Here is a 66164-nt window from a genome sequence, read left to right as displayed (position 1 = left end):
TTGGTTGCGGTAGGAACTGTACGAAGTGCACAAACTAAAGTCAACGTGAGAAAGAGAACGGAGGAGAAGGACTGCAGGAGTATAGTTTGGTTGTGACATAGTCTAACTTAAAGCATCACTTTTCTGATGGGTTTATCAGTTTTTCTTCGAATGAGTTATATTATCTCGCAGGCAATGATGATTTTCTTTTTGGTACATGCACTTTTGTTTATTTTAAGACATCTACACGAAAATTGATGTTGAAATTATCTAAATTTGATGTTTTGGTTTCGTACTTTTTTGTTATCTCTAAGAACCGTCTCGAATTATTTATAGCCTATGTTCAAAATATATTAATGATATATTTAACATGTAGTGGATTTGTTTTGAAAATTTATAGCTTTATTTATATATATTTAATATTTTTTTTGAAATTATCACCTCTAAATGTAGTACTATGTTTTAAAATTTAAAGTTTTATATTATAATTAATATATTTATTTTCAAAAATTCTTATTTTTTTTTCAACTTGGACCATGTTCGACCGCTCCGCTTGCGTCCTATCTCTAATCATAACACCAAATATTATACTAAAAGTAACTTTTATATTTTTATTATTTGTAATTAATAAATAGTTGTTTTATCATATTTAGATATTATGTCTGTTAAATTTTGTAATTTTATAATTTACATTTATATTTTTCCATTTAACAATATTATACCTTTATGTATTTATTTATATAAATATTATATTAAAAATAACAAACTATTAGTTATGGAAAGCACATAACAAAATAATATATTTATTTTAATAAAATTTGCATTAGTTTTTAATACAAGTTTAACTATATTATAAAATAAAAATGTTATTTTAATGTTTTGTGAATTTAATAGTATCACATAAAGTTTTAATTATTTACTATTGATTTTACAATATATAATATTATTAAATGTTCATTACTGATTAAGTATAAACTAAATGAAGATAAGAATCAATATTTAAAAATAAAAAAATATTACAATATAATGTAAATTATAATGATCATTTAGTTATTCTTGCATGAAAATAAAATAAAAATATAAAAGTTCGATGATATTTTATTTTTACACTATAAAGAAAATGATAATAATCAATTAATGATTTCTTATTTGAAAGTTAAAAATAATAATTATGAAAAAATAATTATATAAAATAATATAAAAATAAATCAATATATTATGTTTAATTACAAATTTGAACTAATTAATAATAATACTTAAACTATATTACTAAATGAAACATAATATATATATATATATATTATATTTTATGTTTGGTATGATAAATAGTATTACACTAAATTATTTACTTTACACCAAATTGGTGGGATATTATTATTTTTAATGTTTATTAGAGATAAAATTACACCCATTTTTGTTTTCTGGTATTACATTGGAACTGGCCTTAATAAAATACACATACAACACACCAGTCGTGGTCATAGTCCAATGACACATAAATATATTTTTTTGGTCTAAATGACACTAAATATTGTTCTATAAATTCTAAATAATTAATAAACACAACCGTATAAAAGAATTATTAAAATTTGCACTGGGGTATTAATAACCATAAATCTTAGGGTCGGCTTTAAAAGTATATATGAGTTTGTTTGAAACATATATATAGTTCTATATATATGCGCATGCATGCACTGATGCACATAACCGGTTTCATGTTGATAACACAGTTTGAGTCGATTTACTTTTTGTGACGTACGACGTGAAAGTAAAATTCACCAATTCCCTCTCGTAAACAAAAAGAAAAAAAGATTACTCTATTTAAGCATCAAAACCTAGCTACGTGAGGCAGATCAAATTAGAAGTTAGAATCTGATTCTCCCATTAGCCATTAGCCATCACACACGATAACACCGTTGAGCTTAATCAAGAATGAAATCATTCTCGGCCTAATTGGTTAGCCTAGGAATAAAGCATTTAAGATTTAAATTGAAATGTAAAGTTAAAAATTCTTGGATATGTAAAACATCAGATGTCGTGGTTTTGTTCAAAAAAGTTTTTTTTTTGTCACTGTGCAAAAAAGTTCTTTATTTTTAAAATAGTAAGAAAAAGAGAGCATTACTGATTACACTTTGGAGTACATTAAAAATGGAAACCATGACTATATTACTGGCTCAATCTGTTGATGTGGATTTGATTGCCCAAACTTATATTGGTTTCTTTTATTTCGATGGCGTTAGCAACATTTTCTCAAAAGTTATTTACCTTATTAAAAAGAGAAATTACTTAAAATGACTCTAATTAATCATAAAATGACAAGATTAATTCATATAATTTTGAAATTACTAGACTAACTTTTGGAACATACAAATTGACTATTTTGCCATTACTAATAATTAAACCCTAATTAAAAAAAAACACATCTTAATATTAACCCAAAAAAATGTCGAACACTTGTTATTGACGGCCCTCCATCCAGACTAGAAAACGTTCTTCTTTTTGTCTCGTCACCTCCATCTCCGACGATCCCTTCTCCAGGATATTTTGGTAATGTTTTTTTTGTTATAACTATGGATAAAGGCAATTTCGACCAAAAAATATTTTAATAATTTTCAAAAAAATTGAGTTATTCTAGTAATAAAACAACTACTATGTATCATTTTAGTAAATTTCCCTATTAAAAATCCTCTACAGTATTATTGAGGCCATAATAATTTATTATTTTACAAATATTAAACAATTGATAGATTCACAGTTTCTTTTTGGATTGCTAACTTCAATTTTTATTGAATACCGATGCGTGAAAATAGTACGTATAGTACACAAGTTGGACTTCACAGACATAGTTTATGTATGAATAATCTCTTTCAATACATTTTTTTGGTCAACAATCTCTTTTTATACATAGACATTGAGAAATAAAAAAAAGACATAGAGAAATGCACAGATGTTCACATTTGTTTATACATAAGGGACGGATCCCGACGAAGTTCGGGAATTTTCCTTAAGTTTTTAATTTAATTATATTTCTACAGTTATATTTTGTTATATTGCATATTGACATATGCTATAAAAATAAGTTTAATTCATATATATATATATATAAATATTTAAATTTTCGGTTTTAAAAATTTGTGATTTTTTTTGTTACTACAAATACTATAACATGATAAGCAAAATGAATTAAAAAAATTGACTCTTTGTTATGATCTGAATATTATTTTATCTTGGTTATATATAAATAATTGGTAATTGTACCTAACCTAAAACTTATTTCGGATTTAAAACCATTAATTTCATAACTTTCAAGAGAATTAGAAAACTTATTTTGATGCATATATAATCAATTTTGTTCCACCTCATGTTAGAGCTATTTTTGATTTGCTCGCATCATTTTTTTTTTGCTATATATATAATCAGTTTTGAATAATGACCCTAATCGTAATATGAAAATACTGTTATTTTTTCAGAATTGGCTGTTGAGCAAAATAGTTATTGACAAAGTATAACAAATTATGTTGTGTGCTTAAAAATCTATATAGTTGTCTTTGTATTACACATGATAATGCATGATATTTAACCAGGGATTTTTCTAAGAAAAATTACAATATAGACAACCAATTAAAGCCACCTTAAATGTTTCTAGCTCGTTTCTTTCTTGTTTTGAATGTCCCACCCTTACATTTTATTCTCAATCTTGGATAATCTTCTTAGGATATCATATCTGCCTTTAACTTCTACAACCTTCTTGTCCTTTTTATTATTAGCTTTGCAACAACCATTTGGTAATTTGAACACAACCGGTAACCATGAGAACCATATTTTCAACATGAAAATTTGTACCTTCTTGCAAAACAGTTTTCTAAAAGCACATAAAGCTAAAACATTGTAGTAAGTCATTTGCACAGACAGAACTTAGCAAGTAAATCTCAAATGAACATATATTTTTCGATATTTACAAATAATATCTCTTTCGTTTGTAATTATAATTTAATTTTATTACAAAGGAGAGCAGTGTCTAGACTAAGCATATAGTTGTAATAGTGTATTGCTATAAATAGTGTAAAGTCATATACTTTACCATTCCCTTCTGATAGCATTGAGTTATCTTTATATGGACACACTTTTCATAAACTTCATAGTAAAACACATCCGAGTTACTTACAAAGAAATTCATATGAGAGAGACCAATACTCAAAATTCATCTAGGAAATGTTATTAATAATAATAATAATAATAATAATAATAATAATAATAATAATAATAATAATAATAATAATAATCAGTATCTCATTTTTCACCACACGCAATCTCTCGGTGTATCAAACAACACCGATGTCGAAGTATATAAGACCAGAGTCACGTCAACTCTGATTCCTTTAACCGGAAACCACGGAAATAACTCTTGTACACCGATATTCCCAACAAATCACTGATGTGAGCATAACTTACCATCCCGTGACATTCGCGTCGTAACGCAGCTCTGTCTCGTACTTGGCATCGCAGGTCTGATTCAAATAAACAGACTATGTCTTGATTGCAAGACTCTAACTTTTTATATTCTTTCGTAATTTGGTTTTTTACATAATGAAATAAGAAAGAAACAAATAGATTCATCATAGATGACCTGTAAAATATGTAATCAGGGGCTAATCTTCTACTTTAGACTGATCTATGATGAATCTATTTTGTTATCAAACATTGACAACTCGCTAGACGTACACTGACCGCCCTACTCACGCCTAGTGCAATCTTGAACATGAATAAAAACCAAATAACTTAAACAAAACTCGCGGAAAATTGGATAGATGTCATGTTCTAGTGATAGATTTACTATTTAGTGATGTGTTCTCACGAGGAGTGAACAAAAAACTCTTATATATATAGATTATTGAAGTTTTATCTCTTTACATTAAAAATTGCAAGTTGCTTTTTAAACTCTGTAAACTGTCACCAAAGCTTAAAAATCTTCTTCGCACTTATAAATGTTTTGTATCAAAAAATGTTTTGTTCTATGACGGAATATATATCTCTTTCAACTAAGTATGTTCCTCAACCAACTGAAAAGACATTTCCTTTGATAACAAAATCCTGTTAATTGAATTTAAAGTACGTACAAAATTTAAAGTTCTTTCTTAACTTTAGACGTTCATTTGTTTGATACTGAAAGACCCAACTATGTCAACATAAGACGAATAGACCCACTATCTTTGAAGTCCAACTTGTGTACACGCATCGGTATTCAATAAAAATTGAAGTTAGCAATAAAAGGCCTGTTATCATACCAGTAGACCAACACTGAAAATGATAGAAAATGTATTTGCATTAGGATTTATGATTGTGACCCATCAACGTCCTTCTCGTCATTGCATAGGAAGACAAAAATGCAAATCCAACATTACAATCACTTTTTTTTTTTTGATAACCGTGGGGTTCCCAGGCGGTAAGCCCAGACTAATCCCCACGAGACCTTCCATCCGGGCACACACGGTTATAAGCGGGAAGGTGGCCAAGGCGACTCGAACCCAGGGCGGACACTCCAGCTGGAGTTCCATTACCACTAGGCCAAGAGCTCTTGGTTCACATTACAATCACATTCAAAGCTAAATATCACAACAACGCCATTTCACCAACCTAGATTGTCTTCTTCTTTCTTATCCGGTGATCATGTTCCGACTCTATCTAAGCCATCGGTCAAAAAAAATATCTTCATCTTTTTTTTCTCTCTCTCTCTAATAATAGAGATCACTAAGATAGAAATAGATTGGAAAGATTGGAAATGGTCTAATTTCAACTAAGTTCAAGATCATAAGTTAATGATACTATGTCTATGATACTCGACTTATTCCAAAACTCTTCGAGGGAATTTAGATGTCCAAACCATGTGTCCATTATTTTTTTGTTAAATATGTACATTGGACACAAAAAGTTATAACTTTTATTTTGTAACATCAAAAAGTTATAACTTAAACTCTAATTTTATAAAAGAAATTGTTTATACACAAAAACTTATTTTGTCCATGGAATCATCTTCATCCCCACTCCATATTTTATAGAGATGTCTTGACAACAATTTAATTTATTTTAAAATAGTGTTAAGTGTGCTTTATACCTTTAAAATTATTTATTTTGTAACTGAAGCTAATGGCTGTTTTGTAATGTATAACTATTGTTTTTTTTTCCGACTGACCTACTCAGGCCAATCAGATAACAATCAGTCTCTGTGCCACCATTCGATGCCACAACTTTTCAAGAATGAAAGGATATCCTCGTATGCATTCACGGTTAGTGAGTGAAGTGGTGATCAACATATGAATCTGATTGCGTAAGCAACTACGCATCACGTGGTTGGTAGAGAGGGACAAAGTTAACTCAGAAAAGACAAAAGCTAAAAGGAAACAGCAGCTAGTGCGATCCTTTCATTTAATGTGGACTTGCATAAGTCTTTTAGCTTTGTCCGTGAGAATCTACCTCACCTTTGATAGAGGCAAACCGTTTGCTCCTCTGTTTTTTTTTGTTTCTAATTGATTCAGCTCTGCTGCTGCTTCTACAATGGCCTTCTCCATTGGTACGATCAACCCTTTTCTTTTAACACTCTCCATTGCTTTCTTCAATGCTTAGTTTTCATGTTCTTGGCATTCTTGGATTGTGTGTGAGTCGAGAGTGGTGAGAGTGATACTATTGTTGTGATGATAATTGTTTATGGTGCAGGGAGCTTACCATGGTGTGACGCTGAACAGAATCTAGCCTCTTCTTGCTTCCAAAGAAGCGTCATATATCTCATAAATCTACTGTTCCTATGTATCTTCTTCTTGCTTTCGGCAGCTAGTTGTGTTTCCAAACAGTTTACTGTCAGGAGCCGGAACAAAGGCTGGACATTTGTCGCTGCAGCTATATGCTGTCTTGTTACTAGTATCACTTTCCTTGGTGCTGGTTTAAAACTTCTTACTGATGATTCTAATGACGTCTTTTGGGTTGCTTACTTTGTTCAAGGCACCATTTGTGTCTCACTTGCGGTTTCTCTGTTTTTTAGCGGCTCAAAATGGATTAGCATCGTTACATCCCTTTGGTGGGTGTCTTTTGCTTTGTTGGATTCAGCAGAAAAGATTGAGATACTTTCACAGGGAAAAGGCATCAGAGTATTAGACATTATAACATTGCCGATGAGCCTTATGCTTCTCCTTTGCTTCTACACATCTCTCAAAGCCTCTCCTGCTCCTCAAGATTGTCTTTCTGATCCTCTTGTAACTGACAAACCTATAAAACACTCTGCAAGGTTGGCCTCAGCTGGTTTTTTCAGCGTCCTGACATTCTCTTGGATGAATCCTTTACTCTTGGCTGGTTCCAAGAAACCATTGTCCCCTGAAGATATCCCTAGTCTAGTCCCAGAGGATGAGGCTGAGTTAGCTTACATTAAATTCTCTCAAGCATGGGATACACTTCTTGCAGAGGGAAGCTCAAGTAAGGAAAGAAACTTGGTGTTTAGAGCCATTGCAAAAGTTTACTTCAAGGAAAACATATTCACAGCGGTTTGTGCCTTATTCAGAACCATTGCTGTTGTATCTCTTCCACTAATGCTATACGTCTTTGTGAACTATGCAAACAGTGACCACCGTGATCTCCGCACTGGTTTCTTTAACTTAGCCTGTCTAGTTTTGTTAAAACTTATTGATTCCTTGTCAATGAGACACTGGTACTTTGCGGCAAGAAGATCAGGGATGAGGATTAGATCAGGGCTGATGGTTGCTGCCTACAAGAAGCAGCTAAAGCTATCAAGCTTGGGGAGGAAAAAGCATTCATCTGGAGAGATTGTGAACTACATTGCTGTGGATGCATACCGTATGGGAGAGTTCTTATGGTGGTTCCACTCAGGATGGAGCCTTACGCTGCAGCTTTTGCTGTCCACACTTGTACTCTTTGGAGTGGTTGGAGCAGGAGCCTTTCCAGGTTTGATTCTTCTCTTCCTCTGTGGTCTCCTTAACCTACCGTTTGCAAAGATGCTGAAGAACAGCCAGACCCAGTTCATGATGGCACAGGATAAACGTCTGAGGTCAACCTCAGAGACTCTGAACAGCATGAAAGTCATTAAGCTGCAGTCATGGGAAGAGGAGTTCAAGAGTCAGATAGAATCTTTCCGTGCTGATGAGTTCAGATGGTTGGCTAAGGCACAAATGACAAAGGCCTTTGGTACTTTCCTGTATTGGATGTCTCCAACAATAGTTTCTGCTGTTATATTTGTGGCGTGTGGTTTACTGAAAAGTGCTCCACTGAATGCAAGCACCATCTTCACTGTTTTAGCTACACTGAGAGTTATGTCAGAGCCTGTTAGGCTTATACCTGAAGCCATTTCTGCTATCATCCAAGTCAATGTCTCTTTCGACAGGATAAACAACTTCTTGCTCGGTGATGAGCTGAAGATTGATGAGATTGAGAGAAGTGGTCTGGAGGAATCTGGAAATGTAGTAGTTGACATACAAGCTGGTAACTTCAGCTGGGATCCAGAGATGATAAAGATCCCAACTCTAACATACATAAACTTGGACATTAAGTATGGGCAAACAGTTGCGGTTTGTGGACCAGTTGGTGCAGGAAAATCATCACTGTTGCATGCATTACTCGGAGAGATACCTAAAGTTTCTGGAACTGTAAGTCTGTTTGTTCACTATGTATTAAGTATGTTTGCTAAAAGATGATTTCTCTATGTTCTGCATTTGAAACAGGTTAAGGTCTGTGGGTCCATAGCTTATGTTTCTCAGACATCTTGGATCCAAAGTGGTACCATAAGGGACAACATCCTCTATGGAAAGCCAATGGAAGCCAGACGCTACAATGCTGCTATTGAAGCATGTGCGTTGGATAAGGACTTGAGTGACTTTAGACATGGTGATCTCACAGAGATAGGACAGAGAGGACTTAACTTGAGTGGAGGACAAAAGCAAAGGATTCAGTTGGCACGTGCTGTCTATGCAGATGCTGATGTTTACCTGCTTGATGATCCTTTTAGTGCTGTGGATGCACATACAGCTGGAGTTCTTTTTCATGTAAGTGATAACATTACTTTTGATTGAAGAAGCTTTCTTAAAGGATGCTTCTTAATATGTTTTAGTTATTATGACTGTAGAAATGTGTTGAGGACTCGCTGAAGGAGAAAACTGTCATTCTTGTCACTCACCAAGTGGAATTCCTCTCAGAAGTTGATCAAATTCTGGTAATAATTTGAGTAGTAGCTGATAGAAAAAAAGACTGCATGTCTTAACTTATTAATGATTGATGTTCTTGATCAGGTTATGGAAGAAGGAAGTATCACTCAGTCAGGTAAGTATGAGGAACTCTTAAAGATGGGGACTGCATTCCAACAGCTGGTGAATGCTCATAATGAAAGCATGGGAGATCTTAGGCAAGTAGGTATAAACAGAGAGATGGGAGATATCGACGTCGATAAAGTAAAAGAAGAAACCACAACAATGGAGGATATAAGAGGGATCCAACTTACGCAAGAAGAAGAAAAAGAGTCAGGTTATGTTGGGTTGAAACCTTTCTTGGACTACTTCCGTGTCTCCCAAGGATGGTTTCTTCTATCAGCAACCGTATTAGGACAGGTTGGTTTTGTAGTTTTCCAGGCTGCATCAACGTACTGGCTTGCGTTTGCTATTGGGATCCCTAAACTCTCAACTACAATGGTTATTGGCGTCTACAGCATTATCTCCACTCTTAGTGCTGGTTTTGTATACTCTAGAGCTGTTACCACTGCCTACCTTGGGCTAAAAGCTTCCAAAGCTTTCTTCTCTGGTTTCACAAATGCAGTCTTCAAAGCCCCCATGCTTTTCTTTGATTCTACTCCTGTTGGACGCATTCTCACCCGAGTAAGATCGCTTTTTCTTTTACATGTATATGGACAACACTACAGCTCAATTATGATATGACTGAATGTGTAAATTTGCAGGCTTCATCTGATATGAACATCTTGGACTTTGACATTCCATCTGCGTTCATACTTGTTGTAGTACCTGCTATTGAGCTCACTGCTGCTCTTATCATCATGACATATGTTACATGGCAAGTGATTATCATAGCTCTTCTTGCTTTGGCTGCCACCAAAGTTGTTCAGGTACCTATTTTGATTCTTCTCCTTTTTTTTTAGTTTGCATTATGCAGCAAAGAAGTCTACTAACATCTGCAACTTCTTTGGAAAAAAAGGACTACTATCTAGCCTCTGCAAGGGAGCTGATCAGGATCAACGGAACAACTAAAGCACCAGTGATGAATTATGCTGCAGAAACCTCACTTGGAGTGGTGACAATAAGAGCTTTTGGAACGGTAGATAGATTCTTTAGAAGCTACCTAAACCTAGTGGATGCAGATGCGGCGCTATTCTTTCTGTCTAATGCAGCCATGGAATGGGTCATTATGAGGATAGAGATTCTGCAGAATATGACTTTATTCACCTGTGCACTATTGCTTATCCTTATTCCCAAGGGCTACATAGCTCCAGGTACATGCATCATATATATAACTCATTCACATCTTTAATATCTTTGTAAGTATTTTTTTATATTTATATTCAAGATATTCATCATATTAAAAGGTTTTTCATGAACTTGTGCTTTTTGTGATGCAGGTCTAGTTGGGCTCTCACTCTCATATGCATTAACATTGACACAAACTCAGGTGTTTCTAACCAGATGGTATTGTACCTTATCGAACTCCATCATTTCGGTAGAGAGGATAAAGCAGTATATGAACATACCAGAAGAACCTCCTGCGGTTGTGGATGGTAGAAGACCACCTTCTTCATGGCCTTCTAATGGTACAATTCACTTGCAGGAGCTTAAGGTAAGAAGAATACATTCCTTGTTAGTAGATGATGGTTTTAAACTATGCTAAATGCATTGCTTTGCTTATTTTTCTTTTGAAGATAAGGTATCGCCCCAATGCTCCATTGGTTCTCAAAGGAATCTCTTGCACGTTCAGAGAAGGGACAAGGGTGGGAGTTGTGGGGAGAACAGGGAGTGGGAAAAGCACTTTGATCAGTGCTTTATTTCGTTTGGTAGAACCAGCAAGTGGTTGCATACTGATTGATGGCATTGACATAAGTAAGATTGGTCTGAAAGACCTGAGGATGAAACTCAGCATCATTCCTCAAGAACCAACTCTTTTCCGTGGCTGCATAAGGACTAACCTTGATCCTTTAGGTGTTTACTCCGACGATGAAATCTGGAAGGTAAAAAAAAAAAAACAAGAAACAAGAATGAGATTGCTAAACTCTTTGCAACCTTTTCTGATGAAAACCATTTCCTTAGGCTCTCGAGAAGTGTCAGCTCAAGACAACGATCAGCAATCTCCCTAATAAACTTGATTCTTCAGGTAAATGGAAACGCAGTCATGTTTTTTTTTTTGTTTTTTACCTTTATATTTGTCTTTTTGTTGTACGAGAAGTGAGTGAGGAAGGAGAGAACTGGAGCGTGGGACAGAGACAGTTGTTCTGTCTGGGAAGAGTACTGTTGAAGAGAAACAAAATATTGGTGCTTGATGAAGCTACAGCTTCCATTGATTCAGCTACTGATGCAATCATTCAGAAAACAATAAGAGAGGAGTTTGCCGAGTGCACAGTGATAACAGTTGCTCACAGAGTACCAACGGTTATAGATAGTGACATGGTCATGGTTCTCTCATTTGGTAAAAAACATCTTCTTCCTCATAATGATGATTCCTCTCTATAATTCATGTCAAGGCTCATGAGTACCAATGGGGATTTTTGGTTTGGTTTTTTTTTTTGAGCAGGTGATCTTGTGGAGTACAGTGAGCCTTGGAAGCTGATGGAGACTGATTCTTACTTCTCCAAGCTCGTTGCTGAGTATTGGGCAAGTTGTAGAGGATATTCTTCTCAGAATCTTCAAGTCCACATCTAAAATCTCTTGCAAGTCTACTTGTATCAGCTGCTACTGAAATAGAAATGTCTAATAATTCACATTATGATATACTTCCATTAAAAAAAATAAAAAAAAAATAAAAAAATGTCGTTACTAATTAAAAGAAATACACAAAAGCAATGATCACTAATCAGAATGGAAACAGAGCAGTGCTGACGCTGACGCCATTTTCCGATAGAAAAATAACAGATACTTCCCCCAGCCATCCCTCTTCTTCCAAAACATCTCTGAGTTCGCCGCTAAACTATGCTTGATCAACAGTACCACTGTCTCGATCTGGGAGATATTGAGGAAGGGTCTAAGAGGAAGACTAGCCAACGAAACGTAAATTTAAATTATGTGTGTGAATGATTTTCAATTAATATATAGGGGATTCATTGTAAGAAAATTTTAAATTTTTGCCGAGTGCTACTGATTTTTGTATTTATAATATCATAAGTAAAAAAATTAACAAATGACATAAATTTTGAATACTAAATTTTAATACTAAATTTATATGTAATAACACTAAATTTTAACTGATATATTAAATCAATCTATATATTAATAACACTAAGTTTTTGATATAGTGTTATTATTAAATAAAGATATACAGAATTTTGATATTACGGATTTAGTGTATCTTGTTTATTACAGATTTTGATATACTAAATTTTGAACACTAAAAATTTAACAAATAACATAAATTTTGAATACTCTGACTCGAACCCGGAGTAAGACCTCTAGAAGACTAGTCGGTTGGGTTACAATCCGCCGGATACCTCAGGTTATCAAAAACAAAATTAAATACTAAATTTTGTTGAAATGATCATTAAAATTTAGTGTTATTAATATATAAATTGATTTTTATTGTAAAAAGAGTTGGAAAAGAGTAAAATCATTTTGATATTACTCTTATGAGTAAATTTTAACAAACAGAAGTCTGTACTTTATCCAAAAAATCAGTTGAAAAAAACATATATTTCTTTTAAATTTGCTTTCTTTATTTTCTTCTTTCTTTTACAGTTTTTTCCTCCTCTAAAAATAGTCATCGTTTTAGCATTTTCTTGTTATAGAAATAATGTCATTTTAGAATTTTAATGCAGTTTACACTTAATTTCAGTTTAATATTAATTACATAATATATTAATTTTATAAATAAATTTATTTATTTCCAATATCATTAGTTGAATACGTATACAGTAGCAACTTTATAAATTAATACTCGATAAATTAACAAATTTATTTAATTCGATGTTGGACCGGTTCAAAGCATGAGACAAATCAGTAAGAGAATAATTTTCTATAAAATTATATGTAAATATATAATTCCACTTAAATCATAAATTAATAGTTTTTGTATATATAGTTTATATAAGTGCAAAAAATCATTTTATTAGTTGTTTTATATTCACAATGAAATTCATCTCTATTTTTTCTTAACATTTCAATATATTTTTGATAATATTTAGTACGGTTATATCTTAAAACTACATTTAAATTCCATGGATATTTTGTATACACCAAATAGTATAACAAATGACATAAATTTTGAATTTCTAAAATTTAATTAATATATACAACAAGATAAACTATTTTCTTATTTTTTTAAAAAATCTAAAAATAGAAAATTTTAAAAGGAAATTTATTTATAAATTAATAACTCTATAAAATAATAAGTTTTCATAGTCTCAACATATTTAATTAATAGAATTTTTACTGTAATTAATACAAAGATATATAAATTTCAATCATTTTTAATATGGGTGAAAGTGTATGAGCGACATTATTTATGAAACCAATAAGAGTATTCAAGAAGCAATTATTCTGAAATCTATTAATTTAAAACATCAATCCTGTAAAGTCACTCAAGGGCGTTTCTTACGGTTTATTAATTAGTATACTATAAGTTTTTAGATACCCAAGTTCTTTTTTTTTGAAAAAAAGACTTTCAATTTAAAAACATAAGTATTACAAAGGTAAGATCTCACGTCTTATAGTGAGATAAAGTTTGCACGAAACAGATTTCGTGTAATATTTAGACCCTATCTAAACAAAGGTAGAGATTAGAAATGACCATTAAATGGCGATAAAAACAGTAACTAGCGAAACAGACCACGGCCATTACGACCACGCTTCCTCCTATCTCGCACTGTACTCCATTCCATATTATCGGAGGTTTTGATTCCCTCCCACCTCTTGTGAAGCTGATAGAGTCAGGAGACTCAATCTCAGCTTCATCCACATTACCTAACACTGAAAATCGAGAAGAGCTCTCAAATGCAGAATTTATAGGTGTTGTGGTCATCAGATCAACAACTAAAGATTCAATGACCTCGTTGTTGGTAATATTAGATGGATAACAATCCATAATCGGAATAGGAGTAGGAGTAGATTGTGAATCTACTAATGTGGCAGTAGAGCTGGCTGAGATGAGCGGAGTAACAGGCGTCTGTTGATGTGAGGGAGAAGAAAAAAATACTGTAGTAATCTTTGTGCTGTCTGTGCATACCTCAGGAGCAGCAGAAGGAAGTGAAGTAGAGTCATGGTATCAACCTGATCATGAGCCGTAACTATAGGACCTTTGATAGTAGCGCTAGGAGCATCAGCTGCATTTGACTCTTCTGAAACCTGAAGATTTGCAGCTATTGTTTGGGTAGGCAGTGATGGAGTGCTCGAAGAACCCCTTTCTTTTAAGATGCGATCAATATCCACTACCGGGATCTCATTGGGTTCAACCATCACCTTCTCTGGTGAGTTGTGCTCGTCTACCGGCTTAGGTAAGAGGCACCTCTTCTCTTTGTGTCCTAAATTACGACATCTTTCACAAATGTATCCATGTGCACTCCACCTCAACAAGAAAGATGTGACCTTGTTTATCATCAGGAGCTATTAACTTAGAGAAATCTCTATCTTGTTTGTATTTGGAACCTAAAGCTAAAACTAACTTCAACAACGTAACATGATACATTTCCATAATCATCTCACGATCCTCCTAAAAAGAGTTACAACTATAGAAGATCAAGGAGCAGAACATACCCACAAATGCGACAATGAGAAGTTAAATTGGTTCGTATTAAATTTAACCAAGACGTAAACCAGTAAAAATACATCGAAGAGATTTACTTTTACTTGGGTATAAACGATGTTTTCCTTTCTAAATCAAAAATTAAATAATACTCACTTTATAATATTATAGATAAATTTGAATAAAATAGGCTTGATACACAAGTCGGAATGATGAAAATATGGAATTTTATATTTAGAAGAAAGCTAAATTCTGATACTAACATAATGATTAAATAAATAACATAAATAAGTTATGATCCCTTATCTTAGTATCATAAATACCGGTTCTCCTTGCAAGTAAAAATTATTTTTTCGTATACCTAATAGTCTTATTTCTATCCTTGCATTAATATACAGAAGTAATTGCAAATTTTTTTTTAAAAAACCCCATCTATAAGCAAACCCCATTTGACTCGCGATGGCATAAAAAGTATATCTACTTCGTTAACAAGTACACAAATATCTTATTGCCATTCGCAATCTAAGTTTATATGTTGTGAACAGCCGTCGTTTAATTTAGAAAAAAAATAGAGAAAAAAATGTATTGAGACAAATACCCGTTTAGGGTTTCTTATTAATGATGTGATAATAATTTACAAACCCTTACACCCATATTTATACAGCCTCAAAAAACCCGATTTCCTTTTCCCAATAGAAATAGTAATTTTCCTAAATCGAAAAGGCATATGTTGGGATTGTGAAAGTCCATGTCCAACTCTACATTGTCCGATTAGTACGATATTATCCACTTTGGACCCGTAGGCAAAGCCCGCATTGATTTGATTTTGGGCTTCTTCCCAAAAGATCTCTTACTAATCAGAATTGGACATTCCTTTATATACTAGACATTATTTGTCTAAACTTCCAATGTGAGACTTTGTTTGCATTCACAACAGCATACCATACCGCGGGGGCCGCAGGCCCCCGCACCCCCAAGATGTCAACCCACGAGTGCTGGGCATTTTACTAGTACATCAGAAATTTAATATACACAGATGCAACATTATATCTTTTGTTTCTTTACCATGCATGTTATTAATTCTCTGATAACCCTAATCATTCTATAACACCTATATATAGACGTGCAAGCACATTGCATCATAAGACACACATAAAGTACTTTGTTTTTACCTCTTTTAGAGATGTCCTAAGTTCTAATCTAAGTTTTGATAGACAGTTTTAATGACAATTGTTTTCGATCCTGCATATAGATAATTATATAAACAATCCAAGATTACAAATACACATAAAACAATCAAATGTAAATCTTAAATTTGTCAATACTAATGTTTTATATTTTAGTTACATACACTCACTCTACACAAAACGCATGTCTTATCCCAGTTAATCAGTATACTATAAATTTTTAGCTACCCAAGTTTCCATATCTTGTTTGTATTTGGAACCTAAAGCTAAAACTAACTTCAACAACGTAACATGATACATTTCCATCATCATCTCACGATCCTCCTAAGAAGAGTTACAACTATAGAAGATCAAGGAGCAGAACATACCCACAAATGCGACAATGAGAAGGAAGAGGCTCAGCGGAGAAGGTTATTTTGGTTAGAAGTCGAGATCAAATCAAGCCCCAACAGGTTCGTCTAGGTTATGCCAACAGAAGTTCATCTCTACTTATCCCATATCTGTACTGAGAGACTTTATAACAATAAAGGCTAGTTCTAGAAACTGATATATAGAAGCAGTCATATACAAGTTCACAAATCATTTAGCTGAGAGTATAAGAAGGGGAAGGAGACTGCATCACACCAAAAAAATGGAATCTGGTAAAGGTGAAAAGCTGAGGTCAAAAGGCAAGCATTTCAACTTTTCCTCTATTATTATACAACCAACACCATAAACGGCAAAGCAAATAAAAATAAAGCAGTAGCTAGATTCTGGAAGCAAATTGAAATAAGAAGCTTTATTAGTGATAATTTAAAACACACGAAATATGTGAAACAATAATAATCATTCATGATAAAACTCAAAACTGTGCCTCTTCCCTAACAAATTTTAACCCTAATCACAATCACCGCAAAACTCACGTAACCATGAGAACAAAGGAAACAAAAAACGAAAATGGCAAAACGGGAAAGCAAAAACTAAGACGCCGGAGCAGAGCAACAACATTTGTCAGATATTCGGAGCTCTAGATGATTTGAGAATGAAAGGATGCTGCAAAAGCTGTTGCGCAGACCACCTCTTCGGAGGATCACTCTGCAAACAACACGACACAAAGTGACGAAACTCCTCAGACGCCGTAGCCGGAGCCTCCGGAGGCTGAGACATACAAATGGCGCACATCAGACTCGCCCAGTCACCTTGTCTACTCACAGCCAAAGGAAACCTCCCCAAGTAAAACTCCAAAATGCTAACACCAAGACTCCACACATCTCCCGCGTAACCGTTGTAACGCCCATGATTCAAATCAGTATTAATCCTCTCGGGGCTCATGTAAGCAATGGTACCAACCGAGGAGTTACAAGGATCCATGGTCTGCGCCAAGATCCTACTCACACCAAAATCAGCGATCTTAACTCTCTTCCCCGAGTCGATCAAAAGGTTCGACGGCTTGATGTCGCGGTGGACGATGTGGTGACGGTGGAGATAAGCCAACCCGTCGAGAATCTGCCGAGACATATCGGAGAGCTCCTCCTCTCGCGACACGTGCACTCCCTCGAGACACCCTCCGTCCATGAACTCGAGCAAGACCTGGATCTCCCCGTTGTGATCGAACATATCGTGGCATTTCACCACGTTGGCGTGGTCGACGCTGCGGAGGATCTCGATCTCGCGGCAGATCTGCCGCCTCACGTTTTCCTCGTGGTTGCCGTAGATCACCTTGAGGGCGAAGGGCTTCGAGGTGGGACGGTGTATCACTTTGTACACCGTCCCTCCCGCGCCGCTTCCGATGCGGTTCACGCGTTCTAGCTCTGACAGGCTTTTCGCGGCGGAGACGTTGGTGGAGACGGCGGACGTGGGGGCGAAGGAGGTTGTGGAGGGAGGAGGAGGGAGAGGGAGAGGAACAGCGAGGGCTACGTCGCGGTTCGGGAGAGGGATGCAGAGGTCGGGACGTTTGTTACGGAAGCGGTTCTTCATCGGGGAAGGAGGGGATTGATGAATCGGTTTCATTTTTGTGTCTCTATCTATCTTGTCTTGGTTTGTGTATATATAGTGGCTTGTGTAGGGTTTGATTCGTGCTTTGGAGTCAGATCATATCGAAAAAAGGAAAGAGGAAGACGAAGAAGGTTCAACGAATGGAATGTGGAGAGAATGAAGAGAAGTTTTGGTTTCCAAAAATGAAAAAATACGTATCTATAGGCGCGTGGGGGAGCAGCCGCGGGCTTTGGGAAGTATGAAGTATCTGTGTGGTTCTGTGTTGTAACACGTTGACATGTTTTTGTTGTTCGGTCTATTATTGGTTGGGGATTGTTTTGTTTTCTTTTAAAGCAAGAAATGATTATCAAACCAAACAAAATCAATCATCGTGGATTCATTTACCCACGTCTTCGAAGCTATACATTGAATTGTTTGCGTCATCTAGTGAGAGTAACTTTTTTTTTTTGTAAAATTGCCTCCAGTTTTTGAGTTTTTTAGTTGATTGGTTTTTAATGTAGTTTTATATTAAAATAAAAATACTAAAATAAAAGTGAAATTCACTTTATAATGTTTTTTTAAAATAACATTCATTTATTTTCTACTTTATATATAAATAAATACTATTTTTATTCAATTATATGGAAAATAATAATATCTATTTTAGATGGAAAACAAAAGAGAGTTCTATATTAGTATTTTATTTATAAACCAAACATAGAAGTGAATTGGAATAGATTTCTTTCCAGCAGCATTACAAAGCAAATATAGAAATCACTTGGAGAGACTTTACCACATAGTTGTGAACATATAGGCAATGAAAATATGAGCAAAATGGACGAATAAGAATAGAGCCCCTCATGAAAATCATGAGAACTTTATGACAATGGTAAAAATGATAGACAAAAGTGTATGATACAACTTAAAATGTTCGAGCTATTGAGATGTTTAAGGGTTTTATTGGAACGGTGCCAGTGGGTCGTGTGGAGCCTGGTATGGTTGTGACCTTTGCACTCTGGCCAGCATGTTGGATATAATCTTGGATATGGTCACAGACAGATGTATTAAGATACAAAAGTAGATAATATGAACAGAGAGTCATGCGTTTGTGGAGCAACTGTATGGATCGAAGCACTTTTGAAAAGAAGGCCACGATGGATCTGTATTTTATACAGATCCACATAATGCATAAGGAGCAGTTTTTGGACATCACTTTTCCAATATCTTTCACTGGCAAGTAAATGACGGTAAAAATATGTTAATAAGGATTTGTGCTCACAAAAAAATCTACGTATTTATTAAAGGTTTACGAGTTCTTTCAATATTGTAATTGTGATTGATCATATACGTTTTCTTCGGGTGAAGTTAAGAGAGGTATGCTCTGTTCGTTTGTACATTTCAAAGATGCATCCAGATGGTCTATCTAGATGTTTTATCCAGATGTTCCATTTTGGTGTTGTTCGTTTCTATATTTTGTCTATGCATCATTTAAATGCAATTATGTTCGTTTGCTTTTTTTTTTGAACTTGCATCTGTATCTAAATGAACTTGTTACTAAAATAATTCAAATAAACTTTATATTGTTTTTTTTTAAAATAACATTCATTTATTTTATACTTTATATATAAATAAATACTATTTTTATTCAATTATATGGAAAGAATAATATATATTTTAGATGAAAAACAAAAGAGAGTTGTAATAGATTTACTTCTATAATAGTATTTTATTTATAAAACAAACATAGAAGTGAATTGGAATAGATTTCTTTCCAGTAGCATTACAAATCAAATATAGAAATCACTTGGAGAGGCTTTACCACATAGTTGTGAACATATAGGCAATGAAAGATATGAGCAAAATGGACGAATAAGAATAGAGCCCCTGATGAAAATTTTAAGTCATGAGAACTTTATGACAATGTTAAAAATGATAGATAAAAGTGTATGATACAACTTAAAATGTTCGAGCTATTGAGATGTTTTAAGGGTTTTATTGGAACGGTGCCAGTGGATTTTGTGGAGCCTGGTATGGTTGTGACCTTTGTACCAGTGGCGGAGCTAGGAGAACCAGGGTGGTCATTTGTCCCATGTGAAAAGAAAAATTGCCTTTGGTTTGTAAAGAAAATTCTGTAATATAAAAGCACATTTTTTATGTAACTGACCCATGTAAAAGAATTTTCTGCCTCCGCCACTGCTTTGCACTCTGGCCAGCATGTTGGATATGATCACAGACAGATGTATTAAGATACAAAAGTAGATAATATGAACAGAGTCATGCGTTTGTGGAGAAACTGTAAGGATCGAAGCACTTTCGAAAAGGAGGCCACGATGGATCTGTATACAGATCCACGGAAGGCATAAGGAGCAGCTTTTGGACATCACTTTTCCAACATCCTTCACTGGCAAGTAAATGACGGTCAAAATATGTTAATAAGATTTGTGTTCACAAAAAAATTCTACGTATTTATTAAAGGTTTACAAGTACTTTCAATATTGTAATTGTGATTGATTATATATGTTCTCTTCGGGTGAAGTTAAGAGAGGTAGGATCTGTTCGTTTGTACATCTCAAAAATGCATTCAGATGGTTCATCTAAATATATTATCCAGATGTGTTGTTCATTTTTATATTTTGTCTATGCATCATCTGAATGTAATTATGTTAGTTTGCTTTTTTTTTTAACTTGCATCTGCATCTGAACTTGTTACTAAAAAAATCAAATAAACTTGTTTTTACGTTTTGACAGAAAACTGTGTGTTTTAAAGTTTTAGCAGAAAATATGTTTTTGTGATTTCGAGTTTTTTTTGCGGTTTTGGAGGAAAATATATTTTTACGTTTTTGGCAGAAAAGTATATTTTACAGTTTTTTTTTAAATGTGTTTTTACGGTTTTGACTCAAATACATTTTGCAGTTTTGGCAGAAGATATGTTTTAACGATTTTTTCGAAAAAGTGCGTTTTAGCGGGAAAATATTTTTTTTTCAATATTGTTCATTCTCAATTAAAGCTTTGTTTTTGTGATGTATTAAAGCTCCCAAGAATAAAGATACTGTACATTGATCCAACCCAGTAAAAAAAACATGATTGTGGTAATGCTAGTCTCAATAGTTGTGTTATCCAATATTGTTCGTTCTCAATTACTTAATAAATAAGTCTATCTTCCCTTTCAGAGAAGAACATGTCATATGGAATACTATTTTTGTCTGAAAAAAATCAAGGGGGAAAATTTTGGCTAAAAAGTCTAGTCTATAAATATTCATATACTATAGAAAAAACCTACAAGAACAACTCACAATTTGAGTAGTTAATTTTTTGGTTTAACTGGTTTAGTTTCCAGACGAGATCTTTTGACTGTTTAGCTTCAACTTTTTTAGTTCTCGCACTTTTTAAATATAATGTTATCCCTTAAGGCACCGTTTCGAACGTTTAATATTTATTTAAATTATATTTTAGGACATATGGGAAATTGTTATAAACAAAATAAATTTCATTAGTTGGCGACTCACATAATTTCAAAACGAATTTTGTTTGTTAGAATTACAATTTTAAATAAAAACAAAATTATTTATGAACAATCAGTTTGCCTGGAAAACATATATTACTATTTCGTTCAGATTACAAAAAATATATATGATGAAATTTAAATACAAATATTGGAAAAATAATAAAATATAGAAGCGTCGTAAATTTTTTTTCAAATGATATTGAAATAATTTTCATCTATGTTTTCAGTCTTTCAACCAATAAATATTAAAATGAACAAAATAGTAACAATAAGTTTGTGTTTTGTTCAAAAAATAATAATAACAATAAGTTTGTGAAAATATGTATGAACATTAGATGATACTAATTTTGGTTAAGAAAAAAAGTTCATTTAAGGAAAATCTATGCTTTTGAATAAATTTAGGATTTTGTGTCTTGAAATGATAAACCAGTTTTTATTACTAATTTAATATTATTTTTATAAAATATATATTTTACCAAATACAAACGCACATAAATTGGTTTGTATAATAATATTTTTTAAAATATTATATAATATATTATTCTATCATTCTTAATAACTGTATTTCAGTTTAATTTTAGTAACTCATATAGGTGAATAATGTGTATATTGCATAGATTTATTAGTGTAGAATTTAATATGATACAAAAAATAAAAAATTTAAAATGTTTGTTGACATAAAAAACAATTGAATCAACTAAGTTTAATTAATTATATATTCACCTTCTTATTGTTTACCATCGAAAATATGCTTTGTGTTATGGGGTTATTTTATTTTGACTAAAGGCTTATGCTTTGTGTTATTGTAACAACCAATTTCGAATCCTAATCTTATAACTTCATTAACTTTATTGTATTTTTATAAATATACATATTACTTACTCAAATGAAAATAATTAAATTTTAAAAATTTATGAAAATTAGACTAATATATTTTTTTCTAAGAAAGTGTTAGTGTATTTAAATCATAATATTTTAAAAATATTTTTTTATTTAAACTATTGTATGTCTCTGTTTTGAAAAGGAGTTACATCCTTTAATTCGATAAAAATTTCAAGATGCGTCTTATGGATGTCATTACAGCCTATTTGTATGGATTATTAGATATTGATATCTACATGAAAATTTTTGATGAATTTAAAATACCAGAAGCATTAAGTTTTAAACCTAAAGAATTATGTGCAATGAAATTGTAAAAATCGTTATACGGATTAAAGCAATATGGACATATGTGGTATAATCATCTCAGTGAGCATTTCACAAAAGAAGGATATGTGAATGATCCTATATGTCCATGTGTTTTCATCAAGAATACAACATTCGGATTTGTAATAATCGCAGTATATATTGATGATCTTAATATTATTGGAACTCAAAAAAAAATACAAGAGGCATCAAACTATCTGGAAGGAGAATTTGAGATGAAAAATCTCGGATAAACAACATATTGTCTTGGCTTACAAATTGAATATTCTCAAAGTGGTAGCTTTGTACATCAATCCACATACCAAAAGAGTATTGAAACACTTTAACATGCACAAATCAACTCTTCTCAGCACTCCAATAGTCTTTAGATCACTTAATATTGAAAGTGATCATTTCGACCATCCAAAGAAAAGAAAGAGATCGATACTTGGTCAGGAAGTACCATATCTAAGTGCAATCGGAGCGTTGATGTATTTTGCAAATTGTAAATGGTCTGATATATCATTCACTGTTAATCTTTTAGCAAGATTCAGCTCATCTCCTACACAAAGACATTGAAGTGGAACTAAACATATCTTTCGTTATCTTCAAGAGACCATCGATTTGGGCTTGTTTTACCCTAAAGATTCAAAAGGTCAAATTGTTGGTTTTGCAGATGCAAGATATCTTTCAGATCCACACAAAGCCCGATCGCACACATGATACGTTTTCACGATTTGAGGCACTGATATATCTTGGTATTCTCAGAAACAAACACTCGTAGCCACCTCTTCAAATCATGCTGAGATCATCCCAATCCATGAAGCAAGTAGAAAATGTGTATGGCTAAGATCAATAAGCCGGCACATCTTTTCAAGTAGTGGAATTGACGAAAATACGAAGCCAACTATTCTATATGAAGATAATGCGGCATGTGTTGCTCAAACGAAAGAAGAATATATCAAAAACGTTAGAACGAAACATATACACCCGAAGTTCTTCTCATACACTCAAGAGTTCGAGAAGAAGAAAGAGATTGAAGTAAGATATGTCTGATCATGACAATGCAGCTGACCTCTTCACTAAATCATTTCCTATCTCAGTATTCAGAAAACATGTCAAGAATATATGACTGCTTATTTTAGGGAATCTTATGTGGTTGTACTCTTTTTAATTACCTTACTATGGTTTTCCCCATTGAGTTTTTTTGAAAATGTTTTTAACGAAGCAACAAAAATGTTAGTCGACACTGATCTCCAAAGAAAGTGTTATAAATGTGAATAATACAACGTCAAGAATATACCTTGACACACCAAACTTGACAAAATGATGTAAATATTTATTATGTGGAGTCCATGTCACTATATATGCACATTAACTTTTGCTTTTTATTCTCTATACGAATGAACGATTCAATTGTAACAGACCTCTCTTCCTCCTTGTATAAGAAGCTCTCTCTCGCATATTATTCATATATTAGTCTTATCTCCTCTCTACTGGTATACAAATTTTCTCTTTACTAAAATTTCTGATACACTAAAATTTATGAGTCTTTTTATAACATTCGTTTTCTACTAAAAGAACGAAATTTCAATTCAGCCCACTAGGCTCAACACGTGCAAAGCATGTGATTTACTTAGTAAAACAAGCCTGGCACACTTGTCCTTCGTTAATTCTTCCGCCGAGCAAATCTCTCTCTCTCTTCTCTTAGGGTTTCCATTCTCTCTCTCTCTCTCTCCATCGCATGGCCGGCGCCGGAATCCACCCTTACCACCAGCAGTGGCCACCCACAGGAGCTCCGCCTCCTCCCGCCGCAGTATCATCAGCTCCTCCACCACATCCTCCGCCTGTACATCATCATCACCCTCCTCCCCCTGGTTTAGTCGACAACCATAATCGTCCTCCTTACGACGAGGTTACAACTCTACTTCTTGTCTCTCTCTCTCTCTCTATCTCTAAGTATTGTTTTGGTTGTTTTTGTGATATGTTGTTGAGACCAGCTTTCTTGTAGTTGTTAAGACCAGATTACTTTGATGTTGCTTCAAGTTGAGATTTTTTTTTCTTTAATTTGTGTGCTGTTGTTTAGTCGATTGATTTGATTGAGATATGTATACTCTTACACGAGTTTGAATCTGTTGTTTTCAGCTTCGGACAATCTTCATCGCTGGTCTTCCGGATGATGTGAAAGAGAGAGAGCTTCTGAATCTCTTAAGATGGTTACCAGGTTACGAGGCTTCGCAGGTGAACTTCAAGGGAGAGAAGCCCATGGGCTTTGCTCTTTTCTCCACTGCACAGTTTGCCTTGGCTGCCAGAGATGTCCTTCAGGTCTGTCTGTCCGTTTTACTTGTTCACTCTAATCCTTCTTACCCTTTTTATTTTTTCAGTTTATGATGTTGTATATTGTTTTTTTTTTTTGGCATGTAGCATCTGGTGTTTGATGCGGAGTCAAAGTCTGTGTTACATGCAGAGATGGCCAAGAAGAATCTCTTTGTTAAAAGAGGTTAGCTTAAAACTTTTATTATCTAAAGCATTGGTCATGTCATTGCTGAAGCGTGTTTGGTTTTGTTTCTTTGGTACTATCACCAAATCATTATTTAACCTTTGAACTTCTCTATTGTTATTCCGTTAGGAATCGTTGGGGATTCAAATGCATATGATCAAAGTAAGCGCCTAAGAACTGGTGGTGGTGACTGCACACACTCTGTTTATAGTCCGTCTCCCTTCCACCCTCCCCCACCTCCAGTTTGGGGTCCACCTCATGGCCATGGGTGAGGCATTTTATTCTGCTTCATATATAATTAATTTAAGATGTTATGAAAACATTGGAGGCCGATTCTTTTGGTACATTTATTTCTGTTTACTTGTTAATTTGACATCAAGTATAATTTGATTCAGGTATCTGTCAGCCGCAGCTCCACCATATGATCCCTATGCAGGTTACCATGCTCCCCCTGTACCAATGCCTCCCTCCGCACCTATAGCAGCTCCTAGTTCTTATGTGCCCGTCCAGGTGAAGTTGCAATTCTTTCATCAATTTATTCTTTATATATTTTGCTATTATCTACCTGGAATCCATGTGTTGACTGTCTAATATTTACAAACTCAAGTTCATACTATACTCGCTTGTGATTAGTTATTACTAAATCTAGATACATTGTGAACTGCTTTGAGCATGCTATAGCTTCTGATTGTTTTATAAATTTTTTAACCATTTTGAGGTTCCTCCCCTAGGTTTGCTGATCTTATATCTCATGCTGTTTTCTATTGCAGAATATTAAGGATAACCCTCCTTGCAATACCCTTTTTATTGGTAATCTCGGGGAGAATATTAACGAAGAAGAACTGAGGAGTCTGTTGAGCGCGTGAGTATCTGTTTGCTTTTATGCCACTCCTTCTGTCCATTGCTTTCTTTGAGATCATTCACTTGTTTATTACTGTCTTATCGAGTGGTCAACTGTACTTCCATCTTGCAGGCAGCCTGGTTTCAAGCAAATGAAAATTCTGAGACAAGAAAGGCATACAGTTTGTTTTATTGAATTCGAGGTTAGTTAGCTATCTGTGTGTCTACGTACTTGGAAACATTCTACAGCATACTGCTAAACGGTTCTATTTTGAAATTCTTTCAGGATGTGAATAGTGCCACCAACGTTCACCATAACTTGCAAGGTGCTGTCATTCCAAGCTCTGGTTCAGTTGGCATGAGGATCCAATATCCTTTTAACACATCATTCACTCTTGCCGTTTCTTTTATATTCTAGTTATTTTTTTCTATTTCAGTTTGTTTCTTCTTAACCGAGTTATACATTTTCCAAGAATCCATATGGGAAAAGGAAGGACGGCGGAGGCCACTCCTTCTTTCCTTCACCAAGCACTAATGGATCTCAAGGAGCCTTGACGTATCAGTAGACCGTGAAGGGGATGTTCTCTCTTTCTCTATCTCCCAAGAATAGGATGCATCTTGCAGGCAGTCTGCATTTGCATCCATTTCATTCTCGACCTTTTTAAGCATCAGCATTACTTCTTGTTCATGTGATGGTTGCATATAGTGTGACATCATCAACATATAAACATGTGTCACACCTATTAGCTTTGCTACATGCATTCTCATGTGTGGTTTCTTAAATCTCTAGGAGTTGGGTTTGCCGTTTGTTTTTCTTCTTGCTGCTTTATCGCCTTTACTTTGTGAGATTCATTTTCATCATATCGACCAATGAAACTCCATTTAATATGCCAGCTAGGAATTAATATAACATGAAGGCATCTGGGATGACATCCAGATGCCTTCTCGCCTATCACATGAATAACATAATATTACATTTTTGGCATGCGACTCTCATGATCTCTCACGTTGGTGTTCATTCTTCTTTCATTTTCTATCTTGGTCATTCTCTCTTCTTATGCTGATGAACATGCACATGCAATTTAGTTGAAGAAATGCACTCCAACATTACAGTGTAGGCAATAGGTATATGTATCCATCCTAGGTCTGGTTTGGCCTATGCAGGGAAAATCAGGTTGGAATATTTCAGGTGAAGTTTCAGTTGAGGAACAGAGCCTGACGCAGGAGTTTCTAAGAGCTAGCTTGGAGTCTACTTATCATCTGTCCAGATATTTCAGTATCGTGCTGCTTTAGGCTAGTTGATTCTGGACGTGAAACAAAAAGCTATATATAGTATCTCTTCCCATTTTGTTCTTTATAAAAGAGTATCTCACAATTATCATGACTTGGCCTTCAGAATTCTCAAAAGGCATTTTGTTTGCTTATCAAAGTCACTTAATAGTTTGTCAAAATTCGAACCATATTTCATTTGAGAATAATAGTATATCAGAAGAATCCACAACATAATAGAAACAGAAGTACCCGTGTTTATATCATTATTTGATGGGAGAGTATCATCAATCTTTCATTACAAACAATAAAGGAAATAAAATATGCGGAGAGACGTTATTGCATTCCTTTTACTATCTCATCCATACAGAGAAGCAATACATCATCAAACTAAGAAACCATATATCTTTGATCAAAATGTCTCAAACTTCAGGTGCATCTGAGCGCAGAACTGTCAACAAAGAGGACGAACAAAACATGAGTTTAACCAAGCTAAAAGAGCATTGTCTAAACCTGACACCGACGTCAGAAGATTTAACAAATGTGAGCAGCACACAAGACCTAACGCTATCGTATTGTAATGGTTCTAATTAAAAGTCAAAAACCTTAAATAATCTCCTAGGTCTCGATTGGACAAACAGAAACAAAGGTGAACAATGATTGGACAAGCAAGGAGAAACCTGGTTTCTGGGGCTTTCCATCAGCCCATTTGGAGAGGGAGAAGTGAACCTTCTCGCGATTGATTGATTCAGCCTTGAAAGGTTCCTTTAGACATTTCCTCACCAGATTCGCGCAGATGTTGGAATAGGTTATATACGTCATCCCCGCCGCTCTCCAGAACGGAACCGCTGCGTTCGATGCCATCGACACGATATCGAGAAGAAGAGAAGAAGAAGATTGAAAGCTATCACAGAGACTTGCTGCAGTTGAGAGAAGAGACCAAAGGGATAACTCGCAGACCTAAGTCAAATTACCCCCCCACAAAATCAGTGTCAGCCCATTGGGCCTTCAAAATTAGCCCATGTGATTGGGTCTTAGACCCGTGAGTAGTCAGCCCTACACTTGTTTTGAGAAAAAAAAACGCAAACGGAGATGGGTTTAATGGGTCTCTCTTGGTATAAATGATTGGGTGTCCAATCGGGTTTAGTTCGAGTTCAATCGATTTTCAATTCTCTGTAGGCATGAGACTAAGCCCATCAAGATCAGGGGTGGACACTGATGGATGATGGATGTGGCACCTATCCCACACTAATTTTTTATTTTGCTAATTTATATATTTATTTCAGTATGCGCCACATACTTATATATGATTTAACTCAAATTTTATAATATATATGATTTAACTCATATTTTAAAATTTCAGTTCGAAGTCGATTCAGGGTTTCTCGAGTTAGTTCAGATATATTAACACTTTGAAAACATGGTTGAACCCATATTAGTATGACTTGAGTTCTAGTTCCGGTTTTAGTTACCCAAATATTTGATTGTGTTTCGAAAATACATATTTTATTTGAAAAATTTAAACAATTTGTACTTCACAAAAACTTAATGGCATGATTCTTAAGTGATTTTCTTAAGATGAGAAAAATATAAATATGTTAAAATTAGCAACTAACAATTCTACAAATGTATAAACCATTATTTAAACTTTAAAAATAAACCAACATTGTTTAAACTTCAAAAGTAAACTTATTCATAATCAAACTTCAAATATAATTGTCAACAACTTAAATTTTAATATGAAAACTAAGTATTTCAGATTTGAGTTAACTACTAGTATATATTTTAAGTATATTGTTAAATCTTTGAATATTTAGGTATTTATTATGAATTAGATTCAATATTAGTATGGTTCTTCTTTAGATTTTTGATTTTTTGAACTTTTTAGATATTAAATTGCATTTGAATCCTTGTTCGGTTTGAATAAACCAAAAATTCAAAATACCGTAAAATAAGACCTAATCAATTATTTATCTCAAATTCAATTTGGTTCAGATTTATCCTTTTTTAGGTCGGTTTGATTCAGATTTTCGAATTTGATTTTCTTGCCCAGCCCTAGGTCTCTCAGATTATGTAGCGTGAAAATAGGTTTTGTATATGAGTGGCTATTGACTCTGTCTATTATTCTCGACTCGAGTGGTGTGGTTGCATTACACTGCGTTACGCTACCATTGAACAAACAAACAATCAAGTGCTCATTTGTGATCCCCCCTTCATAAACTTAGAAGATAAGGAAAGCAATATACAGAGTCATGAATAATTGTGATCATTGATCTACATGTGTATGTGTTCTTTCCTGAGGTTCACTATTTTTTTGTAATTTTTGCTTCTTTGCGTTAACCGGTATTCTAGATAACATAAAAATTAACCAATGTTGTACTTATTATGTGGTACACATCCGCCGAGTCCGAGATAAACAATGCGTGGTTAACAAAAGTTGAGCATCTGAACATATTGAACTCGTACATGGCCTCTACCAATATGCATCATTACAATTGCTTTTTTGAGTAATATAATTACGAAAACCAATTACACGTTTATAACGTGTATAAACCTATATGTAATCCCGTGCTTTATCATTATATATGTAATCCCGTGCTTTATCATTTGCTTATAATTAATTTGTCTGTTAAAGCAATTACTCTTATTTTATTAGAAAGGGGATTTTAGTATATTCTTAAAACTTACTTTATTATCAACGATATAAGATTAAATCCATTAAATATATATTCTGTATAATTGATGAGATTTTTTTTTATATTTCTTGGTATGATTAGTGATATGTGATTTCAAACTTTATATCAATGATTTGAGAATTAAATTTGTTAATATTTACTACTATTTTAGCTAAAATTTTAACTCGCATGTTATTTATAGTATACCATAGTTTATCTGATTAAAGACCAAAAAAAAAGAGTAAGAAATGTTTAAGAAGAAAACAAGCAGAACGCTGTATTCTAATTGGTTTGGTTTCGGTTTTCTTAAACCACCGGTTAAAAAGTATACCAACATTCACGGCAAGAAAAAAAAAAGTGTCGGTGGCTGACTAATGTTTTTGTTTGCGTAGGACTTCAACTTCAACAAACAGTAGTGACTATAACACTCCCTCCCTAGAGACTAAACTTGACTTTAACCACAAAAAAGATTAAAAGAGTAATCAATCACAAGAGGGAAGTGAGGTTTCATATTTGAGGAAGATACCTTGTCCCTATCTGCCCCACACCTCACTCTCTTTGTTGGACTTTCCTTTTCTTTCCTTCCTTCTCTCTATTTCAACTCTGTATCCTCTGTTTTCACGATCCAGTTTTGTAAGAAAAGTAGAAATGGGTGTGGATTTGAGGCAAGTGGTTGCTGGTATTCTCACCATTGCCATGTTTGTGATGCTCGCACAGATGCTTCATAGAGATTACTTAGATTCTCTTCAGGTACTATCTTCTCTGCCGACAATATTTTCTTTGAAGCAGATCTAATTCAAAGTAGACTGTTAGCTTGATCAGTGGAACTTTCTTGATTTGTGCGTTAAAGGGTTTTCTTGAACAACAAAACTTTCCATTTTTAGATAAAATGTAGATTTGCACGAATCAAGTTAAAGAGTCAACTGTGAAAACTAATAGTGGATAAAACTCTGAACCTTTTTTTCTTGTGTACTTACAGGAGAAAGCTCAGGGAGATGCAAATGACATAGAATTCGAAGGATCCAGAGTATCTGTGAAAGAAAGTCTTGTTGGAGCCTTAGAAGGGAATAAAGGACCTTGGATGGATGATAACAATGACCTTAATCCTTGTTGGCCAACATTGTTATCCGGTATGTCTTTTGTTTTAACCAGACTACTTGTGAAGTTTCTTATTTCTATTTGCGTAGTTGATTCTTGACTATTTTACTGAGGATTAAATGTTGCAGATGAAGCGGTATCATCAAAAGGGTACGTTACATTCTCTCTAACGAATGGTCCTGAGTACCATATCTCCCAGGTAAGCTTTATAAAAGCTTTTGAAGTTTGATTTGTGAAGTCAACCATGGTTTTATTCAGATGTGTAGTTAAATTCTGATCTTCTGGTTCAGATCACTGATGCTGTAATGGTGGCAAAGCATCTTGGAGCAACACTAGTGCTTCCTGATATAAGAGGAAGCAAACCTGGTGATGAAAGGTTATATAAGAGTTGTTTGTCTATCTATGTTAATGACATTTTATGGTTTTTTAACAATTGGGTTCTAACCATCAATGTATGGCTTAATCAGGAGTTTTGAAGACATTTATGATGCTGATAAACTAATCAAAAGCTTGGAGAACGTCATCAAAGTTGTCAAACAATTGCCTGAAGAAGTATCTCTAAGAGACATCGCCATTGTTAAAGTCCCTACAAGAGTTACAGAAGACTACATCAAAGAACACGTTGAACCCATCTTCAAGTCCAAAGGAAACATTCGAGTGGCTACATACTTCCCTTCTGTCAACCTGAGGAAATCCTCACAAGACGGTGAAACCGATCCTGTGGCTTGTTTGGCAATGTTTGGTTCCTTGGAGTTGCAACCTGAGCTCAATGCAGTAGTTGAGTCAATGATTGAGCGGTTAAGGACTCATAGCAAGAAATCAGATGGCCGTTTCATAGCTGTGGACCTTAGAATCGAAGCACTTGAGAAGAAGAATTGTCATTCAACTGGTGTAGCAGGGTCCAAGACTTGTTACAATGCTCAAGAGATTGCTGTATTCTTGAGGAAGCTTGGATTTTCTGGTGACACAACCATCTATCTGACTCAGCCTAGATGGGACAGTAGCCTCAATATCCTTAAGGATATCTTCCCAAAAACGTTTACTAAGGTGTGTTGATCAAACATTCTTTACTCCAAGAAAGTTTTCTTACTATGTTGCTAATCTTGAATGTTCTTTGTCACTTAACAAATGGCAGGAGGCAATAATGCCGGCAAGCAAGAGATCAAAGTACCTTGAATCAGAGAGTTCTGAGTATGAAAATGTTATTGACTTCTACATAAGCTCAAGAAGTGATGTGTTTGTTCCAGCCATATCGGGTCTGTTTTATGCAAACACAGTTGGGAAAAGGATAGCTTTGGGTAAGCCTCAAGTGCTAGTTCCAGCAGAGATCTCTGAGAGTTCTTCCCTTGCTACGGATTTCATCTCTCCTTACATCTCAAAGAAGAACCACTTGGCTTATTCATGCTTTTGCTGAACCTTCCCATCTTTCTAAAAGTGATCTATCCAGACATGGGACTTCTCAGTTTTCACCAAGTGTAAGCTATTTGATTTGATGTTTTCTTGTTTTTTTTTTATGTAAGGTTGCCTTGTGTAGGAAAGAAAACAATTGAGGTTTACAATTTGATTCTGCTGGCCTTTGCATTCTATAAATTTTGTTCTATAGTATGAGACACATAATATTTGTTTTATAAGATTGATTTAGTGTGGAGGGTTTGATGAAGGAAGAACCATGTGATCTTTTACTTTGTCCATTGGTTTCCAAAACTAGTGATGCCATGTGGACAGTAGATTGAGCTCATGAAAGCTTCTTTACAGACAGAGAGCAAAGAGTTTTGGTTGGTATGAACACAGAGAATCCTCCATGTTAAACAACACTTTGAAAAAACAAAGACTGAGCCAAACTCTCATTAGTACAACCCCAAATCAAATTCAGTTCACAGTTGCACTTTTACATCATACAAAAAGAAGGAAGAAATATGAAAAAGGGACAAAAATAATTGGATACATTTGTAAATACTATTACCATGTAAAATAAAGAAAGAAAGGTTAAGAGGTTTAGGCCATTGTCACAGGTTATTGCTTCTGTAGTTGCAGTATGAAGAAGATGACTTATCTAGTAATGTGTTTATGCACTTCTTGAGGCTTTGTATCTTCGGAACGGTTTCTTGAAGTAGACGCTCATCGGAGTCCTGGGTACAGGAATCAGCTTCCCAACAACTGCAAGTGGCCAACTGCAGAGAGACAACAAATTAGTGATGACACTAAGTGTTTCAAGTAGAAATAAAATGGTCCTACCTGACAAGACCGATGACAACAGAAGCAAGCCATAGTTGCCAACTCAGTGCAACTGTATGAGCAAACTCTCCAAGGAAAGTAACAATGAGTATCTGCATTTTCAACCACAAGAGTTCACTACCAGATGCTATCAAGTGTCAAGAGACTTTGTGTTATTGGTCTTACCTGAAGTACAAAAGTGACTCCAACAATTGCAACGAAGAGAGGGTTCTTAGTTACACCACTGAAAACATTCATTTCATCAGGTTTCCTTGCGTTGAACTCGTTGAATATCTGCAAGACTTGCATGATTAAAACCAATTCCATATGGTTTAAGAATAAGGAGATGAATGAGAAGAGATGGTTTGCTTACTTGACACATAACGAATGCATTGAATATCATAGTGTTCTTCACTTCCACAGCATGTGCATGGTTGCTGTCTTTGCTCAAGCCAAGAATGTTCAAGCCTGCAAAGTTTAGAACTAGGAGGACAGCCACTTGGTATAATGACTGCAACATCCCCCAAATTTATAATATCAGAGATATGCACTCTAGAAAATGTTCTACTAATAAATTTAACATAAAACTGCTGACAAAGTCACCTGCACAAGCAAGTTCCTCCACATGATGTTTGTTATTAGAGGTTCCCTGCAAATCCATAAACCACAATATATTTAATTTTGTTTCACTAAAATTTTCAGGATGTTCATGGTGTTATACCTTCTTCCAACAGGGGTTCTGTGCATAAGATGCACTACAAAAAAAGTTGACATTCATAGCACAATACTATAGCTCGTTTTACCGAACTGTTATCGTAGATAAATTAAAAATTTCCGAATTTTATAACAGCATTAGATAAATGCTATGATAGAGTAAATGCTATGATACGAGTAAGCGGGAACTAATTTCGCCAATACTTGAATGAAAATCAGACAAGCGCCAAATCGATAATTATTTCCCTCTTAATATAACACTTATGATATTTAAGTTAGAAAAATTATTGTGCTATTGTGCTACAGAGAGTTAAAAAAAAAAATCCAACCTCTCTAAACAGAGAAACCCTAAAAAAAAGTCCCACACCCGTACTGTTTTCTCTTTCTCTTCTTCTTCTCCGCCACTTAGAAACGAAATTGACGAGGAGGATGACCGGAAGTTCTGAACGGATCCAAGCTCAGTTGGGTTGGGTCGAGGAAGAAACCCGACGACTCTCCACCATCTGCGAGGTCAGATTTGCTTTCTCTATCTCCATCTCTTCTCACGCTCTCCGTTTAGAATCTGACTGCGTTTTGACAGAGGCGAACCCACGGCGGAGCTTCTCTTCCTCGGTAGGGAGACAGAGAAGACAGAGGAAGAGGACGACGGCGGTGAAGATACAGGAGCGACGGTGGTCTGTTCGTCTAGTGTGGGACTCTGTTTTTATAACATTTGATGATTCACGTCTGCTTTTGTTTGCAACCTGGTAAAGTGTCTATCTTTTGGAATAGCTAATTTTCGAGACTAGGGTTTGTGTTTGAGTTAGTTCTCAAATCAGTTCCGAGCTGTTTTGTCTTGTTTCAAAGCTTGCTTGCCTGAAAATTGCAGAAAGTTGTCAACTTTCTCTAACTACTCGTTTGAAACAGATAAGGAAGATGAACCTGAGCTAGAGACTAGTGGAAAGGATGACAAGGGGGGATGTTTGAAACATATAAGGAGGATGTTTATGACATAATTATAGAAGAAAGATACAAACCTGGTATCGTAGAAGGGGATATTGTTATCGTTAAATTAATAATATCATTCAGTTATTGCTATCGTATCTATATATTACATAGCATTTAAAAAAATGCTATCGTAGAAGGGGTATCTATGATGGCTGCCGATGACATAGCAGATCATAAAACGCTATGAAAGACCTACCATAGCGTTTATCGTGAGCTAAGAATGTACATATTTCTTGTAGTGATGATCTGTTGGTGGCTCTGTAGCGAGTGCAAGTGCTCCAAGAGTATCCATTATAAGGTTGACCCAAAGCAGCTGTATCAAAGAAAACCATTATATTTAACCCATCCAGAATCATGCTTGGAAAGGCAGAAGAAGATTAATTAACCTGAACAGCCTTTAGAGGAACGTCACCAGAAGACATTGCTGCTACAACATTGATTATAAGAGCTGCAACATTCACAGTAAGCTGGAATTGTATGAACTTCTGAATATTTGCATACACCGAACGGCCCCATCGAACAACCTGAAACAGTACACGGGATTGCACTATTAGAAAAGGTATAACAAATAGCTGTGGAGGTATACACTAAGACTAACCTTTACTACTGAAGCAAAGTTGTCATCCAAAATGATGATGTCCGAACTCTCTTTAGCAACTTCGGTTCCTGATATACCCATAGAGAGACCTATGTCTGCCTATAATACAAAACCATAAAAGGAAAGTCAGAGTTTGGAAATGAAACACAAAACATAATATATGATGCCTACCTCGTGGAGTGCAGGAGCATCATTAGTACCATCACCAGTAACAGCAACAACATCTCCGTTTTTCCTTAGTGCTTGAACAAGTAAAAGCTTGTCATTAGGAGAGGACCTACCCATCACCTGCATTTTACCCCCAAGTTAATATTTGAACTATAGCATCAGTAAGGTCACATGATCCTTGAAACTGTAACTATCATACCGTTATTCTCTTGGCTACTTGTTCTCTCTCTTTTTCAGATAGCTCACGGAACACTTTTCCTTCAATGATAGTAGGCTCAACAGCTTCTGTATCTGAAGCCAGTATACCACACTCCAAAGCAATTGCTTTTGCTGTCTGAAGATTGTCTCCAGTCACCATACGTACCTAGATAACAACATCATAGATGGGTTGACCAGCTACACCATATTACAGCAACATTTAACTGCCATTATAGAGGACAAGGAGCCAACCTTAACACCAGCACTGGTGCATATTCTCACTGCTTCTCTGACACCAGGACGACAAGGATCCTTTATACCAACGATAGCAAGCAAAGTCAACTCATCTTCAGGTAAAGACCATTTATCCAAGTCCTCCTGTTCCTTGGGAACTTTGTTCAGCTCTTGTGTTCTGCATGCAATGGCAACACAACGCAAGCTATTTTTCGCCATGGCATCAATAGCAAGTCTGAAAAACTCCTGTAAAATCATTTCAACAACAATAAGAACTTGGAGAGATTGGTAGTTATAAATTCTGTGTCACCTCACCTTCTGGCTATCAATGGGCTGCAGGGTACCATTTGAGTCCATGTACCGTGTACAGCAAGCCAGAACTATCTCCGCTGCTCCTTTCCAGTGAATGAAAACTTCAGAATCACCCTGCATTGAGTTAATGTATAATCCTGATCAGCTCCATATGATATACTTTAGAGACTTTCCTCATTCAATGGCGATGAGAAGACTGAGAAAGAGTCAAGAAATTACTCGAAGAACAGCAACACCTCCACGCTTTTTCTCAGAGTTGAAAGGGAAAGCATGGATGATAGCAGACTCCGACCTGATGGTATCAAACTTCATCCCCAACTGCAACAATAGCTTTCTTTAAATATATTTGCACATAACAGAAGAAACATATGTCAAAGATGGAGCAGAGTAAGCAAACATGTGGATACCTTATACGCCCAAGACAGAATAGCCTTCTCTGTAGGAGATCCAGAAATCTCTACCTCTCCACCATCCTACAGTAATAACAACATGAGCCACTAGACATCCATCATTTGATAACCTCAGAATAGAAAACCCACCTTGGGATGATAAACATTTCCTGTGGTGTTCTGTGCCACACCCTCACTTATTAAGGAAACAAGTTTAGGGTGGAGGCCAGAGGGGTTGTCTGCTACATCCATCTTTGATCCTCCAGCATAAGTCTCAACCACAGTCATCTGTAATTTTTTTAAAAGTGCTAAAGTTAGCTATCTACATACATCACTGATGCTGAGTGTTTTTTACTGGATACTGACCTGATTTAAAGTTAGAGTTCCAGTTTTGTCACTGCAGATTGTTGTTGCTGACCCCATGGTTTCACAAGCTGAAAGCCTCCTAACCTGTTAGTAAAATGAAATCTGGTCACACAATAAATAACTAAAGCGAGAAGACCTGTATTTGATTCTTACCAAAGCTTTGTCTGCCATCATCTTACGCATTGAGTAAGCCAAACTACACACATGGAGTCAAGAATATTTATCAAGAACTACAATCTAGTTATTTTTTTCTGAGGGGATTGTATGAAGTAAGACTTACGTGAGGGTAACTGCTAGGGGAAGTCCTTCAGGCACTGCCACAACTACAATAGTAACCTAGACAAATGCCATGAGTTAATTGATATGTCTACCGAATGACATAATCACGAATGTGGAATGAATACTTACGGCGATTGTAAATATCTTTACACAATCATCAACAATGTCGCTGATACTAGTCGTCCCTTTGACAAACTGCGTTGCTCCACTAGAATCTTGAGTAGTTCCGGTAAAATATCTGCAAAAAAATAACTCAAGATTATATAAGCCCTCTACATGTCATGAAGTTGTAAGCCAAAAGTTTTTATTTACCTTACAAGAAGAGCTACAAGTACAACAAGAGCAACTGTGAGCCCCACTATACCGATGAAAGTTGCAAGACCATTTAACCGCACCTGTTATTAAATTACCAAAAGAAACTTCTTCAAGACATTTTGTGGAGACCATAAACCAATAAGACAGAGATCAAAATGATATACCTGCAAAGGGGTTTCTTCACCAGTATCCTCTGAGATACTTGCCATCAACAGTCCCCATTCAGTGTTGATTCCAACGCCAGTAACCTGTTGAAAGAGGTACCAAGAATCAATACCAGAAAATGTGTAGAACGAGAGGTCAGAATAGGACCAAAGACATACCAGCATATTACCGACTCCATCAGCCACTTTACAACCAGACATTAGAAAAGGGGATTTTTGATCCTTGTGAACCTGCAACAAAAGTCTCTGTGTTAGCAAAGTAGAAAGAGAAGATATAAAGCACAAAACTGAACAAGTAGAATCATGATGAGCTCACAATCTTGCTTTCACCGGTCATGCTAGATTCATCAATAGCAAGAGAATGACCACTAATTAGCACTCCGTCCGCAGGGACCTGGTCACCTATTCTAAGAGGTATAACATCTCCGACAACAACATCATAGATAGAAATCTTCACTGTTCTCCCTCCTCTCATGACCTGTAACGTTTTCATTTATTTAACTGTCAGCTCAAAAACCATATAGTAACTTGCAAAACAGTCTATAAAATGTTAAAGCAATAACCTCTAGTTGTATATTCCTTTTTTCATCGTTGAGGTTTTGAAACTGAAGAGATTGGCGATAGTCACTAACAGCTGAAGAATCAAAACATAAAGCGTATAGGAAGAGTCATCCTCAAGGGATCAGGAACATAAATCAAATATGTAGGCAATACACAGACGAAAAAGCATGGTCATACCTGTAACAATAATGACAAGCAAAACTGCAAACGCAATGCTTCCACCATCAAGCCAACCTTCTTTCAAACCCTAGTAACCGAAAGATAGTACAGTAGGCAGAAAACAAGTTAGTTCCTAGTTTGGAGCATTAAAAAGGAAAGGAAAGGCAAAAACATTTACCTCTGTCTTTATTCCCAATGCTAATGATGTTACAGCGGCTATGATCAAGATGATAAGAGTCAAATCCTGCCATGCTTCCCATAGGAACATCTTTTTGGACAACATAAATGTATAAGTTATCCACAAGCTGATAAAAGACCACCGATTATAAATAGAAACTGCTGCTTACGTAGAAGCTCTTCCCCTTCTTCTTTGGATAAGTGTTAGATCCAAATGCACTCTTCCTATCTGTGACTTCTTTCTCATCCTCTTGGATTCCTTGCTCCATATTTGTCTTCAACTTCTCTGCAACACCTTTGACCTACAAAAGGTAGTAGTTCAGTTATCAGTATCTTGAAATATTTTGACATTCATATAGCATACAAATGAATGCAATACTGAGTCACTGTATCTCTAACCCCTCCATATTGCTGCAAAGTGGATATGTTCTGGTTCCTGGTCATTGACACAAGCTTCTCAAGGTCAATGTCGAAGTTACCAGTTGAAGCTGATGGAGTTGATGGTGATGATCCAACCGCTATAACCACAAAAGAAAAAAAAAAGAAAAGAAATAATGGTTATATAATATAACAAAAACAGAATCTGATCTGACTTATGTAAAAGAGAGAGAGAGAGAGAGAGAGAGAGAGAGAGTCAGATACCACTAATTTGTTGTTCTCCAGCCAACTTAAAAAGCAATGCTGCCTGATTCAATAAAGCAATTTACTAATGTTTAAGATCAAGAAGCAGTCAAAAAGCTTCATCAAGAGGATGTATAAAAGAATGTGTGTACCCTAATGACTTGAGCATGAGCTCTGATCATCCGCCTACGATTCTCATAGTGTTCTTCTTTATTGAGATCCAAAGTGTAACGAAACCGACGTGATGCGTTCAATACAAGTGCCGCTTGCTGCCACAAAAATGTAGTTTATAAAGATCGAATCTCTCTCAAGCCAACACGCAACCATTTTAAGGTTGATTAAGAGAGAAGCAGAGATAACATACATACCCTCCAGCGACGGAGAGATTGGGCGGAGGCATTCTTGGTGTTATCAAGGTCGAAAGGATCATTAGGATCGTGTTCAAGCTGTTCGTGGTGCTCATCTTGTGTTCTGGCCGATCCTCCAGCTTCCACGTCGTCGTGTCGTCCTGACATTGACGTTGGGAGCAATCCATTGCTCGACGACGTAGTGCTCATCCTCCCTTCCTTGGCCTCACCCACCTCTTTCTCTACCTCTTTTCAAGAAAACCACAAAAGAAAGGAGCAGATAGAAACGACCTTTTTCTGATAAAAGGTCGTTCGTTATTAGTTTGGCAAGAGAGAAAGCCAAACTAGTGAGAAGGAGAAGGCAACTCGTTAACTTTCTCTCTGTCAATCACAGAGAAAAAAAAAAAAAAAAAGAGAAACTAATTACAACAACAAAACTCAAAACAAAAGAGACAGTGAGAGAACTCAATTGAATGACGACATTGTCTATATCTGGTCTGATTTTCGCTAGACTAGCGGAAAGTTTGTTTTTTTCTTTTTATGGGAAAGAGAAGCACATGAAGAAGAAGAAGAAGGATATTTTCCCGGGAAAAGAACATGGTATCTCTCACCATTATATATACTGACATGGCTTAATCATATACAATCTCACATTTAGAATAATCATTCCATATCACCAGATCTAACTACATTTGAATGCCTTTTCTCAAAAAAAAAAAACTACATTTGAAAATATATATATTTCTAAGTTCTATTCACTGAAAAATAAACATTTTATCAAACTAAGCCTTAATAAGAAAACTTATCAAGAAAATTAAAAAATGATGGGATAGTGAAGTTGGAGAGAAAGTTCGTGCAGGACATGGTGAACGTGTGTACGACGTAAACGTCTCTTGTGTTGCACGTCATAACCCAATCACTGTTTAAATTATCTACTTAAGTACATTTACAATTAAAAATTTAAAATATAAAAATGTTTTATTTGGTGTCAGTAAAATTTGAAAAGCTACAACAAGTTCACTGTTTCTACCACATGAAAAAAATATAAAAAATAAAAAAGACTTCTGAAACAAATCAAACTTACAGATGGAAGAGACTGAGCAAATATGTTTTTTTTCTTGTTTCTTCTCATGAGTGATCTTTCTAAATTATACAACAACAGATTATGAGTGTCCCAAAGAACCCTCAACCAAACTCACATCTTTTTTTTTATAGCGTACAATGGGTTTACCCACTTCTCTCACTGTGAGTTGCTAATGTCACCAGCTAGCTCAGCCTCAAGAATTGATTCCTGCAACAAATGTGATAAATAAATATCGAATGCATGCTTTATCTTCTAAAAGAGCAATTCAATCTCCAAACTTATCCATTCTTTTCAAGTGATATGGTGAAGAAAAAAAAATGATGTTGCTCACTCACATCAATTTTATTTGCAGGCAGATTCTGGGCTGTTGGAGGAGGAGGGGCTTTGGATAAGTCTCTAAGTGCCCCCTGAAATTATCAAAGACAATTGTTACTGTTTGGTTTATATATAAAGTAGGGAATAGAATAAAATAGAACAGACTGATCAATGAGACAACAAGTGTTGATAGAATATGAATAACGAAAGTGTAATGTAGCTTTACCTTGTTTGCCCACATTAATCCACATGCATTACAAAGTGTCCTTGGCCCTTCAGGTCCACGTCGCATCATAGGAGTTGACTTCTCACTGGTTCCACAGTGCCGACATCTTTTTTGAACATGTTCACAACCGTTTGAAGATGAGAAAGAATCAGAGGTAAGCTTTGTTTATCAAGTATGAGCTATACATAATTGTTTACAAAGCACAAAATTTCAGAGCTGAAGTATCTAAAAAAAGTTTATGGAAGTGACGTTAATATAATAGCAACAGGTACAAGTTAAAAAAAAGCATTTTTTAAACTTACAAAGCCTCTGGCTTCTGAGACTCAGACCCTTCCAAGGCCCAGCTCTGGCCTGACCCCCAATCCGATCCAGTGGATGCAGAATCCTCATTGCTTGACTTGGCAGATGTGAACTGACCCTTCTTACGCTGCATTCTGCATGCGGAAAACAAAGTCTTCTAATCTCACAAAACCTATTTGTTGAGTTAGACATTAAGAATACGTACCTCAATGCTACCTCCTTCCTGACAGTGTAACGAATAGTCTTATCAAAATTCCTCCCTTTTCTTTTCTCCCTGAATCTGAGCAACGAGGCTTGCCTCTGCGGTGCACTAAACCTTTGAGGAGTACCAGATAGACCCTGTTTCATGCATTAGTCACACAAATAAACTCGAGGTATTATTAACAAGTCTTTTATTACCAGTACCCTATTGTTCTGATGAGGTGATCCTACGGTTGTCGGGATTGCCTGTGGTACTTCCCTTCCTCCAAGTAACAAAAGCACAGCTTGAACCTGCAGTAACAAAATATCAACAAGAGCTTCTTCACCAAACATATCTAGACCATCAAAGAACACAAGTTACTAGAAGAATTTTTGAAGTTCACCTTCTCAGGCAAGACACGGTCAAAAACATAAACTTGTCCCTGAAAGGACAAGGTCAACTGATCTCCGTTCTCACTGCCACGGTCTACTACTTCGCCGCGATGGTCAGATGCGTTTCCAAGGTGGGAAGGAATGTCTGGCTCCACTAGTCCCTCATTCATCACATCATCAGCGTGCTGCTCATCCATCATACCGTGATGCTCATACTGCACATGCATCGAGTGACTTGGATCTTGAACTCCGCCGTTGTTGTGCATTCCACCGTTGTTTCCATGAAGGTCATCATCCATGGTCGGTCTTTATTCATCCAAAAAAAAAGACAGTTCCAAGAAGAAACAGAACATTAGTTTTTTTTGTTTTCTTTCCAAAGTTGAAAAGCTAGATTGCTAAGTCAGGAAAGGTTGAAGAAAAAAAAACAAAAAAGTGATGACATTAAGTGAGGTTCCAATCCAAAGGGAAAGCCCAAGAGACAGTGATGATATATAAAGGGACATCATTTAACGGTTACTGATAATTCTGTCACAAACCGTCCCTACTGTGATTCCTTAGCTTCCAGAAATGAAAATGGTCTTGTCAGTGAAATTAAAGGGGAGGGAGCTTCTTTTATAAAACAACATTAGATGAAAATAATTAAACTTGGAGATAAATAATCAATCTCACATTAACAAGGAGCTACAATATATTTATCCAATTCCAGCAAGCCAAACACCACAAACCAGATCCAATTGGAAAAAAAAAGTCTCAACCTTTGAGCAAAGAAAATCAAAGCTTTAACAATCGCAAATCATAAAAATAAAATTGCTGCAAACTAAAAAAACCCTAGAAAATTATAGTCAATTCCACATCCAAACAATAGCCCAGTTTATATATCATCTTTTGAGAATTGAATTATCAAAAAGAAAAAGAAGAAGAAGAAGAAGAAGCTCAGGTCAAGAAAGGGAACCTGTTGTTTCAGAGGCAGGCAAGGATGGTGAAGTGGTGGTAGAGTAATTCACGATGAACGGATGATTTTGATTATCCAAGGCGATACCGGAAGCGAGGAGAGGCGAGCGAAAAAGGAACCTCTTTTTTATTTGTTTTTTCTTTTTTTTTCTTTTTTTTTTCCCTTTTGTCTAATCACTAATGATTGATATATTTTTAAAAACTTTTTTTTTGGAAATATAAACAGACTCAACTATCCTTTATCGACTAATGGGCTTTTTAGTCGAATGTCGTTATCTTATGTGGGCTTAAGCCTGTTAAGAGAGTACCAAAATTCCCGAATCAGCTCAGACCAAGTCAATATCAGGCATTATTAGAAGCCCACTTGACCCAACTTTAAGTACAACAGATGGATACAATTTTTAGTTATGAAATTCTTTTTTTTTGTTCAACAGTTATGAAATATATGACACTGGTTCGTTATTTGTCCTCTTTGTGCATGAAATTAAACTGATTAAATTTTCAAAATTTCCGAAGAAGTATAATCCCATGCTCCCATGTGGCAAGGCAAATAAACGTTTTCACGTTGGTTTCTAAAGTTGAACTTTGTCCTCTAGGTTGATGCTCCCCAAAGTAATATAACGCCATGGTGATCAACTCAACCGGCTCTTCTTTAACTTGTGTCTTTAAATATTGATTCCTATCTGCATCAAAATTACATATTTAAACGAATTGAAGAGTCAAAACATATGATTTATATAACAATAAAATGAGATTTTAGCACCAAAAAAGAAACAATAAAAGGAGATTTGTTGTTGTGGGTATCACTAGCCTGTGATAATTGTTATGGTAGCGTTAGAAAAGTATAATATTTGGTATTTATCTTAAGAAAATATAAAACTAATAAACAAAAGGGTCCGAGATGCACTGCTGTTTGTACACAAATTGAACCCAAAAAAAAACTCTCTTTAATCAATCCTTATCTCTTACACAAAAAAAAAAAATTAAAGAAACTCTTTTTATATAATGTTGTTTGAAAAAGTAATTTGGAAAGTGTCCTTCCATATTCCAATAAGCTCCAACTTTATTTCAACAGTGAAAGATGGGTAACTCTCTTCAAACTCAAAATCTTTCACTCTCCTCTCCGTCGAATCTATGACCATGGAAGCTCTCTCAACTTCATCGTACATCTCCAATCTGCCCCAGATAAATCCTATCTTCAAATCCTCGCTACCTTCTTCTCAGTCATGTAATTCGCCAGCCAATCGAATCCCCAAGCTGAGAATCAGAGACGGATCAAGCCGCGGGGGGCTTCGAATACAAGCTCTCTTACACGACGACGACACGCCAAGCGAAGAAGGTGACGCCGAAAGCAGTGGGCTTGGCCTTTTCCCTGGAGAAGATGTCTTCTCTCTATCACAGGTAACTAACTCTGTTTTAATTCTCATCGAAAGTTCTATTTTTTTTTGTGTGTCTGTGTACGCTTAAAGATGCATACTTTTGTTATTGATACGAATCTTAGATTGGTGTAGAGATATATGTCCCAGTGGCATGTGGCTTCTTATTATTATTGTTGTTGTGTAAGGAAAAGATTGAGACTTTAAAGTGTAATCGATGTGTGCAGACATCTCTTGCACTTCCTCCTCAGGGTTCTGGTGGGAACCGAGGTGGGCTTTTTAGGACTCCCATATCTGGTGGAGTTCAGAATGCTACATCCGCTCATGCGTTACCTCCACCTGCTTTAGCTGTACGTAACTTGCTTGAACAGGTATATAAAAGATTCCTCCTTTTAAGATTTAACTTGGATGAGAAAGATGATGGATGATAACTTCTTTATTTGTGTGGTAAAAATGATTCAAGGCTAGGTTTGCTCATCTATGCACAGTCATGTCTAAGATGCACCATCGCAGGCAAGGTTACCCTTTTGGCTCTTTGGTCGATTTTGCACCTGATCGTATGGGCCGTAAGTCACTCTAATCTTTCTTGTTTTCTCTTTTCTTCAACTGCTTCTTTCTTTGTATGCTGCTGAGCTTTCCTCCTTTTAATGAGTTACTAGTGGTGGACAATTGATTCATAACTATCCCATGGCTAAAGAAAAGTTGTATTGATTTTTTGAGGGTCTGGATAGTATTGAAGGCAATGCTTAGAATATTACATTAATTGTCTTGAGTCTTGTGGCTGAAATACTAGATACTCATTTTCTTGAATGGCTTATATATACTTTTTGTGTCCAGATCCAATTTTTTTATTTTCACCGTTGGCCATCCACACAAGAAATCTCTTGGCTGAACCTAGATGCAGTCTCGTTGTTCAGGTTAACATTTGCTCTTTTGTTTAAACTAAGAAACCAAAAGGTTTCTCTATTTTTTTTTGTTTTTGTTCTCTAACGGTGATTTGGCTGGCAGATGCCTGGATGGAGTGGCTTATCGAATGCAAGAGTGACATTCTTTGGTGATGTGTACCCATTGTCCCAAGATGAACAGGTGGGGGGTAGCTAACTTATTGATAATTTGTCTCTTCTTTTCAATTTTTGGGTTGAGTATTATTATACATGAATCTCAGATACTTATTCATTTGTATGTGCAAGTAATATATCTGTTATGACTTGGTAGGAGTGGGCACATAAACAATATAGTGCAAAGCACCATCACGGACCTTCCGAGCAGTGGGGAAACTTCCACTATTTTAGAATGCACAACATTAGGTTTGTTTCCAACTTCTAAATTACCATTACATGTAGGATGATGATTGTTTGTCTCCTATTTTACTTATATACTCCATACTCAATGTGACTATTGGCAGTGATATATATTTCATTGGAGGTTTTGGCACTGTCGCTTGGGTTGATGTCAAAGAGTATGAGGCTTTACAGCCAGATAAAATCGCTGTTGATGGTGGTGAGCATAACCTCAAGGTTTTATCCCAAATCCCTCTCAGTTACTTTAGATTCTCCAACCATTCCTGTCCTTAATATAGTTTCTTAATTTTCCCTCTTCAACGTGTGTGATAGGAACTAAATGCTATCTTCTCAAAGCCGCTTAGGGAGCTACTGTCTACTGAATCAGAAGTAGACGATGCGGCACTCATCTCTATAGATAGCAAAGGTATAGATGTACGTGTTCGTCAAGGTGCTCAGGTAAAGTTAACAGTGTTCTTGTCTTGTTAACCTTCATGGCGATACACAGTGCCCCACAGCTTTTCTTTTCTCTGTGTTTTGGATTTTTGTAGTTTAACATACAAAGGCTAGCATTTGAGGAAGGTCATGGCGTTGAAACACTAGAAGAAGCTAAAGCTGCACTATGGAAAGTGATGGAGAAGGCGAAGCTAAACCATTTGCAGGGATGACCAAGATCCTGGAATTTGCAGAAATGACAATTCCCCTTTAGAATCAAAATGTTGTTTGATTCCTCTCTCCCACTTTCTCAACTAGCTGAAATTTTGAAGTTTCTTTTTGTTTTTACCCTTATTCTATAGAGTGTCCAAAAGATGTCTCTCTGTTTGATATTTGCAAATTGACACTTACAGATCTTGTATTAAATGCATTTGAGAAGACAACAGTAAGATGATGAAGAAAGAAAACAAAGTAATGTGTTGACAAAATTGAGATTATCTACAAAAGTTTGTGTTTTATAGTATACAATATACAAATTCCCCCATCTACATAGAAGATAGATATAGTGACTGTTTTCTGGAGTGGGATGAGTTATGCTCAAAGAATATATAACGTAATAAAAAGAATGTTGTGACTTTGCATTACAAAATGGAGATTGGCTGTTTGTCTATATCATGGGTTCAGTATCAGTTTTGTTCTCCACATCTCTGCAATTACCTTCCGTGGCCCAGGATCATCAGGACCTTTGTCACGTTGCCCCGAGGTGAAGTATAACTGCCCGTCCCAGTACCCAACCAGCGTCGTCTTCACACGGTATGGCAACTTTCCAATCACGTACCATTTCTGCAGAGCAAACAAAGTACTCAGCACAGTTATTAACAGGCTAAAGATAGTCTTAAGCATGCCAGGGATATGGGGTTCCTTTTTACCATTGTATTCAGGTTGAACTGGAAGATTTCACCAACGAGAACCATCTTCTTGGTTTCAGGATGCTTCTCTGTGGTGCCTCCAACGATTACAATGGAGTTGTTAACCACTTTCCAAGCAAACTCAATATGTGAATCCGGTTTTGGCATCGGTGGCATAACTTTCCACTTCATTTCCTCATCAAGCATGTAAACATCACTGAATACCACCTTGAGAACCACCAAGGTGACAGGAAAGGACAGACAACGTTCATTAGAAAGCAACACTCAACAATGGAAGAGAAGTCATGATTAGTCACATCAACAGGTGTGATACCTACCTCTAAACGACGTGAGCATTTGAAGATGGGAGATCCTGGTTTAGCCATGAAATCACCTTCTTGACCACCAATCACAAAAAGCCGGTCATCCACTACTACGCATGCTCTACAGTCAGTCACAAGAACAGTCAAAACTCATATGAAATGGAGGATGATGTAAGGATTAGCTTCCTATGGAGCAGTGAAAACAAACCTGTGAGGTCCTCCACGAGGGATTGGAATTTCACTTCTCCACTCTTTCTCCAATGCTTTCCCATCTTTTACAGCGATACTCCAGTGTTCAAGTCCTGGTGTATGTCGATTCTCTTTGCTTCCACCCATCACGTGGAGTCTACCTCTCCATAGCTGAGTAGCTGGAGCATACCTGAAATGTAAATTAAACCTTCTCACTCAGTTTCTCTCAAAGATTGATAAACAGAGAATGCAATATTAAGCAGCAACCCAAACACCAACTGCAATAAGCCTAAAAGAACCGTATATAACCCAAACAAGATGCATCTAGTTGTTTCAGACATACCTAGGAACAGGTAAAGAGATGAAGTCACTCCAAGTATTAGTATCAGTGTCGAGCACAAATGTTTTAGCAGTAGGGCCTCTGCATTGAGGACCATACTGACCAGTGACAATGTAGATGAACCGTCCATCAGTTACCATCCCTAAATGAGAATGAGCCATCTCTTTAGGCATATCAAATCTCCCTCCCCACTTATTATCCACAAAATTGTATATATCAACATGCGAATGGACCTGAGTAACAAAAGATTCACAGCAACTCATTATCATCATTGTGTCTGCTAGTAGTAGTAACCAAAAGATCTAAGTGAGAGCAGGGCTTTTACATACAAGATTAATGTTTCCGTAACCAGCAAAGACGTAGAGAAGATTCCTAATCTGAATAGCAGCTCCATCAAGACGAGGGACAGGCGCAGCTGCCATCTTCTCCCATTGTAGCTGAGGAGCATCCAAATCTTGAAACGTTGCGGAAAGCTTCCTTTCCTTACCTTCTTTATCCTTCTTCTTCTGCTGAAACACAAAGAAAGTGGTTATCTTCTCTTTTTGTCTGAGATCTTAAGAGACGCAAAAGCAAACAGTTACATTGGATTCAGGAGGGAGTTTTTCGATTACGGGGGAGGGAAGATAAGTCCCGGGGCAGGGGAGAAGCGATGAGATGAAGCCCAGAGGAAGTCGGCAACAAGTCCCAAAGCTAGAAGCGCGAGGCATGATACTAACACACGCCGACCATAACTCTGTTTCCCCGCTTGTCTCGCCATCTTTCTCTCTCTGTTCTCTAATTTGGCATCTCCCTGAAGGGCTTCACGAACTTCAATCAAAGGTTAAACCTTTAGATTCAGGCGAAAGCATACAGATGTAGAGGTAACAGATCTTGATCTCCGAGGGCAAAGCTGAGTTCTTTTTTCGCTTTATATATTTATTTTCTTTATTTTAAAATTAAAATGAGCGAATAATTTTATTACAAAACAGGGTTTAAGTTTAACAGAGTTGTCGGCTTCTCTGTGTTTATCAGAACAGAATCCGCCGCTCTCCTTCCTTCTCTTCTTAAGCTTCTGATTTTGGGTGAAGGGGTTCACTAAAGGTTCTGACTTTCTTCCTTTCTCACATGTTCTTGTCGGTTTCAATCTTGTACAACTGTTTTAAGGTTTTGTTTTGTTATCTGGTGTAGTTGTTGGGGGTTTGTTTCTGAGATGGCTCAGTGTGTGAGGTCAACTCTAACTCCTTCGAGAACACAGCAGAGCTTGTTTACTAGGACATTGTCTGCAAAAACCCAAGCTTTTGCATCAGTCTCGTTCCTCAGAACACTGCCTGAGTTCAAGAGATATCCAAAACAGTGTTCAGTAGTTATGTCTTGCGAGGGAAAGGCTCAAAGCCAGCAGCAGCTGTCTCTTGACGATCTGGTCACGAGTAACCGTAAAGGAGAGGTTCTTGGCACTATCAAAGACTCCCTTTCTAACTGTCTCTCGGATACCAATTTGCTGGAGACTGTTCCTGGTCTCAAATCTAGAATCAAGGGCAAGGTTTAGTGGTGTTTTCCTTTTTTTATGTTCAGTTATATGTTAAACCAAACAAGTGATAGTTGATGAATAAAATTGATTTTATTTTTTGGCAGGTCAGAGATATATATGATGCTGGTGATTTTCTGGTTCTTATCACAACTGATCGGTTGAGTGCCTTTGACAGAAACCTTGCTTCGATTCCCTTCAAAGGCCAGGTTTTGTGTGTTTTTTTCTCCGCTGTAAAATTCAAGTTGGATATAGCTCAATGTTTTAGCAGAAAGATAATAAGTTTGTGCTGCTTAACTTTCAGGTTCTTAACGAGACCAGTTTGTGGTGGTTCAATAACACACAGCACATAACTCCAAATGCAATCGTTTCATCTCCTGATAGAAATGTTGTTATTGCAAAGAAATGCTCCGTTTTCCCAATTGAGTTTGTGGGTTAGTATTCTAGTCAGATGCAGCCTTTGTTTGCTTTAGTTCTCAACTGTTTTTTTCTTTCTTGTTGTTTGTAGTTAGAGGATATGTGACTGGAAGTACCGACACCTCTTTATGGACGGTATACAAGAAAGGTGTCAGGAACTATTGTGGAAATGAGCTCTCAGATGGTACAGTTTATTTTTGTTGCCTTTGGATAAAAACTATCTTCTTCTTTTAAATACATCTCTCAGAAGATCATTTGATAAACTGATTACTGAACTTTTTCAGGATTGGTAAAAAACCAGAAGCTTCCAGCTAATATACTGACTCCAACAACTAAGGCTGAGGATCATGATGTGCCCATCTCTCCAACTGAGGTTCCATTAAGCTTGCTATCTCAGTGTTCTGCTTAGCTGTAACAATTAGAAGAAGTCTACAACCCAAAGTTGTTGTTTAGTTATGTGTTGCTTCTTACCCCGAAGAATGATTCTTGCAGATAGTTGAAGGTGGATTCATGACTCAAGCTGAATTTGACGAAGCAAGCATGAAGGCTTTGAGCTTGTTTGAGTTTGGTCAGGTTGGTTACTAACTTATCCGTGTTAAGTCATATATAGTAATGGTTTTAGACTCTAAGTATATATATTATGGGTTTGTTCAGCGTGTGGCAAAGGAGCATGGACTGATACTGGTGGACACAAAATATGAGTTTGGAAAAAGTAGTGATGGCTCCATCTTGTTGATTGATGAGGTAAGTCTTATTTATTCTCCTTGTTTTCGTGTAATCTCTCTTTGCATGCACTGTTGAACACAAATCTCTCTTTGCATGCACTGTTGAACACACATTGTATATATAGATTCATACGCCGGATTCAAGCAGATACTGGCTTGCGGGTTCTTATGAAGAACGCTTCCAGAAAGGTCTTGAGCCTGAAAATGTTGATAAGGTGAATCTATTTTTGCTCTTCACCGATATACAGTTTAAAGTCTCAGGTTTTTATCACATGTTCACTTGTTTTTTTTTTTCAAATTACCAAACAGGAGTTCCTAAGGTTGTGGTTTAAAGAGAATTGCAATCCATATGAGGACGAGGTATATATGCTTACTACATCTTCAGAATGTAAATTCCAGCATATATTATGAGAAAACTCTGCTAAGTTTGTTGGTGTCTATATTTTGTTAGGTCCTCCCGGCTGCTCCAGCAGAACTCGTAACTGAATTAGCTTGGCGGTATGTTGTTTAGTCTGTAAACTCTGACTATAAACTTACTTGACAACATATTTTTTGATGGGAGAATAATGACAATGAACATATATATAAGCTTGTAGAGTGTGAGATTAGACATTTGCTAGACTTTTTGCTAGTAGTATTGTTTTTCTAAACAAATGATGAGAGAACAAGTGACAATGGCTGGCAGGTACATTTTCTTGTATGAGACGATCACTGGATCAAGAATTGACATTCTTCCAACGCAGGTATTATCCCTAAGTGTTCAATTCTCTCAACATGTGTTGTTACATTTGAGATCATATCGTCTTTAGAAGCATATTGAGATCTGTAGCTTTGTCAACAGGAACCAATACATGATAGAATCTCAAGAAACACAAGCCAAGCACTTTCATCTCTCCCTCAACTTTAGTCTTTTGATAGAGCCTGAAAGCCAAGGAAGGCAGACTGTATTAACTCTCTTTCGTTTTTCTTGTTACATTTATATGTCAAGATTGTTGTAACGATCTTAAGTTCCAACTGAGAAATTTCAACCAAGAATTAAATAATTCGATCTGGTAAAAGATGAGCCCTTGAAGAGTTCATTTGTTTTCGTTGTTGGCATTGGGTTGGCGCATTAGAGTATTTAGTTGAGACGATAGTATAGACTCAAGAACTGATGTAACCTCGTACACAGAACCAAGAGGCTAGCTTGTTGTGAGTTGTGACTCGGTAAAAAGGTAAAAACAATCATCAATGAAAGACGAAAAGCTTAAAACTTTTTAAGGTTTGAGTGTGTCACAGTATTGTTCCTTCCTATCTGAGGTTAGTACTAAGTTGTAATCCTATTGCAACAACCGCCTTTTTTTTCTGAGACATGTAAAAAAATCCTAATTGGTCTCTTTCTTTCTGTTCCATGTTTATATAAAACCGGCTTTAGCTTCTTCTACATATAGACAAAAAAAATCTTCTACTCAGATGCTTTTTTATCAGTCTCTCTACTTTTCTGCAACCAAAGATATTAAAAAAAGACCCATGTCAGTTTAAAACCGATTAAATTTTTGAAAGGAAGAGCTTCAAGTTGCAGTATGAGTCCTACCTTTTTCACGCATTCACTCTGTTTCTTTTTCGCCACTATCGACCCTGAAAAGTTCCAAGAATAGAGGTTAATGATTTGATAATGCCATGTGACTTTATGGAGAGTTTGCACATACCAATTAGCTAGACTGTTTCAACTGTTGAAGCTGACTTGTTTTCCACAGTAACAGAGAGATTAGCACACTTCTCTTTCTTAGACTCTGGCTGTTGGGTTTCAGCAGTCTTTGATGGGGAAGAAGCAAAGAAGCAATCAGGCAGAGCCTTCTCCAGACTTGTCTCGTTCCTATGTTTAATAAAAGATGAGTTTTGGATCTGAAAACTGAGAAGAAGACCTACAAAATAAAAATCAATCATACCCGTTGTTGAGATGGTTACTGTAACCACCTTCTTGGCTGTTGTTATTATCAGTATCAGTAAGAAAAGATCGGGTTGCTTCAGACTGAAAACGCCCTGAATGACCTTGTATGATTTCTTCACCAGCATTTTCTGATCGAAAGAGCATGCTTTGATTAACACTGCGAGAGGGAAAATGAACAGGAGAGCCAATAGAAAGACTGCGCTGGTGGTGATGATGGTGAAACGTCTCGCTATCCATGTCAGGCAACTGCAGATTAAGCAACCTTCTTCTTTGGAATTCTAATGCTTCTTGCAAATCAGCTTCCTCAACTTTTCTCCTCCTCATCATCATCATCTCCTGTGTGTTAGAGAACATCCTCGGTGCTGCTTGTACCAAACACAAAAACAAGAGACTGAGCTTTAATGAAAGTTTCACATAGTGAATCAAGAAGATGAAAGAAATGCAACTAACCGAGGTGGGAATCAAAGAGATCCCTAGCATCCATTCCAGATGGACTTGAACCAGGAGAAAAGTTGCCCCTCTCCATATGCTGCAGCAGTTGCTGCTGCTGCCTCCTGCTGTTATTTGAAAAAAAACAATATCATAAGAAAATGGAAACAAAAAAAAAGAGAAGCATTTAGGCAAGAGCGGTGGTTTCAACATACTTTTCAAGGATTCTTCCTTTCTCCTTGTACGGTTTCACAAGCACACGTGAGTCACAGATGAAATGAGGGTTTCCTCTAGCCAATATGATCCTCACAGTTTCAGAGTGGACAAAAGTCACAAACCCAAACATTCGTTTCTGCTGGTATGGAATCCTAACATCTTGCACTCCTCCAAAATTTCTACAACAACAAAAAAAACAAAAAAAAAACATTACTAAATATATCCAACAAACTTTTGAATGATTCAAACGCATAAAAGCTTTTGAAAGATACCCAAAGTAGGTGGAGACATCTTCATCAGTGAAGGAACTATCAGCTGGAAACGTCAAGTAAATCTGTTTAGAAGCAGAGTTAGTAGACTTATCTCCCATCATCCCCATAAACTCATCCCTTTCATGTCTCCCTGGACTACCCAACCAGTAACCCTCATCCCCAAATCCTCCTCCTGATCTGCAATAACAAACCACCACCAAAACAAAGCTTCTAAGAAGTTACACCATAACATCAAGTATTACCAAGACTTCTTGCACTTGTATGATCCCAAACTATTTCACTATAAAAATCATTCGCATGTCCAAAAGTAGAAAACCATATGAAGAAGACTTCAACAACCACGTCCACAATGGTATCTCAGACACCTTAAAATGATTCACCAAAGTAAATTATAAATGCACAAAGATGCAAACTTTACTTAAAAATATTCATTAATAGTAAAAAAAGGAGGTTCATTTAATGATTACCTAAACCCATTACGCGAATGCAAGAGAAAGTTAATGTCTTTATCATACGACAAAGGAGAACCACCACCACCACTAGCCGCCAAGAACTGAGCAGCGGCCAACCTCTGCCGCTGAGCAAGTTTCATCCTCGCTGCTATCTCCTCCTCTTGCTGTCTACTGCTAACGTAATCCGGACCAGGAAGAGAATCAAAATCATCACCTAAACCGTGAGCGAACCGACCGTAACCGCCTCCTCCGGCAAACCCGGTCTCCTCTGAACAAACATCACTCGCTGAGAAACTCCTCTTGTGCACATTGTCACCAGAGAACCCAAACAGATCCGCAGATTCGTCGTCGTTGTTGTTGTTGTTGAGAAAGGACAAGTAGTTACCCACTTGCTGCTGCTCATCGCTGTCCGAAGCAAAAAGAGACGAACTTTCTTGGAACCCAGAAGGAGTGTGAGACAGAGGGCTGTTCCTCGGGAACTCCATAAACCCATTATTCCTCTGGATGTTAATGGGTCTGGAGATGGAAGAAGATCCGTTGGAGGAGGAGAGACCCAAAGCGGATTTAGCCTTGAGACAGACGGAGTGTAAGAGAGTGTCTGGTCCAAGAGCGAGACGAATCAAGTCAGTGTTGCCCAAGTCCTGTAAGAGCAAGTAGCCAATGATCTTGGAGGCGAAATCTGGTTCTAAAGTTCTGATCTTTGTGAAGAGTATGGAAGTAGGATCTCCAGGATCCATGGTGGTGGTGGTGGCGAGATTGAAAAGTTTCTTTCTTTCCAGGGAAGGCAGAGAGAGAGAAGGAGAAGAGGCTCTTTTTTATTTGTGAGAGTGAGAGAGATAGAGAGTAGTGGGTATTAGTACTTGTTTTTATTTGTTTATTTATATTTTTTTTTTTGGAGATTTGAGTATATGCTTTTTTGTCTTGTAACGAGCATTTATTAAACAAAATAAGAAAAGAGAACACTACTTTTGTAATTATGTTTCTTTCTTTTCGGGTTTAGCGGGAATATAATAGAGGAAATTAATTTGTTTCCTTATTTTGCTTAACAAATTGATTATTAGGATCTTATTCAATATTTTTTCCAACAATCCTAGGGTTACTCTGATTGGATGTGATAGATCCATATTTTGATATGGTCAACTATGATTCTGTGAATATTTTTTATGATTTATTCACGTACCATTCATTTATCAAATTAAAACTTATTATATATTATTTTCTTAAATAAAATCTACGGAATTATCATATATATAATTATAATACATATATGACAATTAATAATTTTAAATAATAAAGATTTACTAACAATTTGTATACTTTCTATCATTTTATTTAATTATTTATTATTAAAATAAAGTACACAATAACATTAATCATATAATAAAAAGTTATATTTTTGTATATTTTGAATTTTTCAAAACGAGTATAAATCACATAAACTTTTGCGATCAAGATTTAAATTTTTTTTATTAAAAGATACAACTAGATTTTGACCCGCACTTTGCAAACGCGGAATATTTTACGATAAAAAATCTTACTAATAATTTAACATTTGTTAATTTGAAAGAGTTTGTGTATTTGAAATATTTTTGCATTTAAATTCTACCTGAAACGTTGGTTAAACCTGTTAATCCGGCTATCCGATAATTCGATTTAGGTTTATAAAAATATCTATATTTTAAAAAAATTACTAAAACCCGAGACTAATTGATTGAAACGATGGATTACCGAAATGTAATCTAATTTTATTTAAATTTTTATAGTTTTATAATTTTCACTTTTTAATCCAAATTTTAAAATTCATTTTTTTTTTGCAATTTATGAAATTATTAATTTTTACAAAATTTTGATACAAAAAGTGGAAGATATAAAATAATTAAAAACTATAAATATGTCCTAATCATATTAGTCATTTTTGTATATCTTAATTAATTTATTAGAATTGTTTTTGTAATTTATCTTGTTAATAATTTGGGTTATGTTGTAATACGGTTTAAATTTTTGTTAATAATTAGTGTTAAGCATTTTTCTTTAAACAACATATATTTTGAACATTTTTCATAGTTACTTTTGTTATTATATTTATTGTACAATTTATAAGGTATATATATATATTATGTAATGGCAATTATTAAATTATTATGTTACTTAAATAAATGATATAACCATTATTTAGGAAATATAAATTAAAAAATCTGTTAATTTAATTGATTAATTATTGATTGAAAGGATTTTCTAGTATTTAAACCTGTAAAAATCAATTCTAATTACTTTTGTTGTTTTATAAATTATTTGATTTTTAATTATTTAATTTATCTAAATAATTTGAAAGAAAATTGTTTGAAATCATAAAAAGATGAGATATGATATTTTATATTTGTTTGGACATAATATTAATAGTAATGTTGTTTGGAAACTTGGATAGTAGTATAAAGAAAGAAGTGTAGTGTTTGCAAACAAAGATAGTAGTATAAAAAAAGAACTGTAATGTTTGGAAACATGAATATTAATATAAAAAAGAAACATTAGTTATTTAATGTATGTTTAACTATAAAATAAAAAATTGTATTTAATTTAAAACTTGCAGAATAAAGGTTAAGTTCAACACAATGTTTTGTAAATATTTGATTTACTTTTGAATTCGAAAATGTATGCAAAAGAAAACTTCTCAAGAAGTCTTCTCGGATAAAAAGGTTAGTTTTCTAATTGGCCAAAATTTGTTAGAAATTTGGTTTTTTATAAAAAACTTCTTGGGAATTTTTTTCTGGGAAGACTTCTAAGAATTTACCTGGGATACTTTTGTAATTGACTATATTTGAATTTTCCAGAGAAGATTTCTCCCGTAATCAAATGTTTGACTAAAATTCGGAATAAAATTTGAGAATATTTCTAAAGAAGTTTTCTTCCAGATGATTTCTCAAGAAGTCTTCTCGTTAATATTAAATGTTTTACTATTATTTTCAATTGCAAAAGCAACTCACACAATTTTCTTGGAACAATGAGAAGACTTCGGGAATACTTTCAAAAGACTTCTGTATAAGTATTTCCCGAGAAGACATCCCAAGAATCCTTCTATAAAAAGTTAAATTTTTGATAAACTCTGGTCAATTGCAAAACTAACATATTTATCTGAGAAAACTTTTCGAAAAGTCTTCTTTGGAATTTTCAGTTTTTCTTTTATTAACAAGGAAAGTTAGAAGATTTCTAGAGAAGTCTTTTTGATGGAAAATGCATCTAGCAGAGTCTTTTGGAAGTTTTCCTGAAATCTTCTAAAAGACTTCTTGAAGTCTTCTGAAAATCTTCACACAAATCTGAAAAAAAAAAACGATTTCATATTTTGAACATGTGAGATGTTTGCTTAGCTTTTCTAAGCACCCCGAACTTCACTATAAAAGGTATCAACTCGTTAATGATCAAGAATCACGAGCTTCAATGTGTCTATGAACCTTACAAAGTTTGGAATCAAAATCTTGTTTTTTTTTGATGAATTTAAAGAGAATGTGAAAGAGACGTGATTTGTGTGCATAAGTATTGAGATGTGAAGAGTAAAAATCGAAAATTGGGTGCAATAAGAGTTTCAAATTGGTTGTTTATGGTGGTTGGTGTATTGATGAGAATGATAATATTGTAAATACTTGGTGAAGATGATAATGTAAAATATTCATTTTCAAAAAAAAAAAGTAATGGCATTTTCGTAAATGACTCTAACTTCTAAAGTGAAGAGAGAAAAAAGTTTTTAAAAGATTGATTATTTTTGTGCTTGACTTGAAATTTTAGGTCATATTTGAAAGAAGCTTTTTATTAATAAGTGTATAAAACCCAAAATAACTATATTTATTAAATTCTTATTGTACCTTATAATAATTTTGTCAAGTTTGGTACTAAGCTATAATATTTTTAAGCCATGAAATAAAAAAATATAGGTACTTGGAAACTATTTTCACGTTTTGAGATGTATGATTTTCACTATGCTATGATAATATTTTCGGGTTTTAAAAACGTAGATTAAAATTTATTTTTTTAAAAAAATTGGTTCGGATTTAAATATGTTACTGATTGGTTCGGATCTATAATTTAAAATAAATAAAATATTTGTAACTTTCGGATATAGATTAAGATATCTAGAACCTAAAAGGAAATCCAAACTACCCAAATTGGACCCAAGATCCAAAATACATAAAACTCAAAATAATACCTGAAATTTTAGCAAACTAAGCTAACCAAAAATAAACCTGAAACCTAAAAGTACTCCAAATTTTTATTTAATACCAGAACTATATATATAAGAATCTAAAACTTTACCTAAAAATCCAAAACTATGACCGTGAACTCAAACCCAAAACATAAAATGTATCTATAATATCAAAAATATAATGAAATACCTATATACTTAATACATATAAGAAATTAAGAATTTTTTGGATATTCCATCGGTTTCAGATAAGATCTGAACACAAAACGAGATGCGCATGTGAAAAAATAAATACTTTAGTCTAGATCTGAACCGAACCTGTATTTTAGATCGATTTTGTTTGAGTTTTCTAAAAACGTCTCCAATGTAAAATTTTATTTTTTCTTCAAAAATGGAATAAAATAGAAAATTGAATAAAATTGTTTCAACCTAATTCTATATATTACTCCATACAAAATAATATATTATTTTATTTATGTAATAAATTATTTTATTTATGTAGTAAACTCTATTGTGAAGTGAGATATGAGGTTGGTTGAAACATTTTTTATTTCATATTTCATTTCACTATATTTTAGAGAAAAACTAGGGTCGGCCCGCCCTACGGGCGGGATATACTCTACTTGTGATATAAATTATTATTTTTGTATGATTTTGTAGTTTGTGTTTTAGATTTGAATTTGAATTTGCAAAAAGTGTGTATGATACACTACAAAAAAATCATAATATATTACATAAATAGTATCAGGAAAACAAATAATAGTAATTCGAGACACTTAGTAATTAAGGATACAAAATATTTGTTTTGTGGGTTTGAAGATTTGGTTAATTTATCGGTATATAAATTAATATGTTGAAAGATATTTTATCATACATGATTGTTGGGGGTGAGATACTATGGTGGCTAAGTTATGATGGTCTTTGAGTTTGACAATTGTGTTTTACAATTTTACATTCCCATTTTTGTTTTATATCTATTATCCGTCATCATTAGAATTATGTTGATTTTTGAAATATTATATGTCAGTTGTGTGAATTAAGTTTATCATTGTTGAGTTTTCGAAAAGAAAGAAATTTTGAAATCTACGATTATTGACTTTAAGTTCCACCTGAAGAGTAAATTTAGGTATAAATTAATATGTTGAAAAATATTTTATTATACATGATTGGTGGGGGTGAGATACTATGGTGGCTAAGATATAGTCTTTGAGTTTGACAATTGTGTTTTACAATGTTACATTCCCATTTTTGTTTTATATCTATTATCCGTCATCATTAGATTTATGTTGATATTTGAAATATTATATGTCAATTGTAAGAATTAAGTTTTATCGTTGTTGAGTTTTCAAAAAGAAAGAAAAATTTAAAATCTACGATTATTGACTTTAAGTTCCACCTAAAGACTAAATTCATGTATAGTATTTTTGCTAAATTGATTGGTTATATTTTTAAAAAGTTCTAATTACTATTTCTTTAAGTAAAACTTGAATTCTCTTGCTTAAAGTATGGACACACATTGTTTAGTTTGTTTGTAATAGTTACATTTGACATTGATTTTCGTAATTGTTGTGGTAACATGTAATCGTGGTTTTTATATTTTCATATCTTTTATGTTAAATAGTGACCTCTTAAATCTAACCCAATAAACATGTTGTAAAGTTATTTTTTTTATTCGTTTTTATGTATAACAAACACCAAAAATCAAGCTTTCAAATATGGATTCTGATCCTTACCTAGAAAATATAGGTAGTGAATGATATGACTTATTTGATTCCTGGACGGATAACTAATGGTGAAGTGTGAGATAAGGCTGGTGAACATGACTTCCTGCTAGAACTTTGAGGTTGTGAGCTTTATAAGTTCTCTTCTTACAATCTTGCATGATGGACTTTTGGGGATTGAAGACAAAAACGTGACTTTACGTATCCTCTTGTATGGACAAAAAGTAATCCAAACAAAATTCAGAATATATAAGGAACCACGGCTGGATTAGTTACAAAACATGGTCTGCATGATTGAAAAACCTGCTTTGAGACTAAGCTCATGAGCTCACTTTCGGATAAGTTGCTTCCAGATGTTCTGACGATTTATGCCATTGGATATTGCCCAGCTTTATTGTCAGGGATACTACAAAAACAATAATAGAAAAGTAAGAGCTACATCCCCAAGCTCATGAGCTCACTTTCGATAAGTCCTCACGGCATTACTGATGCATCAGCAATCTCTGGATGAGCTAGCAACACTGCTTCTAGTTCACCTGGAGCAACCTAACCAAATTTATAAGTTTTAAAACATTAAGAAGACCACACAAAAGTTCATTATGTATATTTTGTTTGTACCTGATAAGCATTGCATTAGATTAGCTCCTTTAATCTATCAACAATAAAGACAAAACGTTCACTGTCAGTGTAACACAAAACTCCAGTCTTCAGCCATCCTTTTGAATCAATAGTAAAAGCAGTAGCTTCCTCGTTCTTGGAATAACCTTTAAAAGCAACTCAACACAGTTTCATACCAGCACCAAACGCAAAAGAAACACTTTTTCAAGAAGAAGCATACACCTTTATCACGGTAGGACTCTGGAACCAGAGTTCGCCAGTTCAATCAACCCCCAAGTCACGACCCGTATCCGGATCCACAATCTTAGCCTCCAAAGACAATTTAAAACTGGATTCAAAACCATATCACAAAGAGGAAATAAATAATATCAAAATCATAATTCTAAACATGAATCTAAACACGGGAGATGTGTTCAAATATATGATGAACATGAATTTTAAAAACGGAATCACCTTAGATTCCAGAAGAAGCATATTTACTCCAATGAGGTCGCCACCACGTTTAATATTTCTGACGTTTGAGTTGGTTTAAGGTTGAACCCGAAAAAAAAACGGCAAAACCTTGGAGAAAAGCTGGCACCATCGTCTAACTCACCATTGACATACCAGCAGAAGCTTTATTATTAACTTAGTCCACAAAGACCGTCAAATATAGATACAGCAACATAATAATAATTAAAATTCAGATAAAAATCCACTAAAATTCGTCAATTTATCTTTATTAAATAAAGATTTATAAAAAAAAAAGATTACCCAGAAGGAAGATTATCAACATAGCTGATGAGCATTTAATCTTGCTTCCACCTTCAGAAGCGACGCCCGCGTGCATCTCAACAGTCATTGCGTCAGCCACTTGTCTCAGATTCCCACCTCCCGCAATCCTCCTCCATCACCCTCAGGATCTCTATCACACGCTCCCATTTCCCCCGAGCTTTCCATCTGCCGCCTCACTATATACACCGCCGCCGCGCAAACCGCCGCTGCGCAGACAACCGTCGCACCAACAGCCACTTTACCCATCTCTTCGATCTCAAAACGTATCGAGATGGATAGATGATCTCGAGAGCAAGCCATTTCTCAGTAAATAAGTAGATTGATTTGTTCAATAGAGTGATAGGATGATTAAGAGTGTAGGGATGCTAACCTTTTTATAGTCAAACCACCACCGCCTTCGAAGAGAAAAGATGGCATTGAAGATAGATCGTGTACGATGGATTGATGAAGGAATTAATAGGAATGAATCGGTAACCGACGGATTTCTAGATCTGTATGAAGAAGAACGAACGAAGATCAGGAAGGAAACGCATCTGTTTAGGATTCCCGAAGATTGTGTCGATGGGCCTCAAGTCGAAGAAGATTAGATAAGCGTGACGAAGCCCAAGTGAAGCCTGTTCCGACAGAACAAAACTTAAGTGATACGGTGCGTATCTGATGTGTCTGCGCGAGATGCCTCCTATTTCCACGCTGGAATCTGACGTGGCGCGTTCAGGAGAGATTAAACTCTTCTTTATATATAAAGATATAAAACAAAATTGATGATGCTCGCTCTCATCCGAGTACAATATTTACGGCTATAGAAATTTATTGTCATTTATATATTTTTAAAATAATTTTTAAAAATAAATAAGCGTGGACAAAATCTAGTTTTATATTAGAGGTGGAGCAGAAAGAGATCAATCCTTTGCAGTGCATAATATTTTGTATGCGTTAGTTTTTAAATTTTAGAGAACAAAGGTTTGTCTATCATGTAGTATATTTTGTATGACACCCATTTAACTCTGATACAATTAAAGTTATATACTAGTCTATTCGATAGAAAACAACAAATTTATCCATTACCTTTATTTCTTCTTGAGTTTTTTGCATTTCTGAGTTTTTTGCATCCTAGGACAGTTTTTGAGTTTTTATTATAGTATAAGACAGTTTCAACTCCTAAGACACTTTTTCTTAACTTGTTTTTCTTTTTCTAACTAAAAAGTAAAACATAACTAGCAGGTCCCACACTTTACAAATTAGATTATTTTTCTCTTTTCTCTATGTGATTATGGCCTCGTTTTTTCTTCTTCCTCTTGAGAAATTTGTTTAGTTTTTTCCTTCTTTTACTCTTTGAATCATTTTTTTCCTGCAAATCATTTTTTATTATCATAATTTCATCTTCTCTTTTGTTTTTTATTACAGCTCTACAGATCTCAAAAATCAATGCAAACTTATCTGTTTTTTCTCTTTCTGCTTCCCAGATATGTGATGAAGCAGAAATACATCAGAAACTGCCACTAATCGATGGTGGATCTTCTTTTATCATCACCATCAGATCACCTTCTCAAAGCTGCAAGGATAGTTGTGAACAGTTCGAGCTTCTCCTACGCGGTTTTCCTTAGTCGTGAAAGCTTGATGAACAACAATGGCCACTTTTGATTTTATTTCACACATGGTCCCTTGACTTTTGGTATATTCATTTCTGCCCTTAAAATATCTGATTTGCAAATATATCCCTTTCAAATTAATTCTTCACTACAGACCAGACATTCTATGATTACACGAACGGGTCTTTGAACTTCTGGAAGTTTTCTATTCGATTTTGAACTTTGAAAATTGGAGAAATATTTTTTTTTAATTTAATGTACACTACCATATTTGTTGTACACAACAACACATGTACGTCATCAACATTTAATGTAGACATTTACACTAACGAATGTACACAACTACACACTTGTGAGTTGTGAATAATTTTGAATCATTTTGTGCGTTATTGCATGATGCTCGTATATAAACATATGTACACGACACTACGTAAACAAAATTTACCATCCATGTGTACTTAGATTTATGTGTACACCTACTTATACAATAATTCGCATGCACACACTCTAAAAATAAACTTGTACATGTGTACACATGTATATATGTACACTATTTATCCAAATGTACATGAATACTCGATATTCCGCATTTATACCATTTTACTTGTATATGATACAAAAATTGAGTGATATTTCATGATTTTAATGTTATTATACATGTGGATAATAAAAAATCATCAGATATCATTGTAGAGTGTGTACATGTGATTTTATTATCCACATATACAATGAAATTAAAATCATGCAATGTCATTCAATTTGTGGATCATGTACAAGTAAAATTGTATAGATGTGAAATATCGAGCATTCATGTACATTTAGATAAATAGTATACACATATACACTATGATGATAGTGTACACATGTACATTGTAATGGATAATGTACACTTTGATGATATTGTACACATACAATTATGTAAGGTGGACAAATTTCCAAAAAAATACAAATGTGGTTTTAAAAATTTAGAAAACATTTTGAAATGCATTACATCTTGAAATATTACAAGTAGCTCAATTTAACATATCTACATGTACACTTTACCATGTACACAAATTAACATATTTACATGTACACTTTACCATCTACATGTACATTTTACCATGTACACAATATAATGTACACAAATTAACATATCTACAAATTATATTAACATATCTACATGTACAGTTTACCATGTACACAATATACCATGTACATAAATTATGATATGAAACCATTCAGTTCTGTCCAAAATGCATAAAATGAAACCGTAAATTTAAAAGGTATTTGGCGTGTACACTACACCATGTACACGAATTATAATATCCACATGTATAATGATTCACATTTACATCAATTAACTTGTACAATAATACATGGACACCAGATAATATTTTAAATTTATTTGCAATAATATTTAAATCTGATAATCAAGAATACATAACAATGATCGCAATGATAGTCAAAATCACCAATGTGTACATACATATAAATGATCGTCAAAATCACCAATGTGTACATAAATATAAATGATAATCAAAATCACCAATATTGTATGATTTTCATGGTTTTAAATATTTTGTGTAAGTGTAGTTTAATCATTTTAAGTTACATTTTAGGCATATAATTTGCAGTTGTGTATTTATTTGCATATCACAAGGGTTTAAATGAAAATTGAGAGGTTTCAAGGTGAACTTAAAATCTGCACGTTCAAAAATATTGGGGTCAAAATTCGAATATGACAAAAATTTAAGAATTAGACATGCAAAATGCCAAAGTTAACCATTGTTGCTTTTGAGCTTTTCTTGCCGGTTGCAGGGGGCTCTAAAGAGGGACGGAAGTCACAACGATGATAAATCACAACGAAAAAGAGGAGCAAAGACACAACACAGAGGATTAAGCTATATTGAGAACGCGACAGACATGTCGTTGTCCTGGTAGATGAATTTTTTGATTTTCATGGTGGATGATAGGTCTTCTTCATCATCTTCGCCGTCGTCTGTGTCTCCACCGTCATCTATGTCTCCGTCGTTGATATGCCAAAGTTGATAACGTATTTGCCGTTGATATTTTTATGTATATGTTATTATTACACCATCATGGAAACTATACCTTCGTATATCTTAAAAAATAGCTTAAACAACAAAGATTATAATTACATGATTTTTTTTTGAAATAATAATCCGAAGAATCAGATTTTAATTTAGAAAAGAATAGAAAGTTTGGGAGGAAGAAAACGAAGAAGAAGACAGATAGAGGAATCTATTTTATTTATGATTTGTTTTTACCCTTAGATTAATATAAAATGAATGGTTGTGATGAATCTTGTCAATAAAAAAAAATATAAAAGACTTAGTTAGCACATACAATTGGTTAGAGATGTATCTAGTTAATTTGGTTCTATTTGGTTAGATAAAACTACTTTAGTAGTAGAAACTGTCTCATAGTGTAATAATAAACTTAAAACTGACCTATGGTGTAATATTTTCCTTTTGTTATCTATCAATAGGTAAAAAGTCACGGTTACCCTTTTGATATTAACTGTAACCTTTTTAATATATAAATTAACTACAAATACCTATTATCATTTTAATATTATATTTTTCCATTGATTCTGTTTCTTCCGCCGTGGTAATTCAAAGATGAGATAATGAGAAAGAAGACATATCCATTGGCTTTAGAAAACTGATTGAAGATGAGAGTTTGAAGAAACTCCATCTGGTATAAGTTTCCATACTTAATCTATCTATGTTTCTCTACCGCTCTAACTCTCTGACATCGTACATGTTTCAATTTTGTTCACGAGCAGCGGCGGAGAGATGTTACGCACCGCCGGAGGCGTGATGACGAGAATTGGAGTCACTAATTTAAAGACGGAATGGGAGGGAAAGGTCAAGCGAGATTACCGCTGGAGAGCTCGACGGAAGTGAAGGAAGAGAAATTTCTAATGGTTCCTTCTTCCTTTAGATGGTAATACCTTAGACATCTCTTGTTTTGAGTTAAGATCAGGAAAGCAAAGAACTTGTGGTTTTTGGATTCTTAGTGAACCGTTTCTAATTATTTTTTACCTAAGAAGATGGTACATAGTCTGTTCAAGATGTTGAGAAGCAAA

The 66164-nt window shown here is 35.0% G+C and overlaps 12 protein-coding genes and 2 long non-coding RNA genes across 22 annotated transcripts in view; 7 read left to right on the top strand and 7 right to left on the bottom strand.

The window, feature by feature from the left end:
• Positions 1–278, top strand: part of LOC130494322 (glycolipid transfer protein 3-like) — a 2100-nt gene extending 1822 nt beyond the window's left edge. For both annotated transcript variants that reach the window (XM_056990005.1, XM_056990006.1), the window contains exon 6: positions 14–278. In XM_056990005.1, coding sequence (XP_056845985.1) covers positions 14–49 — 36 coding nt within the window. In that variant the 3' untranslated portion in view covers positions 50–278. The remainder of the gene's footprint in view (positions 1–13) is intronic.
• A 6043-nt stretch (positions 279–6321) lies between these two features.
• LOC130494290 (ABC transporter C family member 8-like) lies at positions 6322–12005 on the top strand. Of its 2 annotated transcripts, none has more exons than XM_018604081.2 (12): positions 6322–6547; positions 6691–8624; positions 8700–9020; positions 9101–9187; positions 9264–9842; positions 9923–10087; positions 10177–10471; positions 10598–10812; positions 10895–11200; positions 11280–11343; positions 11416–11655; positions 11761–12005. In XM_018604081.2, the coding sequence occupies exons 1-12, from the start codon at positions 6532–6534 to the stop codon at positions 11886–11888; spliced, it is 4350 nt and encodes a 1449-aa protein (XP_018459583.2). In that variant the 5' UTR covers positions 6322–6531; the 3' UTR covers positions 11889–12005. The 2 variants fall into 2 exon arrangements, with proteins under 2 accessions (XP_018459583.2, XP_056844514.1); XM_056988534.1 differs by lacking the exon at positions 6322–6547 and having other exon boundaries at positions 7810–7926; positions 8016–8624.
• Positions 12006–16939: 4934 nt separating this feature from the next.
• On the bottom strand, positions 16940–18263 carry LOC108830494 (mitogen-activated protein kinase kinase 5). Its single transcript, XM_018604085.2, has one exon. The coding sequence runs from the start codon at positions 18090–18092 to the stop codon at positions 17094–17096; it is 999 nt and encodes a 332-aa protein (XP_018459587.1). The 5' UTR covers positions 18093–18263; the 3' UTR covers positions 16940–17093.
• A 6142-nt stretch (positions 18264–24405) lies between these two features.
• LOC130496857 (cell wall integrity protein scw1-like) lies at positions 24406–26979 on the top strand. Its single transcript, XM_056989434.1, has 9 exons — positions 24406–24661; positions 24892–25071; positions 25171–25246; positions 25376–25514; positions 25642–25756; positions 26017–26108; positions 26220–26289; positions 26373–26457; positions 26552–26979. The coding sequence occupies exons 1-9, from the start codon at positions 24491–24493 to the stop codon at positions 26650–26652; spliced, it is 1029 nt and encodes a 342-aa protein (XP_056845414.1). The 5' UTR covers positions 24406–24490; the 3' UTR covers positions 26653–26979.
• Positions 26980–27594: 615 nt separating this feature from the next.
• LOC130496858 (ATP synthase subunit epsilon, mitochondrial) lies at positions 27595–28300 on the bottom strand. Its single transcript, XM_056989435.1, has 2 exons — positions 28036–28300; positions 27595–27806 (listed from the first exon to the last, which is right to left on the bottom strand). Exons 1-2 carry the CDS (start codon positions 28217–28219, stop codon positions 27778–27780), a joined length of 213 nt encoding a protein of 70 aa, XP_056845415.1. The 5' UTR covers positions 28220–28300; the 3' UTR covers positions 27595–27777.
• Positions 28301–30502: 2202 nt separating this feature from the next.
• LOC130496791 (protein MANNAN SYNTHESIS-RELATED 1-like) lies at positions 30503–32733 on the top strand. The gene is made up of 6 exons (XM_056989256.1): positions 30503–30780; positions 31010–31160; positions 31257–31327; positions 31419–31504; positions 31596–32175; positions 32264–32733. The coding sequence occupies exons 1-6, from the start codon at positions 30679–30681 to the stop codon at positions 32540–32542; spliced, it is 1269 nt and encodes a 422-aa protein (XP_056845236.1). The 5' UTR covers positions 30503–30678; the 3' UTR covers positions 32543–32733.
• On the bottom strand, positions 32624–40316 carry LOC108829081 (calcium-transporting ATPase 9, plasma membrane-type-like). The gene is made up of 32 exons (XM_056989257.1): positions 39953–40316; positions 39737–39853; positions 39606–39648; positions 39363–39481; positions 39134–39265; positions 38965–39054; positions 38805–38874; positions 38630–38700; positions 38383–38544; positions 38226–38297; positions 38067–38150; positions 37900–37982; positions 37717–37825; positions 37589–37644; positions 37462–37504; positions 37309–37392; positions 37093–37230; positions 36961–37026; positions 36773–36871; positions 36557–36667; positions 36260–36487; positions 36009–36173; positions 35813–35929; positions 35642–35740; positions 35430–35567; positions 35288–35356; positions 34064–34095; positions 33946–33991; positions 33716–33853; positions 33529–33636; positions 33364–33455; positions 32624–33299 (listed from the first exon to the last, which is right to left on the bottom strand). Exons 1-32 carry the CDS (start codon positions 40139–40141, stop codon positions 33194–33196), a joined length of 3276 nt encoding a protein of 1091 aa, XP_056845237.1. The 5' UTR covers positions 40142–40316; the 3' UTR covers positions 32624–33193.
• On the top strand, positions 34351–35013 carry LOC130496792 (uncharacterized). The gene is made up of 3 exons (XR_008935951.1): positions 34351–34566; positions 34637–34802; positions 34963–35013. It is a non-coding gene; the product is annotated as an uncharacterized LOC130496792 (long non-coding RNA).
• A 574-nt stretch (positions 40317–40890) lies between the features above and the next one.
• LOC108829113 (GATA transcription factor 24) lies at positions 40891–43549 on the bottom strand. 2 transcript variants are annotated; one of them, XM_018602771.2, is made up of 8 exons: positions 43382–43549; positions 42441–42735; positions 42256–42348; positions 42062–42195; positions 41859–41990; positions 41557–41662; positions 41351–41422; positions 40891–41222 (listed from the first exon to the last, which is right to left on the bottom strand). In XM_018602771.2, exons 2-8 carry the CDS (start codon positions 42726–42728, stop codon positions 41172–41174), a joined length of 876 nt encoding a protein of 291 aa, XP_018458273.1. In that variant the 5' UTR covers positions 42729–42735; positions 43382–43549; the 3' UTR covers positions 40891–41171. The 2 variants fall into 2 exon arrangements, with proteins under 2 accessions (XP_018458273.1, XP_018458275.1); XM_018602773.2 differs by having other exon boundaries at positions 42262–42348.
• Positions 43550–44401: 852 nt separating this feature from the next.
• On the top strand, positions 44402–46942 carry LOC108829118 (uncharacterized). The gene is made up of 9 exons (XM_018602778.2): positions 44402–44781; positions 44984–45127; positions 45220–45322; positions 45594–45673; positions 45765–45842; positions 45972–46063; positions 46162–46273; positions 46370–46495; positions 46588–46942. The coding sequence occupies exons 1-9, from the start codon at positions 44515–44517 to the stop codon at positions 46702–46704; spliced, it is 1119 nt and encodes a 372-aa protein (XP_018458280.1). The 5' UTR covers positions 44402–44514; the 3' UTR covers positions 46705–46942.
• LOC108829117 (kelch repeat-containing protein At3g27220) lies at positions 46931–49105 on the bottom strand. 2 transcript variants are annotated; one of them, XM_018602777.2, is made up of 7 exons: positions 48813–49105; positions 48561–48737; positions 48235–48464; positions 47911–48081; positions 47718–47823; positions 47401–47607; positions 46931–47314 (listed from the first exon to the last, which is right to left on the bottom strand). In XM_018602777.2, exons 1-7 carry the CDS (start codon positions 48936–48938, stop codon positions 47144–47146), a joined length of 1188 nt encoding a protein of 395 aa, XP_018458279.2. In that variant the 5' UTR covers positions 48939–49105; the 3' UTR covers positions 46931–47143. The 2 variants fall into 2 exon arrangements, with proteins under 2 accessions (XP_018458279.2, XP_018458278.2); XM_018602776.2 differs by having other exon boundaries at positions 48561–48740; positions 48813–49095.
• A 75-nt stretch (positions 49106–49180) lies between these two features.
• On the top strand, positions 49181–51964 carry LOC108829106 (phosphoribosylaminoimidazole-succinocarboxamide synthase, chloroplastic). The gene is made up of 13 exons (XM_018602763.2): positions 49181–49311; positions 49399–49750; positions 49843–49944; positions 50040–50169; positions 50244–50336; positions 50437–50525; positions 50645–50725; positions 50807–50896; positions 51003–51092; positions 51187–51237; positions 51329–51375; positions 51563–51620; positions 51719–51964. Exons 2-13 carry the CDS (start codon positions 49421–49423, stop codon positions 51782–51784), a joined length of 1227 nt encoding a protein of 408 aa, XP_018458265.1. The 5' UTR covers positions 49181–49311; positions 49399–49420; the 3' UTR covers positions 51785–51964.
• Positions 51965–52088: 124 nt separating this feature from the next.
• Positions 52089–55008, bottom strand: LOC108829104 (zinc finger CCCH domain-containing protein 55). 4 transcript variants are annotated; one of them, XM_018602759.2, is made up of 8 exons: positions 54192–55008; positions 53725–53901; positions 53452–53631; positions 53258–53364; positions 52806–53172; positions 52566–52732; positions 52451–52494; positions 52089–52356 (listed from the first exon to the last, which is right to left on the bottom strand). In XM_018602759.2, exons 1-6 carry the CDS (start codon positions 54911–54913, stop codon positions 52573–52575), a joined length of 1713 nt encoding a protein of 570 aa, XP_018458261.1. In that variant the 5' UTR covers positions 54914–55008; the 3' UTR covers positions 52089–52356; positions 52451–52494; positions 52566–52572. The 4 variants fall into 4 exon arrangements, with proteins under 4 accessions (XP_018458261.1, XP_018458262.1, XP_018458263.1 ...); XM_018602760.2 differs by having other exon boundaries at positions 52806–53169; XM_018602761.2 differs by having other exon boundaries at positions 53258–53361.
• A 3969-nt stretch (positions 55009–58977) lies between these two features.
• Positions 58978–62219, bottom strand: LOC130496092 (uncharacterized). Of its 2 annotated transcripts, XR_008935119.1 has the most exons (6): positions 61461–62219; positions 61161–61293; positions 60930–61035; positions 60708–60853; positions 60393–60635; positions 58978–60297 (listed from the first exon to the last, which is right to left on the bottom strand). It is a non-coding gene; the product is annotated as an uncharacterized LOC130496092 (long non-coding RNA). The 2 variants fall into 2 exon arrangements; XR_008935118.1 differs by lacking the exon at positions 58978–60297 and having other exon boundaries at positions 60318–60635; positions 61461–62216.
• Between the last annotated feature and the right edge of the window lie 3945 nt (positions 62220–66164).

The sequence above is a fragment of the Raphanus sativus genome, chromosome 6 (genome assembly GCF_000801105.2).
Source record: "Raphanus sativus cultivar WK10039 chromosome 6, ASM80110v3, whole genome shotgun sequence".
NCBI classification, from domain to species: Eukaryota; Viridiplantae; Streptophyta; class Magnoliopsida; order Brassicales; family Brassicaceae; genus Raphanus; species Raphanus sativus.
This window is presented reverse-complemented; position numbering and strand designations above follow the sequence as displayed.

Bases quoted from the DNA above. Each gene is read 5' to 3' on its own strand.
- LOC130494290 (XM_018604081.2), top strand. The intron at 9,021-9,100 runs GTAAGTGATAAC...TTATGACTGTAG, and splicing joins CAGCTGGAGTTCTTTTTCAT to AAATGTGTTGAGGACTCGCT. The intron at 11,201-11,279 runs GTAAAAAAAAAA...CCATTTCCTTAG, and splicing joins CCGACGATGAAATCTGGAAG to GCTCTCGAGAAGTGTCAGCT.
- LOC108830494 (XM_018604085.2), bottom strand. From the start codon at position 18,092: ATGAAACCGATTCATCAATCCCCTCCTTCCCCGATGAAGAACCGCTTC.
- LOC130496857 (XM_056989434.1), top strand. From the start codon at position 24,491: ATGGCCGGCGCCGGAATCCACCCTTACCACCAGCAGTGGCCACCCACA. The intron at 25,757-26,016 runs GTGAAGTTGCAA...TTTCTATTGCAG, and splicing joins GTTCTTATGTGCCCGTCCAG to AATATTAAGGATAACCCTCC. The intron at 26,458-26,551 runs ATCCTTTTAACA...CGAGTTATACAT, and splicing joins AGTTGGCATGAGGATCCAAT to TTTCCAAGAATCCATATGGG.
- LOC130496858 (XM_056989435.1), bottom strand. From the start codon at position 28,219: ATGGCATCGAACGCAGCGGTTCCGTTCTGGAGAGCGGCGGGGATGACG. The intron at 27,807-28,035 runs GTTTCTCCTTGC...CTTTGTTGACAG, and splicing joins TGGAAAGCCCCAGAAACCAG to TTCTGCGCTCAGATGCACCT.
- LOC130496791 (XM_056989256.1), top strand. From the start codon at position 30,679: ATGGGTGTGGATTTGAGGCAAGTGGTTGCTGGTATTCTCACCATTGCC. The intron at 30,781-31,009 runs GTACTATCTTCT...GTGTACTTACAG, and splicing joins ATTACTTAGATTCTCTTCAG to GAGAAAGCTCAGGGAGATGC. The intron at 31,328-31,418 runs GTAAGCTTTATA...CTTCTGGTTCAG, and splicing joins CTGAGTACCATATCTCCCAG to ATCACTGATGCTGTAATGGT.
- LOC108829081 (XM_056989257.1), bottom strand. From the start codon at position 40,141: ATGAGCACTACGTCGTCGAGCAATGGATTGCTCCCAACGTCAATGTCA. The intron at 37,231-37,308 runs GTCAGTATCCAG...AAAAAATTACAG, and splicing joins GAACTCTAACTTTAAATCAG to ATGACTGTGGTTGAGACTTA. The intron at 33,992-34,063 runs GTATAACACCAT...ATGGATTTGCAG, and splicing joins AGAACCCCTGTTGGAAGAAG to GGAACCTCTAATAACAAACA.
- LOC108829113 (XM_018602771.2), bottom strand. From the start codon at position 42,728: ATGGATGATGACCTTCATGGAAACAACGGTGGAATGCACAACAACGGC. The intron at 42,349-42,440 runs GTGAACTTCAAA...TTGTTACTGCAG, and splicing joins ACCGTGTCTTGCCTGAGAAG to GTTCAAGCTGTGCTTTTGTT. The intron at 42,196-42,255 runs GTAATAAAAGAC...TGCATGAAACAG, and splicing joins ATCAGAACAATAGGGTACTG to GGTCTATCTGGTACTCCTCA.
- LOC108829118 (XM_018602778.2), top strand. From the start codon at position 44,515: ATGACCATGGAAGCTCTCTCAACTTCATCGTACATCTCCAATCTGCCC. The intron at 45,674-45,764 runs GTTAACATTTGC...TTTGGCTGGCAG, and splicing joins GATGCAGTCTCGTTGTTCAG to ATGCCTGGATGGAGTGGCTT. The intron at 46,274-46,369 runs GTTTTATCCCAA...CGTGTGTGATAG, and splicing joins GTGGTGAGCATAACCTCAAG to GAACTAAATGCTATCTTCTC.
- LOC108829117 (XM_018602776.2), bottom strand. From the start codon at position 48,938: ATGCCTCGCGCTTCTAGCTTTGGGACTTGTTGCCGACTTCCTCTGGGC. The intron at 48,741-48,812 runs GTAACTGTTTGC...TTTGTGTTTCAG, and splicing joins AACTCCCTCCTGAATCCAAT to CAGAAGAAGAAGGATAAAGA. The intron at 47,315-47,400 runs GTAAAAAGGAAC...TTTGCTCTGCAG, and splicing joins AGTTCAACCTGAATACAATG to AAATGGTACGTGATTGGAAA.
- LOC108829106 (XM_018602763.2), top strand. From the start codon at position 49,421: ATGGCTCAGTGTGTGAGGTCAACTCTAACTCCTTCGAGAACACAGCAG. The intron at 50,726-50,806 runs GTTGGTTACTAA...GGGTTTGTTCAG, and splicing joins GCTTGTTTGAGTTTGGTCAG to CGTGTGGCAAAGGAGCATGG. The intron at 50,897-51,002 runs GTAAGTCTTATT...TTGTATATATAG, and splicing joins CCATCTTGTTGATTGATGAG to ATTCATACGCCGGATTCAAG.
- LOC108829104 (XM_018602759.2), bottom strand. From the start codon at position 54,913: ATGGATCCTGGAGATCCTACTTCCATACTCTTCACAAAGATCAGAACT. The intron at 53,902-54,191 runs GTAATCATTAAA...TTGTTATTGCAG, and splicing joins CATTCGCGTAATGGGTTTAG to ATCAGGAGGAGGATTTGGGG. The intron at 52,733-52,805 runs GTATGATTGATT...TATTAAACATAG, and splicing joins AGTAACCATCTCAACAACGG to GAACGAGACAAGTCTGGAGA.